We start from the raw sequence: 72,089 nt of genomic DNA, 5'->3' as shown, positions 1-72,089 counted from the left end.
TAGGGTTTAGTTGCATAGTAATAGAAAGAAAGAAAGTGAAATGCAACGGAATCGAATTCAAAGAAACACAGTATTGATTAGGACCTAAAAGTGTTAAATTGTTAGCCGTCATCATCTACGGACTAAATTTCATACTTCGATGTTTATCAGTGGCGAATAAAAGCCTATAATTTATAAAACTCATTTTTGGATCACCATTTATTTTAAAATCACGTAAGTCCCTTTTTAACTCGTTTACTATCAATCGAATGAAAATTGAGTGTTACCTTTGCTTACTAAATAACTTCAAAATTACAAAATATATATGTTATATGTAATCTATTTATATATAAATACTTTTTAAATATTTCCAAGTAGTATTTTTATACACATTTATATACACACACATATATATATATGTATATATTTACAAATAGTTGTTCGTGAATCGTTAGGCTTGGTCAAAGGGTGACTGATTATCCGAATATAGATTTCAAACTTTCTAGACTCAACATTACAGATTTTGCTTATCGTGTCGGAAACATATAAAGATTAAGATTTAAATTTGGTCAAAAATTTCCTGGTCATTACACACTAGCTTCATTTTGATGTGTAGGGTGATTAAGAAAACTTCAAGAACATGATTAATGAGTTTATGAATTTTGGTTAGGGTTTGATAAACATAAAACGAACTTTTGATACCTCGAATGCTTGTTAATGTTGTTGATAAGTGTTTAGTTTCCATGTATATTTCATTACCTTCAAAACGGCGTATCGTATGTGTAAATTGGATTCCCGAGTCAAGAAATGCGTTTATGTGAACTTAAAACCTTGATTTTGAACGTTTAATGATCATTTGATGAGGTTTTCATTATTGTTAATGATGGATTTGATTCATGAAATGTATTTAGTTGTATTCCTTGTTAAATTACCTTTCCAACGTTATAAGATACGTGTTTTGAATGTTAACGAGTCAAAAGTTATGGTTGTTTGAAGTTGAAATCGCTTAAGTGATAAACTGCCCAGAAATGGCTGATACAGATGCAGATGCGGCGCATCTACCTCAGATGCGGTGCATCTGAGGCAGACTACCCAAAAATGTCAATTTTCGTTCAATTCTAAGGATGCTATGCACCCCCGATTGATATGAAACTTGGCTAACATGCTTATACATGACTTCTAAGCTCAGGAAAATAGTTCGGGACCCGACCCGACCCCGTTGACTTTTTTGTTGACTTTGACCAAGTTTTAATTTAGTTAAACTTAACAAAACACTTATGCAATCGTTCTAATCTTATTTTATACTTGATTCTTGCATGAAACTTGACAACGTGATTCACATGCTACATAATCGAGTCGTAACGAGCCATAGGACTAATTGAACACATTTCGCCCGACCTTGTGTCGTAACCGATTAATTGATACAACTTACTTGTTTAGGTCAAGGCTAAGCAACTTTCATGCATACGTTTACTTTGTGAAGTACATTTATACTCGTGCACTCGAGGTGAGATCATAGTCTCATCTTTCGACAACTTTTATGCTTTAAACTATGGGATGAGAAACATATAAGTATCATACTTTTACACTGTGAACACAAGTATGAAAACGAACATTCCACGTGCGGGTTTGAACAAAAAGCCTCAATTCAATTATCATTAGTTACACTTGCAGGGTGTAAACGAGAACTTATATTATGTGATCACATGGGCTTGACGAGCCTCATTCGGACGGTTTGCTACCGTTAGCGGATGAAATATATTTTCGAGTATATTGTATGTTCTAACACTACGTAACAGGGTATAAAACAGTTAAGTTTGATAATTGGGTGTCCGCGATACAAATAACAACTTTGGAATGCAAATGATTTTGATAATCATCTTATATTAAATCTTGTGGTTCAAATACAACGTTTACAAACACCTATGATTTCACCAACGTTTTTCGTTGACAGTTTTCTATATGTTTCTCAGGTTCATACTTGGCTATTTGATACATGCTTTCGCGTACACTCATACTTGCTTGGAGTCAAGCATACATGCATACACTCTGATTTCTTGCTTGGGGTCAAGAATACATACATACATACGCTAGTGATAGCACCTTTGGATTCAAACTTTTGTTTACATACTTACGCTAGTTATAGCAACCGTGATTTTCAACTTATATTATGTCGCAAGTTTATTTCATTTATACATTATACTTTTGTAAACTTAAACTTGTTGTCGAACCGTTTGGTAAACTAAACTTTATAAGTCTCGTACTTTTCAAATGAATGCGACATAATTTTGGTCAAACGCGTCTCATATAGGGACTATGACCACGCAACGGGACTTAAGTTAACGGTGCCGTCAATGATGATTTTGTCGGGTCGCCACATATACAAATTAAACATACATAATATATAAATTAAAGGTATAATAAGTAAATTTGTTCAGTTATGATTATATGTTTTAATATAGATATACAAATGATATAGGTTCGTGAATCTGAGGCCACCCTGCATTGTTCAATATAGCCATATGTATTTTTACTACAAAATACATTAAGTGAGTTTCATTTGCTCCATTTTTAAATGCTTTTGCAATATATATTTTTGAGACTGAGAATACATGCGCTGTTTTTATAAATGTTTTACGAAATAGACACAAGTAATCGAAACTACATTATATGGTTGAATGATCGAAGCCGAATATGCCCCTTTTGCTTGGTAGCCTAAGAATTAGTAAACCAGTCTACTAATTGACGCGAATCCTAAAGATAGATCTATTGGGCCTAACGAACCCCATCCGTTGTAGCGGATGCTTTAGTACTTCGATGTTGTTTTATATCATGTCCGATGGATGTCCCGGAATGATAGGGGATATTCTTATATGCATCTTGTTAATGTCGGTTACCAGGTGTTCAATCCATATGAATGATTTTTGTCTCTATGCATGGGACGTATATTTGTGAGAACTGAAAATGAAAATCTTGTGGTCTATTAAAATGATGGAAATGAATGTTTATGATAAACTAATGAACTCACCAACCTTTTGGTTGACACTTTAAAGCATGTTTATTCTCAGGTATGAAAGAAATCTTCCACTGTGCATTTGCTCATTTTAGAGACATTACTTGGAGTCATTCATGACATATTTCAAAAGATGTTGCATTCGAGTCGTCGAGTTCATCAAGATTATTATTAAGTCAATTATAGTTGGATATATTATGAAATGGTATGCATGCCGTCAACTTTCGATGTAATGAAAGTTTGTCTTTTAAAAACGAATGCAATGTTTGTAAAATGTATCATATAGAGGTCAAGTACCTCACGATGTAACCAAATGTAATGTATTCGTCCAGATGGATTAGGACGGGTCGTTATAGGTGGCATTAGAGCTGGTATAACGCCGTCCATGTGTGGCGGGTTAGTCATAAAGGAGGTTCTCACAGTGTTACCTGTGACGAAGCATTGGCTCTTACTCCTTGCGATCCCTTACGAGGGTTGGCAGTAGCCGAGAGTCAGGCCCTAAAATCAGTATCTGAGGTACACTCAGTGGTCACCAGGCGTTTAGTTGGAAAGGCACTGGGTGGGACGGTGGTTGTCCCCATTGTATTCACAGGTGGTATCAGAGCGGTGGTCTTAGTGAACCAGGTCTTGCATTAGTATGTCTAACTGGTAGTTGTTTAGATGCATTAGTGGGTCTGGACTTCGACCGTGTCTGCATGTCAAAAGTTTTGCTTATCATTTAGTGTCGAAAATTATTGCTTATCATCCTTAAAGTCTAGACACATCTTACTGCCTCTATTGCATAGATAGTGAATAGACAAAATTCATATCTTAGCGTATCTGATAATTCATATCTTAGTGTATCTGATAATTCATATCTTAGCGTATCTGTTACTGTAGACTTTGCTTGACAACTTCCGTAGATTCCTCCGTAACTTATGGGATTTTAGTATTATATATGCATATGTAAATTATGTATTGCAGGGTACTAATCTACATCCTATAATCTATTTCTTATCGAAAATCCTTCATCTGATCGTATGAGATGAATCCCTCAACCAGTTCGAGTCCCTTAGATTACGATAGCTATTCCAATAGTTATTCCGACAGCTATTCCGATATGGATTTCCACTCGAACTCTGAAAGCAGTGTAACCGGAATGGAGCAACCAATCAGCCATCCCCAATTCATCTGATGGGTTCGTAATCGACTTAATCAATGAAGAATAGAAGAAGACGATCCTTTCCACCAACCGAATTCACCTCTTGGTGAAGAACCTGAAGCACTTACCGGCGAACCTGTCCGTAATACCATTTTCTCACTCATTTCCAGAGTATCTCGTCATGATTATATTCTATCCACAATCCTAAACCTTATTCATCCGCTCGTTTCGACCGATAATCATCCCGGAATAATGGAAGAAGTCAACGAACTTCGCGCTCGAATAATCAATCTGGAAAACGTGGTGCAAAACCTACCAGCTTCAGCAACAGCACTGGTAACACCAGTACCATCAACAACAACATCTGCAGCACAAACCTCAACATCTCATTCTATACCTCGAGTGTAATCATTGTTCTAAGTATCGTTCTACATCATTTATCTTCATTCGACATGGCGATTATGTAATCTCTAATGTTTTAGAGATTATATGTGACAACCCGGAAATTTCCAACCAAATTTAAACTTTATCTTTATATTATTCCGACACGATAAGCAAAGTTTGTTAAGTTAAATCTCAAGAATTTTAAATTGTGTTCATACATTCATTATAACCTCGACCAAATTCCGACGATTCACGAACCGTTATATATAAATAAATATGTATATATATGTATATATATATTATAACTTAAGAATATTAATAAAGTATTAAACGTATAATACTTTACATGAACGTATTTGTTTCAATATGTTTATCGATGGAATTAGAAGATAATATCAAATGATTGATTTATCAGATACATTATGATATCATTACGGGTCTATGTTATGAGGTCCACTGTGATTTAAGAAATCTATTCTTTTTGACAACATTCGGAAAATGGTAAAGTGATTTATAAGTAAGAACGTGAAGTGTAAATAACTTAGATGTTGAATATCGACAAGTTAAGTAACTCGACATTTTTCATTAAGATGATTTCATACGTTTATTTAACCTTTGAACTTTATCCCATGCTTCACCAACAAACTGTAATTTAAAAACTTGAAACCTATTATGAATATATATGATTCTACTTTTCTAAAGCATTTTATGATATAACGATTTTCATTATTTTAACCTTTAAACAAAATGATTCTTAAAAATATATTTGGTTTTGGAAAATAAAATTATTATATTTATTTGATTTAGTTTCAAACGTACAAAAACGTTTTCAGTTTAAAAAGAACTTTATTATTAAAACGTATATAACTTTTATAAATATCTAGAACCACTTTTGACAACTCATTACTTAACCAGTATGATAAAGATAACGATATTTATATTTTATTTTATTAAATATATATAACGATTTAAATTAATATTATATATATTTATACGCGTATTATACGTACATAGTTTTATACTTTTACTATACTTAAACTTTACCTTTACTTTATTTTTACTTTACTTTAACTTTAATAATTCACTTTAATAATTCATACTTTAATAATTCACTTTAATAATTCATACTTTAATAATTCACTTTAATAATTCATACTTTAATAATTCACTTTAATAATTCATACTTTAATAATTCACTTTAATAATTCAAAAATCTATTATAAATAGAATTCAATAGGTTTCATTATTTCATAGAAACTTGAAAATATTTTTCTCTAAACTCTCTCAATCGGTTTACATATATATATATATATATATATATATATATATATATATATATATATATATATATATATATATATATATATATTATATATATATATATATATATATATATATATATATATATATATATATTTTTACTCCGTATTATTTCAAGATATTATTAGTATACATAAAATATTACGTCAGAGTGCTGTCCGAGTGATTTCGAAATTGTTTTTCGAGTGGGATTGGATTAAGGAAATTATGGGTTATAGCTATGGAGGTGATTGGGTATGGTTCATGGGTATGCTCGTGAGGTCAATATAGTGTTTATCATCTCCGTTGCGTCTACGTACCTTTCCTGCAATATTGAATCTCAATATTGATACGTGAGTACTCATAATTTAACTTTTACATACTAATAGTGTATCCCTGACTAGTGCTCGAGTATATAGGATTATGCATGTTTGTACTTTTGATATTGCCTTTAGTTAGGTTATGTTGAATCCTGAATTAGTTATATATGCAACTGAGATAAGGTATAAGATATGCATGTCGTTGGAAAGCTAGCGAAAAATTAAGAGCTTTTCATTTAGATATCGAATGATTTCGATGAACGGAATTAAAGTTATAGTCCATCGAATTTTTGTATTATTATTAAAAATGATTATTATTATCGTCATTATTATCGTCGTTCTAGTTTTATCTTATTATTATTATTATCTTTATCAATAAAAGGATTTATATTTAAAAATTGTTATTTTTTTTATTATTACTATCGTTATTATCGTTAAAGTTATAATTAGTATTATTATTATTATCCAATTATTATTATTATTATTATTATTGGTATTATTATTATTATTATTATCATTATTAATATATATATCATTATTTAAAAATGGTTATTGTTATTGTTATTGTTATTATAACTATATTATCATTAAGATAATTATTAGTATTATCGTTAATAATGTTATAGTAACTATCATTATTAATATTAGTGTAATTAAAACAAATATTTGTAACACCTAATTATTTTGATTACTATTATTATCATTATTACGAACACGATATAAAAGACGATTAAAAGCTATTAAACGAAACGATTAGGAAATAATGGGTAAGCGTATCATGATGAAATTAAAATATTATAAGATATTGATTTAGATAAAATTATCGTTCTTATTATTTTTATCATTACTATTATTATTAAAATTATCGTTAGTATTAAAACTATCATTTTAACAAAAATTATCATTTTAATAGAAATGTCATTGTTACTATAAAATATCATTATTATTATTATTTTAAATAGAATTATTATTTTAACGATAATATTAAAAATTATCGTAAATATTAAAGTTATCATAATTAGAATTATCGTTTTATCATAATGTCATCTTAGTAATTATAAATATTGATATTTTATAATAATAATAATAATTATTACAAAATAATACAACTTTTACTTACTATCATTATAGATATTATTTTATCAAATAAATATTTGATACAAACATATTTTACTACGTGTAATAACATACTTTAATAATACCTATCATATTATCTTTATAATATTAAATAAACCCTATAAATTTTATTACTTAATATATATAAAAGTATATTTTATTATATAAATATAATATAAAATTTTATTTATTAATAAATAAATTATATTATTTACTCTAATAAATCTTTTAAAAATATAAAACGACGATATTTAAACTATATATTAATCATGTATAGATTTTTGAAAATTATTTTGAGTCAAATTTACTTTTGTTGACTTTTGCATATTAGTCTCGAGCATTAGGATTGTGGTACACTTTGACTTGACCTAATTTGTTAGACAAATATTGACCAACACATAAATATATATAATTAATTCAGGTTCGTGAATCCGAGGCCAACCTTGCACTTGTTCAATGACGTTATATGTATTTTTACTACGAAATACAGTATGGTGAGTTTCATTTGCCTTTTTACCCTTTATATTTTTGGGACTGAGAATACATGCGCTTTTATAAATGTTTGACGAAATAGACACAAGTAATTGAAACTACATTCTATGGTTGAATTATCGAAATCGAATATGCCCCTTTTTATTAAAGTCTGGTAATCTAAGAATTAGGGAACAGACACCCTAATTGACGCGAATCCTAAGGATAGATCTATTGGGCCTAACAAACCCCATCCAAAGTACCAGATGCTTTAGTACTTCGAAATTTATATCATGTCCGAAGGAGGATCCCGGAATGATAGGGGATATTCTTATATGTATCTAGTTAATGTCGGTTACCAGGTGTTCACCATATGAATGATTATTTTTTGTCTCTATGCATGGGACGTATATTTATGAGAACTGGAAATGAAATTCTTGTGGTCTATTAAAATGATGGAAATAAATGATTATGATAAACTAATGAACTCACCAACCTTTTGGTTGACACTTTAAAGCATGTTTATTCTCAGGTGTTAAAGAAATCTTTCACTGTGCATTTGCTCATTTTAAAGATATTACTTGGAGTCTTTCATAGCATATTTCGAAGAACGTTGCATTCGAGTCATTGAGTTCATCAAAGATTATTATTAAATCAATTTATAGTTGGATAGTGGATATTATGAAATGGTATGCATGCCTGTCAATTTTTGATGTAAAGAAAGATTGTCTTTTAAAAACGAATGCAATGTTTATAAAATGTATCATATAGAGGTCAAATACCTCGCAATGTAATCAACTATTGTGAATCGTTTATAATGTATATGAACGGGTCCTTTCAGTTGGTATCAGAGCGGTGGTCTTAGCGAACCAGGTCTGCATTAGTGTGTCTAACTGATAAGTCGTTAGGATGCATTAGTGAGTCTGGACTTCGACCGTGTCTGCATGTCAAAAGTTTTGCTTATCATTTCTAGTCGGAAATCATCTGCTTATCATCCATAGGAAATTATCTGCTTATCATTATTAGTCTAGACACGTCTTGCTACATTAATTGCATGAGTAGTGTATAGACAAAATTCATATCTTAGCATATCTGCTAAATCATATCTTATCGTATCTGTTACTTTAAACTTTGCCTGACATATCCCGCAAATTCCTCTGTAATCTATGAAATCTTTTGATCTCTTTATATAGATATCCTATGTAAATAGAATACCACCCGATAGCCGAAAAACATTTTATATCGAAAATCCTTTATCCAATCGTACGAAATGGAATTTGTCATCAGTTCAAGTCACTCGGATTCCGAAATGGAATCTCACTCAAGCTCCGAAAGCAGTGTGACCGGAATGGATCAACCAATTAGTCATCACCTATTTTGGATGAATTGGGGATGGGTTCGTAGCCTCCTCAATCATTGGAGACAAGAAGAAGGTGATCCTTTCCATCCACCACATTGCCCTCTTGGCGAAGAACCTGAAGCACTTACCGGAGAACCTGTTCGAGACACCTTTTTCTCTCTCATTTCCAGGGTATCTCGTCACGATTATATACTACATCAAATTCTAGATTTTATTTATCCGCTCGTTCTGACCGACAATCATCCTGGAATAATAGAAGAAGTCAACGAACTTCGCGCTCGGGTAGTGGCTTTGGAGAATATGGTGCAGAGATTACAAACACCAGCAGCAGCACCAGTAGCATAACCAGTACCACCATCATTAACGCCAACAGTACCATTACCACCTCCAACCACAACCGCGTTGTAAACCTCAACTTCACAATCTGTCCCACGAGCATCAACGTCATACGTACCATAGATACCAAGGAGTACCAACAACAATAACTGATGAAGTATTAATTCATAACTTCATTGGAGAAACATTCCGCGGCGATTATATAATCTCTAAAGTCTTAGAGATTATCTAATCTAGCCCTAACCATAAATCAGTTAAGCGAACCAAAATGATAGAAGGAAGAGTAGAAACCCTGACAAAAATGGTGTGTGATTAACAAGTTAAACTTGTTTTACCAACAGCATCAACAGTACCGTCAACGTCACCAGCATCGTCAGTACAGTCAACATCAGAATCAACAACACCTATAACATCACAAACTCCGTCAGTTCAAGAATCACTGCGGACATCATTACGAATCAATAACGTGTATATTGTATCAACAAGTTATGAAGAATTAACTCATTCCCTCTGAAGAAATTATATATATATTTTATATATATATATATTTTGAAATAAAAAATAAATCTTTCCGTGATAAGCTATTGTGTGTGAATCTTAACTACTCAGTTAATTCATATTACAAATATGTAATAATGTACATCCCTCGCCCGCGACTTAACCATCGTTAACTACAATCTCTGTCTCAATTCAACAAATTCCAATTCCTAATAAATCAAGTATATATTTGATTTTACACTTCATCATTGATGTAACCGAAACTTTTCAGATAACATCATTCGTACTTTGCGAAGTTCACAAGAATTTAACGAAAACCAACATCACATCTCAACAAATAACGAAGTATTGATTCATAATTTTAATATTATTAAAGAAATACTTATGTAACCTCTAAAGCCTTCAAGGAATTATTCAATTCTAGTTCCAACCATAAATCGAATGAGTTTAATTTAGTATTAACTCATTAAAATCTATGTTACATCTGAAGAGAATATATACATATATATTTTCATAAAGACTGTAATAAAATTCTTATGTACAAAATATTAATTGTGAAAATTTTTTAACGGGTAGGTAATACCCGAGAGATATATATAAATTCACAATTAATATGTTACATTCTTCGAATCAGATTAAGCAAATTATCAATTATACTTCCTACTTTCACAATAATATACATTCTTTCATAGAAATCAAAACAACCATACTCATTCAAACCCAATTATATATTCTGCATTTAAAATCTCAGAATTCTATTTGAGATATAACCGGTACCATCACTTTTAGATTCCTACGTCTTTCAAAGCTATACTTTGACTTCAAAAGTGTGTTAGAACATCAAATGTATACAAACGATTACAATCTGTGTTCAAATCCTTCGAAAATCTCTGAAGACACTTCAAATAATGAGCAATCGAGATGATGATCCAACCACATATTACCCACAGTTATGTACTTAAAAAGCTCTCGAAACCAAAGTCATAATTCAAAACATATCTGTGTCAGATCTTTTGGCATTTATTAGCAAAAATAACCTTGCAATTCCTTTGCAAAGTAGCAAAATATATCACAGCTCCAGCAAGACAACTTCGATTTTTTCATTCGGATTAGCCTTATCATAATTTTGATATATGTGATTACCCTTTTGTTACGGGAGAACCTTTCATATTCCACCACATTAGCAATAAACTTACCAACAACTTCACTGATCTTGGGCATTCCGAAGAATCTTTATATTTATCGAAACCTCATCATTTACTCATCTGCCTCTTGTAACGAGAATTGTCATACGAATCATTGGGAAATAGCAATCAGTATTTTGAAATCTCACAGCATGTTGATGTCAACAGTTATACATAACGTCTATTTCTAAGGCTTACATACTTCGAATGTGAAGTTTCTGAAAAACACTCTGAACCGCGAACTAGTTCTCGAAATGCTGATGAAGCAACAAAAACTGTAAACGACCTTAGCAGTAAAAAGTTTGATGATAAAGATTAGTGTATTAACAAAGCTCAGAAATAGAGAAGTTTTGGAACTGGAAAACGGATTGAGCAAAGTATGAAGGAGGCTGTGGACAAATCACAAAGACTGAACCTGCCTTCAAAGAATCCAAATGATTCAGTGTCTGCTGAAGTCATTAACGAATATCTTGCTCCTGACACTAAACCCTTACAGACAATATTCTTCATCATCCTCTGATATTAGAAATTCTAAGATATCATCGTATCTTTCATTATAAATATCCTCCATATTTCTGAAGATATTTCCATAACTATTCTTATCTAGAATCATTTATCTCTTTGCGCTATCTGTATTACATCAAAAAGGAAACTGTTTAGTTCCTATACTCTGTAAACATTTGAGTTTAAAATATGAATGTTTTTGAAGTAGTGTTGGAAACTGAAGCATGAGTTAGTATAATATAATGACACTTGATCAACTTGATTATATTACAGTAATTCATGCTGAGTTTCTAAATGGAACGTGATGATTCACAGATCATAACATCATCATGTGCCATGTTATACGACTCTTGTATTCTATTTAACCTCTAAAATATCAAGAAAATATTTCTTGATGATTCGGCCTTTTCCAAGGTATTCTAGTAATTTGACAAGTCAAGATTGTGCCATCACAATTTCCTTCCTAGAACATTAACAATGTTCATTTCGAAATTCATATCTGTGAATTCTGGACCATTACAAGCGGTGCTTAATCGCAAGAAGAAGAAACGAAAGGACAAAACTCTGAAATAGAAATTGGGGTATAAATTGCAGCAAATAAAAGAGAGCATTAACTGTGGATGACAATGATTATAGAAGATAGAAATAGAGACTTTGAAATATAAGGAAAGATATAAAGCTCAACGACAAACCAAAAATTATAAACCATATATATCGATGCATATAGCAATATAAAGACACGGGAGAACTAGAAACACTATAAACCCAAGAGTATAGTAGAAGTAAATAGATTCTTCCGGCGGTAGATGAAAAAGAAGAATGACCGATATGAAAGTTATAAGTATATCGAGAATCAGAACTGGATGGAGCATATTGATGAATACTTTAAAATATGAGTTGAGGGGGAAAGAATAGAAGGTGATGAAACATGACTAGGAACTTAGAAATCAACAGATTTAACTCACACAATGACGGAATAAGTGAATCAAACCCTCTAGTGAATAGGTTAAGCTTTTTTGGATTAATTTAGTCATACCACAACTAAATCAAGTGTGATTAGATCAACACCTAGAGCTATTATTCACCACCTGGGTGATTTGGGTTGAGAGAGAATCGGAGGAGCTCACCAGATCTGAGTGTGTGTAACAAATGAGAGGCTTAACCTAAAATGAAGAACATAAGACTTTATATACCCCTGCTATTGACTCACCCGTACGATTCATCCATCACACATACGAGTTGGCTTCATCAGCCGTACGGGTGATCACTCACTTGTGTCTTCTCATTTAGGTGGTAATTGTGACTTAGCTCAGCATCAACTGTGCGTATGAGCCTGTCAACCGTACGAGTGAGGCTTCACTCAGACGTCTGACTAAGTCTAACATAGTCAAACATCCAAATCTCGTTTCTGCAGTTGCTGTAACTACATACAAACACGGATAGGATAATAACGAACGATCATGGTGGCCTGTAAACTGTTGTACCTGCAATGGACGTGGGTAGATGTCTAGGGACTTGCATAAAATATATCAACAAAAGGTGTGAGTTGTAAGAAAAGGAAGGAGCTGAATTTATAAGAAAATCTCTGACAGAACAATTAAAATGGACAATCGCATTTAAAGCAGATCCTAATTCCTTTTGTTACCGGAGAATCAAATCTTATTACAAAGATTTTCTTCAAATCTGGAAATCAATCATATCTACGTCAAATGATAAGATGAATCTACACTTACTCATTTCACTCTTCTATGTTAGCTTCATTCGTACTCTTCATATAAATGGATTGTTTATCCAAATTATTCGCTGATGATAAAACTCTAATTTTCAGCCTGTATGCATCATGAAAACATACTTATTATCATTCACGACCTTTCCACTTAAATTTCAGGACGAAATTTCTTTAACGGGTAGGTACTGTGACAACCCGGAAATTTCCAACCAAATTTAAACTTTATCTTTATATTATTCCGATACGATAAGCAAAGTTTGTTAAGTTAAATCTCAAGAATTTTAAATTGTGTTCATACATTCATTATAACCTTGACCAAATTCCGACGATTCACGAACCGTTATATATAAATAAATATGTATATATATGTATATATATATATTATAACTTAAGAATATTAATAAAGTATTAAATGTATAATACTTTACATGAACGTATTTGTTTCAATATGTTTATCGATGGAATTAGAAGATAATATCAAATGATTGATTTATCAGATACATTATGATATCATTACGGGTCTATGTTATGAGGTCCACTGTGATTTAAGAAATCTATTCTTTTTGACAACATTCGGAAAATGGTAAAGTGATTTATAAGTAAGAACGTGAAGTGTAAATAACTTAGATGTTGGATATCGACAAGTTAAGTAACTCGACATTTTTCATTAAGATGATTTCATACGTTTATTTAACCTTTGAACTTTATCCCATGCTTCACCAACAAACTGTAATTTAAAAACTTGAAACCTATTATGAATATATATGATTCTACTTTTCTAAAGCATTTTATGATATAACGATTTTCATTATTTTAACCTTTAAACAAAATGATTCTTAAAAATATATTTGGTTTTGGAAAACAAAATTATTATATTTATTTGATTTAGTTTCAAACGTACAAAAACGTTTTCAGTTTAAAAAGAACTTTATTATTAAAACGTATATAACTTTTATAAATATCTAGAACCACTTTTGACAACTCATTACTTAACCAGTATGATAAAGATAACGATATTTATATTTTATTTTATTAAATATATATAACGATTTAAATTAATATTATATATATTTATACGCGTATTATACGTACATAGTTTTATACTTTTACTATACTTAAACTTTACCTTTACTTTATTTTTACTTTACTTTAACTTTAATAATTCACTTTAATAATTCATACTTTAATAATTCACTTTAATAATTCATACTTTAATAATTCACTTTAATAATTCATACTTTAATAATTCACTTTAATAATTCATACTTTAATAATTCACTTTAATAATTCATACTTTAATAATTCACTTTAATAATTTAAAAATCTATTATAAATAGAATTCAATAGGTTTCATTATTTCATAGAAACTTGAAAATATTTTTCTCTAAACTCTCTCAATCGGTTTATATATATATATATATATATATATATATATATATATATATATATATATATACTCTGTATTATTTCAAGATATTATTAGTATACATAAAATATTACGTCAGAGTGCTGTCCGAGTGATTTCGAAATTGTTTTTCGAATGGGATTGGATTAAGGAAATTATGGGTTATAGCTATGGAGGTTCATGGGTATGCTCGTGAGGTCAATATAGTGTTTATCATCTCCGTTGCGTCTACGTACCTTTCCTGTAATATTGAATCTCAATATTGATACGTGAGTACTCATAATTTAACTTTTACATACTAATAGTGTATCCCTGACTAGTGCTCGAGTATATAGGATTATGCATGTTTGTACTTTTGATATTGCCTTTAGTTAGGTTATGTTGAATCCTGAATTAGTTATATATGCAACTAAGATAAGGTATAAGTTATGCATGTCGTTGGAAAGCTAGCGAATAATTAAGAACTTTTCATTTAGATATCGAATGATTTCGATGAACGGAATTGAAGTTATAGTCCATCGAATTTTTGTATTATTATTAAAAATGATTATTATTATCGTCATTATTATCGTCGTTCTAGTTTTATCTTATTATTATTATTATCTTTATCAATAAAAGGATTTATATTTAAAAATTATTATTTTTTTTATTATTACTATCGTTATTATCGTTAAAGTTATAATTAGTATTATTATTATCCAATTATTATTATTATTATTATATTATTATTGGTATTATTATTATTATTATTATCATTATTAATATATATATCATTATTTAAAAATGGTTATTGTTATTGTTATTATTATTATTACTATATTATCATTAAGATAATTATTAGTATTATCGTTAATAATGTTATAGTAACTATCATTATTAATATTAGTGTAATTAAAACAAATATTTATAACACCTAATTATTTTGATTACTATTATTATCATTATTACGAACACGATATAAAAGACGATTAAAAGCTATTAAACGAAACGATTAGGAAATAATGGGTAAGCGTATCATGATGAAATTAAAATATTATAAGATATTGATTTAGATAAAATTATCGTTCTTATTATTTTTATCATTACTATTATTATTAAAATTATCGTTAGTATTAAAACTATCATTTTAACAAAAATTATCATTTTAATAGAAATGTCATTGTTAGTATAAAATATCATTATTATTATTATTTTAAATAGAATTATTATTTTAAAGATAATATTAAAAATTATCGTAAATATTAAAGTTATCATAATTAGAATTATCGTTTTATCATAATGTTATCTTAGTAATTATAAATATTGATATTTTATAATAATAATAATTATTACAAAATAATACAACTTTTTACTTACTATCATTATAGATATTATTTTATCAAATAAATATTTGATACAAACATATTTTACTACGTGTAATAACTTACTTTAATAATACCTATCATATTATCTTTATAATATTAAATAAACCCTATAAATTTTATTACTTAATATATATAAAAGTATATTTTATTATATAAATATAATATAAAATTTTATTTATTAATAAATAAATTATATTATTTACTCTAATAAATCTTTTAAAAATATTTAAAAATATAAAACGACGATATTTAAACTATATATTAATCATGTATAGATTTTTGGAAATTATTTTGAGTCAAATTTACTTTTGTTGACTTTTGCATATTAGTCTCGAGCATTAGGATTGTGGTACACTTTGACTTGACCTAATTTGTTAGACAAATATTGACCAACACATAAATATATATAATTAATTCAGGTTCGTGAATCCGAGGCCAACCTTGCACTTGTTCAATGACGTTATATGTATTTTTACTACGAAATACAGTATGGTGAGTTTCATTTGCCTTTTTACCCTTTATATTTTTGGGACTGAGAATACATGCGCTTTTATAAATGTTTGACGAAATAGACACAAGTAATTGAAACTACATTCTATGGTTGAATTATTGAAATCGAATATGCCCCTTTTTATTAAAGTCTGGTAATCTAAGAATTAGGAAACAGACACCCTAATTGACGCGAATCCTAAAGATAGATCTATTGGGCCTAACAAACCCCATCCAAAGTACCAGATGCTTTAGTACTTCGAAATTTATATCATGTCCGAAGGAGGATCCCGGAATGATAGGGGATATTCTTATATGTATCTAGTTAATGTCGGTTACCAGGTGTTTACCATATGAATGATTATTTTTTGTCTCTATGCATGGGACGTATATTTATGAGAACTGGAAATGAAATTCTTGTGGTCTATTAAAATGATGGAAATAAATGATTATGATAAACTAATGAACTCACCAACCTTTTGGTTGACACTTTAAAGCATGTTTATTCTCAGGTGTTAAAGAAATCTTCCGCTGTGCATTTGCTCATTTTAAAGATATTACTTGGAGTCTTTCATAGCATATTTCGAAGAACGTTGCATTCGAGTCATTGAGTTCATCAAAGATTATTATTAAATCAATTTATAGTTGGATAGTGGATATTATGAAATGGTATGCATGCCTGTCAATTTTTGATGTAAAGAAAGATTGTCTTTTAAAAACGAATGCAATGTTTATAAAATGTATCATATAGAGGTCAAATACCTCGCAATGTAATCAACTATTGTGAATCGTTTATAATGTATATGAACGGGTCCTTTCATTATATATTCTTGTTCTAACGGTAAATCAAATGAGTTTAATATCATATTGACTCATTAAATCCATGGTTACATCTGAAGAAAATATATATGTATATATGTGTTCATAAAGATTGTAATTAAAAACTCTTTTGTACAAACTGTTAATGGAGAAAATATTTTAACGGGTAGGTAATACCCGAGAACATATAAGGTAATATATAGACTATATATATATATGAATATGATGTTTATGAATGATTAATGATTATATATATATATATATATATATATATATATATATATATATATATATATATATACATATATATAATGGAATATATAAAATGTATATTAAACATTCAATAAAGATTATATAATATATGATTATTAAATATTACATAGTTAATAATAAACAATACAAATTAATAAATATGGTTATTATACTAATATTATTATACTTCATGATTATTATATAATATAGTAATTACAAGTTAAAATATAAATGATATATCAATATTATTATTATTACTTCCATTATTATTACTAATATTAAATTTATATTAATACTTGTGTTATTAGTAATACTAATTCTAATATGAGATATAAAATAAATAAAATTTGATAAGTATAAGTTATTATGTTATTATTATCATAAATATCATTAATATCCTTATATCTAATATTATTTTAAGTACCATTAATAATATTATCATTTTTATGATTATCTTTATAAATATTATTACAAGTAATATTATTAATACTATTATTATTGTTATTAGAAAATAACACAAACTATTTTTTTTATCATTAATAATATTAGTTTTATTATTATTATTAGTATTTTTTTATTATAATTAATATAATTATAATTAGTAAATAATAATTTATTATTTATTAATATCAATTGAATAAAACCGTATATATAGATTTGGTGAATCAGGGTTCTTTCCAGTCGTTCTCCATCTTTTGATAATTGATAAATTCATACAAAACACTGCTCAATCCATAGAACAAGTCCAAATTCTGTTAGAGAGGAATCTGCTTTTTATTTATTTTTTATTTTATTTCTGTACTGGGCAAGAAAAATCTGTCGACCAAATTGAGGGATAAAACAAACGATTCCAGTTGTAATTGATATTATCCAACCTCACATTATCATTTATCAATTTCATAAACCCTTTATAGCTTTCTATTTAATTGAATTTTGACAGAAAAAGCCGAAGAACACTTCAGGTACTCTGTATGTGAACTTTAAATTCAAAAACTACCTTTTCGAATTAAATTTCAAAAACTGTAAATGCAGTTAAGTTTTAAATCTTTTAATCAAGTTATCTGCAAAGTTTCACGACCTAAATTCTCTTATTGAATCTTAATTTTGAAAGTCAAACTTAAATTTCAAAAGTCAAACGAATCGTTCATGAGGAAATTAAAACTCATTTTGATGATTCAAGTTAAATTGATTATTCAGATAGTTTCCAGAAGAGATTTCCAACCTATTTTATTTAAAAATCGTGAGCTAAAACGTTCTAAAATTTGATTTTGATGATTGAGTTTATTATCGAGTTATTTTCACTGATTTAATTTTTTTTCTGATTCATCTAGTATTTGTTAATTGAAATAAATGATTTCCATATGTTATGTGTTGTTTGTTAATCCTAAATCTAAATAAGTGATTCGTTGATGGCTTGGTTTGATCCCTGCTCAAATTGAATTGATGAAGATGATGGAAGAAAACAGAAAACATATTAAATGTAATTAAATTAAATACTAAAATAGAAAAATAAGATCGGCTGGATGGTTTGCGTATGTTTCGGGTTTTCGAGAGGTCATGGGTTCGAGTCTCGTAGTGGGCAAATCTTTTTAGACAAGGCTCTAAGGGTATACACCATAACTCTTATGTTTATTATTATCATTATTATTATTATTAATATTATTATTATTATTATTATTATTATTATTATTATTATTATTATTATTATTGTTATTGTTATTATTATTATTATTATTATTATTATTATTATTATTATTATTATTATTATTATTATTATTATTATTATAGTAACATAAATACTATGATTTATATTATTATCACTTTTGTTAATTAAGTAACATTAGTAAGTATTTTTAATGTTATTATTAGTATTGATCTAAGTATTATTATGATTAGGATTATTATTAGTTATCGTTATTATTATTATGATAATTGTTATTACCCCTAATATATTAGAAGTATTATTATCATTGATCACCTTAAGAGTTTTATCATTATCGTCAAAATTAGTATAAGTACTATAACTATTAATATTATCATTATTACTAATAAAAGTTATTATTTATTTTTACTAACACAATTAAAAAAAATACAATTATGACTACTATTATTATCATTACCACTAGTATTATTATTAAGTAATAATATTATTAATATTATCAGTTGTATAGTTATAAGTAGTATTAATATTATAAATCGTACGATTTTAGTATTATTATAAATATTATGATTATGACTAACATTGATAATATTATTATAAAAGTGAAACGAGTTATTAGTACTTTCATAAATATTAGTATTATTATCAATTATATATATAGTAGAACTATTATTGTTAACATAAGTACATTAATAACGTTATTATCATTATTTTTATCTTTACTAATATTAACTTAGTATAATTAGAACTACGGTTTTGATAAACAAAAGAAATATATATACATAAATATATTTAACACTTACAACATAACAAAGTATTTTTATAAGAAACCTAAATATATTATTAATGTAAAAATGATATAATTAATAAGTTATATATATATATATATATAAACTTATTCGATTATGATTATGAGTATTGATAAATATACAAATGATATAGGTTCGTGAATCCGAGGCCAACCCTGCATTGTTCAATGTCGTCATATGTATTTTTACTACAAAATACAGTACTGTGAGTTTCATTACTCCCTTTTTAAATGCTTTTGCAATATATATTTTTGGGACTGAGAATACATGCGCTGCTTTTATAAATGTTTTACGAAATAGACACAAGTAATCGAAACTACATTATATGGTTGAATGATCGAAGCCGAATATGCCCCTTTTGCTTGGTAACCTAAGAATTAGTAAACCGATCTACTAATTGACGCGAATCCTAAAGATAGATCTATGGGCCCGACGAACCCCATCCAAAGTACCGGATGCTTTAGTACTTCGTTGTTGTTTTATATCATGTCCGAAGGATTTCCCGGAATGATAGGGGATATTCTTATATGCATCTTGTTAATGTCGGTTACCAGGTGTTCAAACCATATGAATGATTATTTTTGTCTCTATGCATGGGACGTATATTTATGAGAACTGAAAATGAAATCTTGTGGTCTATTAAAATTATGAAATGATTATTTATGATAAACTAATGAACTCACCAACCTTTTTGGTTGACACTTGAAAGCATGTTTATTCTCAGGTACGAAAGAAATCTTCCGCTGTGCATTTGCTTATTTTAGAGATATTACTTGGAGTCATTCATGACATATTTCAAAAGAAGTTGCATTCGAGTCGTCGAGTTCATCAAGATTATTATTAAGTCAATTATAGTTGGATATATTATGAAATGGCATGCATGTCGTCAACTTTCGATGTAAAGAAAGTTTGTCTTTCGAAAAACGAATGCAATGTTTGTAAAATGTATCATATAGAGGTCATGAACCTCGCGATGTAATCAACTATTGTGAATCGTTTATAATCGATATGGACTTCGTTCAGATGGATTAGGACGGGTCATGAAAAAAGATGTATTCAACAAAGATTCTTTATTGATTAAAGCTGTGAAATCGAGATGTTTTTGTTAAAGTTGTATTCAACAGAGATTCTTTAAGTAAAGCTGTATTCAACATCTTTATTCTTTCTCTATAAATACAACCCCTCATTTCTCAACAAGTCACACCTCATACACCTACTGCTTAATTTACCAAACATCATACAAAACACTTCAAAATGAGTCAAATGTCTGTTATGCTACAAGTTAACTACGGTGTTGAATTCAACCGAGAGGTCAAGAATTACTCTGGTGGTAAGCAACATGAGTATTGTTTAAACGTCCGAAATTATCAATTGTCCGATCTGCTAGCATTTCTCAAAGAAGACATACCCGTTGACCACAAACAAGTATGGTTTTTCAAGGAGTCCGACAATCCAGCCACTTTTCTTAAAGAGGAAGAAGACTAGAATGAGCTTGTTGGTCGAGCAGTGACCCGTAATGAAACAATCAAGGTGTACTTCGAATTCCGGAATGACAGCGAATACGTTATGTATTTTGATGAAAAGAACTATGTACCTTCCGGGCCACAATACGACACGGATGGCAAGTTCTATTCGGATGATTCGGACGACAAGTTCCCTTCGTATGATTCGAATGATTTCTAGATGTTTAAGCTGTATTATCGTTGTGATTGTGTTATCCATGTTTGTGTTTAGTTTCAAAAAAATGTAACCGTGTTTGGTGTTTTAATAAAAGTGATGTTAAAAAAAATTAATCTTTTATAATGAGTAATAATAATAATAATAATAATAATAATAATAATAATAATTCAAACTAAAATGAAAAATAAATAAATATAGTGTGACCAATTTAACTCATCACGCAACCATCACGCCCACCACTACAAACTCCATCACGCCATCACCTTTGCCAAATCAGCACTATAACCCACAAAAACACTCCATCACGCCTCATCACCCCGTCACCACTACAAATGGGCTTAGACCATTTTTAGTGGTGACGGGGTGATGGGGCGTGATGAGGTGTTTTTGTGGGGTATTGTGCTGATTTGGCAAAGGTGGTGGGGAGATGGCGTGATGGAGTTTGTAGTGATATGACGTAATGGTTATGTGATGGTTAAGAAATGGGGTATTTTTAAAAGAAAAGAAAGAGTATTGAAGGAGATACGTGGCACTACCTCATTCGATATCCAATTTAAATCTGCAAGTGATGGGGTGATTGAAATGTCCCGTTCTTATTGATTAAAAACGTTCCATATTAATTGATTTCGTTGCGAGGTTTTGACCTCTATATGAGACGTTTTTCAAAGACTGCATTCATTTTTAAAACAAACCATAACCTTTATTTCATAGATAAAGGTTTTAAAAAGCTTTACGTAGATTATCAAATAATGATAATTTAAAATATCCTGTTTACACACGACCATTACATAATGGTTTACAATACAAATATGTTACAACAAAATAAGTTTCTTGAATGCAGTTTTTACACAATATCATACACGTATGGACTCCAAATCTTGTCCTTATTTAAGTATGCGACAGCGGAAGCTCTTAATAATCACCTGAGAATAAACATGCTTAAAACGTCAACAAAAATGTTGGTGAGTTATAGGTTTAACCTATATATATCAAATCGTAACAATAGACCACAAGATTTCATATTTCAATACACATCCCATACATAGAGATAAAAATCATTCATATGGTGAACACCTGGTAACCGACAATAACAAGATGCATATATAAGAATATCCCCATCATTCCGGGACACCCTTCGGATATGATATAAATTTCGAAGTACTAAAGCATCCGGTACTTTGGATGGGGTTTGTTAGGCCCAATAGATCTATCTTTAGGATTCGCGTCAATTAGGGTGTCTGTTCCCTAATTCTTAGATTACCAGACTTAATAAAAAGGGGCATATTCGATTTCGATAATCCAACCATAGAATGTAGTTTCACGTACTTGTGTCTATTTTGTAAATCATTTATAAAACCTGCATGTATTCTCATCCCAAAAATATTAGATTTTAAAAGTGGGACTATAACTCACTTTCACAGATTTTTACTTCGTCGGGAAGTAAGACTTGGCCACTGTTGATTCACGAACCTATAACAATATATACATATATATTAAAGTATGTTCAAAATATATTTACAACACTTTTAATATATTTTGATGTTTTACGTTTATTAAGTCAGCTGTCCTCGTTAGTAACCTATAACTAGTTGTCCACAGTTAGATGTACAGAAATAAATCGATAAATATTATCTTGAATCAATCCACGACCCAGTGTATACGTATCTCAGTATTGATCACAACTCAAACTATATATATTTTGGAATCAACCTCAACCCTGTATAGCTAACTCCAACATTCACATATAGAGTGTCTATGGTTGTTCCGAAATATATATAGATGTGTCGACATGATAGGTCGAAACATTGTATACGTGTCTATGGTATCTCAAGATTACATAATATACAATACAAGTTGATTAAGTTATGGTTGGAATAGATTTGTTACCAATTTTCACGTAGCTAAAATGAGAAAAATTATCCAATCTTGTTTTACCCATAACTTCTTCATTTTAAATCCGTTTTGAGTGAATCAAATTGCTATGGTTTCATATTGAACTCTATTTTATGAATCTAAACAAAAAAAGTATAGGTTTCTAGTCGGAAAAATAATTTACAAGTCGTTTTTGTAAAGGTAGTCATTCAGTCGAAAGAACGACGTCTAGATGACCATTTTAGAAAACATACTTCCACTTTGAGTTTAACCATAATTTTTGGATATAGTTTCATGTTCATAATAAAAATCATTTTCTCAGAATAACAACTTTTAAATCAAAGTTTATCATAGTTTTTAATTAACTAACCCAAAACAGCCCGCGGTGTTACTACGACGGCGTAAATCCGGTTTTACGGTGTTTTTCGTGTTTCCAGGTTTTAAATCATTAAGTTAGAATATCATATAGATATAGAACATGTGTTTAGTTAATTTTAAAAGTCAAGTTAGAAGGATTAACTTTTGTTTGTGAACAAGTTTAGAATTAACTAAACTATGTTCTAGTGATTACAAGTTTAAACCTTCGAATAAGATAGCTTTATATGTATGAATCGAATGATGTTATGAACATCATTACTACCTTAAGTTCCTTGGATGAACCTACTGGAAAAGAGAAAAATGGATCTAGCTTCAATGGATCCTTGGATGGCTCAAAGTTCTTGAAGCAAAATCATGACACGAAAACAAGTTCAAGTAAGATCATCACTTGAAATAAGATTGTTATAGTTATAGAAATTGAACCAAAGTTTGAATATGATTATTACCTTGTATTAGAATGATAACCTACTGTAAGAAACAAAGATTTCTTGAGGTTGGATGATCACCTTACAAGATTGGAAGTGAGCTAGCAAACTTGAAAGTATTCTTGATTTTATGAAACTAGAACTTTTGGAATTTATGAAGAACACTTAGAACTTGAAGATAGAACTTGAGAGAGTTCAATTAGATGAAGAAAATTGAAGAATGAAAGTGTTTGTAGGTGTTTTTGGTCGTTGGTGTATGGATTAGATATAAAGGATATGTAATTTTGTTTTCATGTAAATAAGTCATGAATGATTACTCATATTTTTGTAATCTTATGAGATATTTCATGCTAGTTGCCAAATGATGGTTCCCACATGTGTTAGGTGACTCACATGGGCTGCTAAGAGCTGATCATTGGAGTGTATATACCAATAGTACATACATCTAAAAGCTGTGTATTGTACGAGTACGAATACGGGTGCATACGAGTAGAATTGTTGATGAAACTGAACGAGAATGTAATTGTAAGCATTTTTGTTAAGTAGAAGTATTTTGATAAGTGTATTGAAGTCTTTCAAAAGTGTATAAATACATATTAAAACACTACATGTATATACATTTTAACTGAGTCGTTAAGTCATCGTTAGTCGTTACATGTAAGTGTTGTTTTGAAACCTTTAGGTTAACGATCTTGTTAAATGTTGTTAACCCAATGTTTATAATATCAAAAGAGATTTTAAATTATTATATTATCATGATATTATGATATACGAATATCTCTTAATATGATATATATACATTAAATGTCGTTACAACGATAAACGTTACATATATGTCTCGTTTCAAAATCATTAAGTTAGTAGTCTTGTTTTTACATATGTAGTTCATTGTTAATATAATTAATGATATGTTTACTTATCATAATATCATGTTAACTATATATATAACCATATATATGTCATCATATAGTTTTTTTACAAGTTTTAACGTTCGTGAATCACCGGTCAACTTGGGTGGTCAATTGTCTACATGAAACCTATTTCAATTAATCAAGTCTTAACAAGTTTGATTGCTTAACATGTTGGAAACATTTAATCATGTAAATATCAATCCCAATTAATATATATAAACATGGAAAAGTTCGGGTCACTACAGTACCTACCCGTTAAATAAATTTCGTCCCGAAATTTTAAGCTGTTGAAGGTGTTGACGAATCTTCTGGAAATAGATGCGGGTATTTCTTCTTCATCTGATCTTCACGCTCCCAGGTGAACTTGGGTCCTCTACGAGCATTCCATCGAACCTTAACAATTGGTATCTTGTTTTGCTTAAGTCTTTTAACCTCACGATCCATTATTTCGACGGGTTCTTCGATGAATTGAAGTTTTTCGTTGATTTGGATTTCATCTAACGGAATTGTGAGATCTTCTTTAGCAAAACATTTCTTTAAATTCGAGATGTGGAAAGTGTTATGTACAGCCGCGAGTTGTTGAGGTAACTCTAGTCGGTAAGCTACTGGTCCGACACGATCAATAATCTTGAATGGTCCAATATACCTTGGATTTAATTTCCCTCGTTTACCAAATCGAACAACGCCTTTCCAAGGTGCAACTTTAAGCATGACCATCTCTCCAATTTCAAATTCTATATCTTTTCTTTTAATGTCAGCGTAGCTCTTTTGTCGACTTTGGGCGGTTTTCAACCGTTGTTGAATTTGGATGATCTTCTCGGTAGTTTCTTGTATAATCTCCGGACCCGTAATCTGTCTATCCCCCACCTCACTCCAACAAATCGGAGACCTGCACTTTCTACCATAAAGTGCTTCAAACGGCGCCATCTCAATGCTTGAATGGTAGCTGTTGTTGTAGGAAAATTCTGCTAACGGTAGATGTCGATCCCAACTGTTTCCGAAATCAATAACACATGCTCGTAGCATGTCTTCAAGCGTTTGTATCGTCCTTTCGCTCTGCCCATCAGTTTGTGGATGATAGGCAGTACTCATGTCTAGACGAGTTCCTAATGCTTGCTGTAATGTCTGCCAGAATCTTGAAATAAATCTGTCATCCCTATCAGAGATAATAGAGATTGGTATTCCATGTCTGGAGATGACTTCCTTCAAATACAGTCGTGCTAACTTCTCCATCTTGTCATCTTCTCTTATTGGTAGGAAGTGTGCTGATTTGGTGAGACGATCAACTATTACCCAAATAGTATCAAAACCACTTGCAGTCCTTGGCAATTTAGTGATGAAATCCATGGTAATGTTTTCCCATTTCCATTCCGGGATTTCGGGTTGTTGAAGTAGACCTGATGGTTTCTGATGCTCAGCTTTTACCTTAGAACACGTCAAACATTCTCCTACGTATTTAGCAACATCGGCTTTCATACCCGGCCACCAAAAATGTTTCTTGAGATCCTTGTACATCTTCCCCGTTCCAGGATGTATTGAGTATCTGGTTTTATGAGCTTCTCTAAGTACCATTTCTCTCATATCTCCAAATTTTGGTACCCAAATCCTTTCAGCCCTATACCGGGTTCCGTCTTCCCGAATATTAAGATGCTTCTCCGATCCTTTGAGTATTTCATCCTTTAAATTTCCCTCTTTTAAAACTCCTTGTTGCGCCTCCTTTATTTGAGTAGTAATGTTATTATGAATCATTATATTCATAGATTTTACTCGAATGGGTTCTCTATCCTTCCTGCTCAAGGCATCGGCTACCACATTTGCCTTCCCCGGGTGGTAACGAATCTCAAAATCATAATCATTCAATAATTCAATCCACCTACGCTGCCTCATATTCAGTTGTTTCTGATTAAATATGTGTTGAAGACTTTTGTGGTCGGTATATATAATACTTTTGACCCCATATAAGTAGTGCCTCCAAGTCTTTAATGCAAAAACAACCGCGCCTAATTCCAAATCATGCGTCGTATAATTTTGTTCGTGAATCTTCAATTGTCTAGACGCATAAGCAATCACCTTCGTTCGTTGCATTAATACACAACCGAGACCTTGCTTTGATGCGTCACAATAAATCACAAAATCATCATTCCCTTCAGGCAATGACAATATAGGTGCCGTAGTTAGCTTTTTCTTCAATAACTGAAACGCTTTCTCTTGTTCATCATTCCATTCAAATTTCTTCCCTTTATGCGTTAATGCAGTCAAGGGTTTTGCTATTCTGGAAAAGTCTTGGATGAACCTTCTGTAGTAACCAGCTAGTCCTAAAAACTGGCGTATGTGTTTCGGAGTTTTCGGGGTTTCCCACTTTTCAACAGTTTCTATCTTTGCCGGATCCACCTTAATACCTTCTTTGTTCACTATGTGACCGAGGAATTGAACTTCTTCCAACCAAAATGCACACTTTGAAAACTTAGCGTATAATTCTTCCTTCCTCAATACTTCTAACACCTTTCTCAAATGTTCACCGTGTTCTTGGTCATTCTTTGAGTAAATAAGTATGTCATCAATGAAAACAATGACAAACTTGTCAAGGTATGGTCCACACACTCGGTTCATAAGGTCCATGAACACAGCTGGTGCATTAGTTAAACCAAACGGCATGACCATAAACTCGTAATGACCGTAACGTGTTCTGAAAGCAGTCTTTGGAATATCATCTTCTTTCACCCGCATTTGATGATACCCGGAACGTAAGTCAATCTTTGAATAAACAGACGAGCCTTGTAGTTGATCAAATAAGTCGTCGATTCTTGGTAGTGGGTAGCGGTTCTTGATGGTAAGTTTGTTCAACTCTCGGTAGTCGATACACAACCTGAATGTACCATCTTTCTTCTTGACAAACAAAACAGGAGCTCCCCACGGTGATGTGCTTGGTCGAATGAAACCACGCTCTAAAAGTTCTTGTAATTGGCTTTGCAGTTCTTTCATCTCGCTGGGTGCGAGTCTGTAAGGAGCACGAGCTATTGGTGCAGCTCCTGGTACAAGATCTATTTGAAATTCAACGGATCGATGTGGGGGTAATCCCGGTAATTCTTTCGGAAATACATCGGGAAATTCTTTTGCAATGGGAACATCATTGATGCTCTTTTCTTCAGTTTGTACTTTCTCGACGTGTGCTAGAACAGCATAGCAACCTTTTCTTATTAGTTTTTGTGCCTTCAAATTACTAATAAGATGTAGCTTCGTGTTGCCCTTTTCTCCGTACACCATTAAGGGTTTTCCTTTTTCTCGTATAATGCGAATTGCATTTTTGTAACAAACGATCTCCGCTTTCACTTCTTTCAACCAGTCCATACCGATTATCACATCAAAACTCCCTAACTCTACTGGTATCAAATCAATCTTAAATGTTTCGCTAACCAGTTTAATTTCTCGATTCCGACATATATTATCTGCTGAAATTAATTTACCATTTGCTAATTCGAGTAAAAATTTACTATCCAAAGGCGTCAATGGACAACTTAATTTAGCACAAAAATCTCTACTCATATAGCTTCTATCCGCACCCGAATCAAATAAAACGTAAGCAGATTTATTGTCAATAAGAAACGTACCCGTAACAAGCTCCGGGTCTTCCTGTGCCTCTACCGCATTAATATTGAAAACTCTTCCACGGCCTTGTCCATTCGTGTTCTCCTGGTTCGGGCAATTTCTAATAATGTGGCCTGGTTTTCCACATTTATAACAAACTACATTGGCATAACTTGCTCCGACACTACTTGCTCAGCCATTACTCGTTCCGACACCATTTGTTCCTTTCGTTCTATTAACCCCTGGTCCGTAGACCTCACACTTCGCCGTGCTATGACCATTTCTTTTACACTTGTTGCAAAATTTGGTGCAGAACCCCGAGTGATTCTTTTCACACCTTTGGCATAGTTGCTTCTGATTGTTGTTGTTGTTGCGGTTATTATTGTTGTTGGGATGATTGTTGTAGTTGCTGTTGTTGTTGTTGTTGTTGTTGTTGTTGTTGGGCCGTTTGTTGTAGTTGCGATTGATGTTGCGATTGTTGGGATAATTGTTGCGATTATTGTTGTAATTGCTGTTGTTGTTGTATTGGTGATTCTTATCACCGTTTTCCTCCCACTTTCTTTTGACTTGCTTCACATTGGCCTCTTCAGCAGTCTGTTCTTTAATTCTTTCTTCAATCTGGTTCACTAGTTTGTGAGCCATTCTACATGCCTGTTGTATGGAGGCGGGCTCGTGTGAACTTATATCTTCTTGGATTCTTTCCGGTAATCCTTTCACAAACGCGTCGATCTTCTCTTCCTCATCTTCGAATGCTCCCGGACACAATAGGCACAATTCTGTGAATCGTCTTTCGTACGTGGTAATATCAAATCCTTGGGTTCGTAACCCTCTAAGTTCTGTCTTGAGCTTATTGACCTCGGTTCTGGGACGGTACTTCTCGTTCATCAAGTGCTTGAATGCTGACCACGGTAGTGCGTACGCATCATCTTGTCCCACTTGCTCTAGATAGGTATTCCACCATGTTAACGCAGAACCTGTGAAGGTATGCGTAGCGTACTTCACTTTGTCCTCTTCAGTACACTTACTTATGGCAAACACCGATTCAACCTTCTCGGTCCACCGTTTCAATCCGATCGGTCCTTCGGTTCCATCAAATTCCAAAGGTTTGTAGGCAGTGAATTCTTTGTAGGTGCATCCTACACGATTTCCTGTACTGCTAGATCCAAGGTTATTGTTGGTATGTAGCGCAGCCTGTACTGCGGCTATGTTTGAAGCTAGAAAAGTACGGAATTCCTCTTCATTCATATTCACGGTGTGTCGAGTAGTCGGTGCCATTTCCTTCAAAATAGTTAAATGGAACAAGTTAATCATACAGAATATTAAGAGTAGTTAATAGTATTTCGTAGCATAATATGAACTCATTTATAAAAGCTTTTTCTTCATATTAGCGTTTTATAAGTTTAAATTCGGGTAGTACCTACCCGTTAAGTTCATACTTAGTAGCTAATATACAATTCAACTACTACAATTCTATATGAAAAACTGATTATAATAATATTTCGCGTTCAAACTTTTATACAATATTTTACAAACTTACAATACCGCTTATTTTACATAAAGCATGAAATATAGCACACAATAACTTTGATACAAGATAGTTGTGAAGACAATTCTAGCTAGTACACAAGTCGTTCAGCAAAGGCAATAAAGACACGTAATTCATACGTCCAGAAACAAGTCATGCATTCTGGTTTTACTATGACTACTTCCCATCCTTGGTCTTGTGCAACATAACCGTTATGGCCGTTGATAAGACAGCGTGTTGTAACGTCATCAAAGGGACGAGGGTTACGTAATGTCCAACAGTCCCGTAATAATCTAAAAACCTCATTTCTTACCCCAATTACCGACTCCGTCACTTGTGGAAATGTTTTGTTTAATAGTTGTAGCCCGATGTTCTTGTTCTCACTTTGGTGAGAAGCGAACATTACTAATCCGTAAGCATAACATGCTTCTTTATGTTGCATGTTAGCCGCTTTTTCTAAATCACGAAGTCCAATATTCGGATATATTGAGTCAAAATAATTTCTTAACCCGTTGCGTAAAATAGCATTTGGGTTCCCCGCAATATATGCGTCAAAGTAAACACATCGTAACTTATGGGTTTCCCAATGTGATATCCCCCATCTTTCAAACGAAAGTCTCTTATAAACCAAGACATTCTTGGAACGTTCTTCGAATGTCTTACAAACTGATCTCGCCTTAAATAGTTGTGCCGAAGAATTCTGGCCGACTCTAGACAAGATTTCATCAATCATGTCTCCGGGTAGGTCTCTTAAAATATTGGGTTGTCTATCCATTTTGTGTTTTTAAACTGTAAAATAGACAAGAGTTAGATTCATAAAAAAAATACTTATTAATACAAGCAATTTTTACATATATCATAAAGCATAAGAACACTATATTACATATATTACACCACACGAATACAACTATCTTATTCCGACTCGCTCGTTTCTTCTTCTTCGGTTTTGGTTCGTTTTGCCAAGTTTCTAGGGATATATGATGTTCCCCTAATACGAGCCGTCGTTGTCCACATTGGTTTAGAAAAACCTGGTGGTTTAGAGGTTCCCGGGTCATTGTTACAACTTAAGGACTTCGGGGGTTGACGATACATATAAAGTTCATCGGGGTTGGAATTAGATTTCTCTATCTTTATGCCCTTTCCCTTATTATTTTCTTTTGCCTTTTAAAATTCAGTTGGGGTAATTTCTATAACATCATCGGAATTCTCGTCGGAATCCGATTCATTGGAGAATTGGTAATCCTCCCAATATTTTGCTTCCTTGGCGGAAACACCATTGACCATAATTAACTTTGGTCGGTTGGTTGAGGATTTTCTTTTACTTAACCGTTTTATTATTTCCCCCACCGGTTCTATTTCTTCATCCGGTTCCGATTCTTCTTCCGGTTCCGATTCTTCTTCCGGTTCCGACTCTTCTTCCGGTTCCTCTTCGGGAACTTGTGAATCAGTCCACAAATCATTCCAATTTACATTTGACTCTTCATTATTATTAGGTGAGTCAATGGGACTTGTTCTAGAGGTAGACATCTATCACATAATATCAAACACGTTAAGAGATTAATATATCACATAATATTCATATGTTAAAAATATATAGTTTCCAACAAAAATGTTAAGCAATCATTTTTAAAGAAAACACGGTCGAAGTCCAGACTCACTAATGCATCCTAACAAACTCGATAAGACACACTAATGCAAAATTCTGGTTCTCTAAGACCAACGCTCGGATACCAACTGAAATGTCCCGTTCTTATTGATTAAAAACGTTCCATATTAATTGATTTCGTTGCGAGGTTTTGACCTCTATATGAGACGTTTTTCAAAGACTGCATTCATTTTTAAAACAAACCATAACCTTTATTTCATAGATAAAGGTTTTAAAAAGCTTTACGTAGATTATCAAATAATGATAATTTAAAATATCCTGTTTACACACGACCATTACATAATGGTTTACAATACAAATATGTTACAACAAAATAAGTTTCTTGAATGCAGTTTTTACACAATATCATACACGTATGGACTCCAAATCTTGTCCTTATTTAAGTATGCGACAGCGGAAGCTCTTAATAATCACCTGAGAATAAACATGCTTAAAACGTCAACAAAAATGTTGGTGAGTTATAGGTTTAACCTATATATATCAAATCGTAACAATAGACCACAAGATTTCATATTTCAATACACATCCCATACATAGAGATAAAAATCATTCATATGGTGAACACCTGGTAACCGACAATAACAAGATGCATATATAAGAATATCCCCATCATTCCGGGACACCCTTCGGATATGATATAAATTTCGAAGTACTAAAGCATCCGGTACTTTGGATGGGGTTTGTTAGGCCCAATAGATCTATCTTTAGGATTCGCGTCAATTAGGGTGTCTGTTCCCTAATTCTTAGATTACCAGACTTAATAAAAAGGGGCATATTCGATTTCGATAATCCAACCATAGAATGTAGTTTCACGTACTTGTGTCTATTTTGTAAATCATTTATAAAACCTGCATGTATTCTCATCCCAAAAATATTAGATTTTAAAAGTGGGACTATAACTCACTTTCACAGATTTTTACTTCGTCGGGAAGTAAGACTTGGCCACTGTTGATTCACGAACCTATAACAATATATACATATATATTAAAGTATGTTCAAAATATATTTACAACACTTTTAATATATTTTGATGTTTTACGTTTATTAAGTCAGCTGTCCTCGTTAGTAACCTATAACTAGTTGTCCACAGTTAGATGTACAGAAATAAATCGATAAATATTATCTTGAATCAATCCACAACCCAGTGTATACGTATCTCAGTATTGATCACAACTCAAACTATATATATTTTGGAATCAACCTCAACCCTGTATAGCTAACTCCAACATTCACATATAGAGTGTCTATGGTTGTTCCGAAATATATATAGATGTGTCGACATGATAGGTCGAAACATTGTATACGTGTCTATGGTATCTCAAGATTACATAATATACAATACAAGTTGATTAAGTTATGGTTGGAATAGATTTGTTACCAATTTTCACGTAGCTAAAATGAGAAAAATTATCCAATCTTGTTTTACCCATAACTTCTTCATTTTAAATCCGTTTTGAGTGAATCAAATTGCTATGGTTTCATATTGAACTCTATTTTATGAATCTAAACAAAAAAAGTATAGGTTTCTTGTCGGAAAAATAATTTACAAGTCGTTTTTGTAAAGGTAGTCATTCAGTCGAAAGAACGACGTCTAGATGACCATTTTAGAAAACATACTTCCACTTTGAGTTTAACCATAATTTTTGGATATAGTTTCATGTTCATAATAAAAATCATTTTCTCAGAATAACAACTTTTAAATCAAAGTTTATCATAGTTTTTAATTAACTAACCCAAAACAGCCCGCGGTGTTACTACGACGGCGTAAATCCGGTTTTACGGTGTTTTTCGTGTTTCCAGGTTTTAAATCATTAAGTTAGCATATCATATAGATATAGAACATGTGTTTAGTTGATTTTAAAAGTCAAGTTAGAAGGATTAACTTTTGTTTGTGAACAAGTTTAGAATTAACTAAACTATGTTCTAGTGATTACAAGTTTAAACCTTCGAATAAGATAGCTTTATATGTATGAATCGAATGATGTTATGAACATCATTACTACCTTAAGTTCCTTGGATGAACCTACTGGAAAAGAGAAAAATGGATCTAGCTTCAATGGATCCTTGGATGGCTCAAAGTTCTTGAAGCAAAATCATGACACGAAAACAAGTTCAAGTAAGATCATCACTTGAAATAAGATTGTTATAGTTATAGAAATTGAACCAAAGTTTGAATATGATTATTACCTTGTATTAGAATGATAACCTACTGTAAGAAACAAAGATTTCTTGAGGTTGGATGATCACCTTACAAGATTGGAAGTGAGCTAGCAAACTTGAAAGTATTCTTGATTTTATGAAACTAGAACTTTTGGAATTTATGAAGAACACTTAGAACTTGAAGATAGAACTTGAGAGAGTTCAATTAGATGAAGAAAATTGAAGAATGAAAGTGTTTGTAGGTGTTTTTGGTCGTTGGTGTATGGATTAGATATAAAGGATATGTAATTTTGTTTTCATGTAAATAAGTCATGAATGATTACTCATATTTTTGTAATCTTATGAGATATTTCATGCTAGTTGCCAAATGATGGTTCCCACATGTGTTAGGTGACTCACATGGGCTGCTAAGAGCTGATCATTGGAGTGTATATACCAATAGTACATACATCTAAAAGCTGTGTATTGTACGAGTACGAATACGGGTGCATACGAGTAGAATTGTTGATGAAACTGAACGAGAATGTAATTGTAAGCATTTTTGTTAAGTAGAAGTATTTTGATAAGTGTATTGAAGTCTTTCAAAAGTGTATAAATACATATTAAAACACTACATGTATATACATTTTAACTGAGTCGTTAAGTCATCGTTAGTCGTTACATGTAAGTGTTGTTTTGAAACCTTTAGGTTAACGATCTTGTTAAATGTTGTTAACCCAATGTTTATAATATCAAAAGAGATTTTAAATTATTATATTATCATGATATTATGATATACGAATATCTCTTAATATGATATATATACATTAAATGTCGTTACAACGATAAACGTTACATATATGTCTCGTTTCAAAATCATTAAGTTAGTAGTCTTGTTTTTACATATGTAGTTCATTGTTAATATAATTAATGATATGTTTACTTATCATAATATCATGTTAACTATATATATAACCATATATATGTCATCATATAGTTTTTTTACAAGTTTTAACGTTCGTGAATCACCGGTCAACTTGGGTGGTCAATTGTCTACATGAAACCTATTTCAATTAATCAAGTCTTAACAAGTTTGATTGCTTAACATGTTGGAAACATTTAATCATGTAAATATCAATCCCAATTAATATATATAAACATGGAAAAGTTCGGGTCACTACAGTGATCACGCCAACGATTTTTTAGCTCCATCACGCCTTATAGTGACGTAATGGAGGCGTGATGTTGGTAAATTCTAGATGATCACGCTGCACTATATATGGTCTTATGTAAAAGATATTGGAGTTCACGTTAACAATACTATTTAACTCGTAGTTATAAATAATGCAAAAATTGTCCACTTTATGTTTCAAAATGAGACTGTTAATTTTGATAAACATAAAGCCAATCTTCTGTTTACCCTTTTGGTCTTTTTTATTTACTAAAAACAGCTAGCACCATTTGGTTCGGTCCCGAACCTTACCCTTTTTCAGACCGTTACTTCGAACCTAATTTCATTTCAAATCCAAATTAAACCCAGTCCCCATTTCCTCTTCAAAATCCCAAATTTTTCTCTCATTTCACAGAAACCCTAAAAATATGGTGTCCAAATCAAAGTCCTCTCCAGCCAAACACAACCACAATCTCCGGCGCCGGAAGAGAACTCTTGTCACTTCCGCCACCAAAACTGCTTCTGTCGTAGTTGCTTCAATCAATAAATCGATCTACACCTGCCATCGCCGTCTAGTTAAAATCTTCTCGAAGCTCGTTCGAATCGCAACTCCAAAACGTAAATCGTCTGTTAAAAAAGGCTACAAAGTTCTCAAAAAGTACTCGATTTTGACAGATGACAACATTGCAACTGTGCGCAGGTCTCTGTTTCAGGAAACCATTTCTCTTCCTCCTTTAGATTCCGTAAATCGAAAGACGGTGTTTCTTGACCTCGATGAAACCCTAATTCATTCCGTACCAGCTAATGGACTAATTCGTCCGAGAAACTTTGATTACATGGTGAAGCCGATGATCGACGGCGAAAGAGTTGACTTTTACGTGTTAAAGCGTCCGTTTGTTGATGAATTTCTTCAGTTTTTAACTGAAAATGGTTTTGAAATAGTGGTTTTTACTGCAGGAATTAAGGAGTATGCTTCGTTAGTATTGGATAGATTGGATCGAAAGGGTTTGATTTCGCACAGGTTGTATCGGGATTCATGTAAGGAGTTTGATGGGAAGTTTGTTAAGGATTTGTCGAATTTAGGACGGGATTTGAAGAACGCGGTGATCGTTGATGATAATCCGAATTCGTATAGTTTGCAGTCTCAGAATGCAATTCCGATTAAACCGTTTATAGATGATATTGGAGATGATGAATTAAAGAAATTGATGGATGGGTTTTTTGAAAAGTGTAATGAGTTTGAAGATTTGAGGGATGCTGTGAAGAATTATGTTAGTGATGAAATCTGAGAAGTTGATTGAAGATGTTGAAGTTTTTGAAAAAAGTGAGAATTCAAACTTACAAACTCTGGTTGAAGTTTGAATTACATTTGCTTTGTTTATGCTTTACTTTTTTGTTTTGTTGTTTGAAGTTAATTTTGAAGTGTTGGTTGAATTTATGAGTTGGATAATTACATGTGTAGTAACAGATTGGTAACTTTATTTTTATACTGTAAAAGTTAAAGTTGAAAAACTAGCATATGAAAATATGAAATGAGTGTCTTTTTAATTTGGGAGAGCATACTGTAAAAGTTAGATAATTACAGTGTGTGTTTATGGTTGAGCTTGAGCCAATATAATTTGGGTTCAAAGAACCTTCTTTTGCAAGACCAACTTAAGTCCAACTTTAAGTACTTTGTATTAGACCCTGTGATTAAATATTGGGTGTGAGTAACGATAAATCCTGCAAAAAAAACACGATCACCTGCCAGTTTTCGCTGTCCGAATGATGCAACACTAATACTACAAACACATCAACATGTGTATATTTCATTTTGATACTTGTCTGATCAAACATAGATCCTTGACCTAGCCAGAGATGGTCAATTTTGAGTTTAAATTTTCATCGAGACAATTCCATAATACTTGAATAGAATGCTCCCCCATAACTGTCTTATGCTCGAAAGGGTGACCTTTTGGCTAATATGGACTAACCTAACCAATCAATATCTTTTAAGCTTACCTTTTTACAAGTGCAAACACAAACTATGGCCATTTAATTTGTTCTAGATGACATTAAAAAGTAAGAGCAGAGTTATATAAAGTTGGAACTAATAAAGTTCACTCAGCATCCTGCAGCATATATGACAGCATTCTTTACCCAAATTGTTGAATGTTGAATATACTATGATTCTGAAATCAAGTCATTCATTTGTTGGTTAGGTACATGCTAATGATTGAGCCATATATATTATCTCCGAATCACTAACATTCAACCCATATAATTTGCTTTTTATTAAATTGATGATGCGAAGACCTGGGGCGTCGCCAAAACAATTGAGAATTCGAACTAGATTGGATGCATTAGATTCCAACCATTAGTCAAAGAATAATGCATCATCGGCGAATTGAAGTTGAGAAACAACTACACCCTCTAGTATTTGTTATTGTTATTGTTATTGTTATATAGATATAGATGATATGATATATGATATGATGGTGCTTAATGATTATAAGCAACACGAAGGTAATGGATCATAACCATATCATACGTTAAAGATTAATACAGCTGACTCAATTAAGTAATTGGCTCCCTAAAAGCAAATATATAATCTGATATTTAAATCAAGTTAACATTTTTGGGTTTTCACTAGTATTAGTTATAGATTAGATAGATGATATGATATGATAGTGTTTAAACTTTATGAACAAACACAGAAGTAATACATCATAACCATATAATCTGTCTAAAGATTGACTCAATTAAATTAAGTAATTCAGGGCTAATAAGAATGAATTATGCAAATCAGGGAATTTAAAATCTCCTTAAATTACCAAAGAACAAACAGACAAAAAAACTATCAGTTTGTTAATTAAAATTATTCTACAACTTTAAATTCCATGATCTTATACATCTGGAAGAAAAATAAACAAATGATCACTAAATAAACCACAAAATCACTGGATCTAGAAACAAGGAGATCGGATTAAAATTAATTAATCAGCAAATGAAAATATGAGAAGGCAAACGTAAAGATTCAGATTTAGAGAAACACGTGTCATCAAGTACATCACTTTGACACCATCTGCAATCGTTGTTTCTCAAACACTCTGATTTCGATACCGTTTCTTCACAATCTTGTAATTGAATCTGCTGCTGCTGTTTTTGATCTATTTTATTCTTATTTGGTTTAATCGATCCGTATACCGGTGTTGTTGTTGTTTCAAGCAGAAGTAAAATGATGATGAAAAAAGTAAGGATCAGATGTGAATGTTTGAAAATAGTAGTTGTAACCCTAATTGCCATTTTGGAGTTCTAGTACAAAGGCTGTGGATTTTAGGGGGGTTTTATGTTTACGGAAGTGGGGGACTAGATTTGCTTTAAGCATAATAGAAGGGTTTAAAATTAACAGTGAAAATTTAAAAATATTTGGCCCATGCAGGTCTCGAACCTGCGACCTTCGCGTTATTAGCACGACGCTCTAACCAACTGAGCTAATAGGCCATTTGGAAAAATTTTAAAAATTAATTACTTATCTACGATTATATGGGTATTTTATTGTACCAAAGAAATAAAATTTAGAATAGATTACTGTTGCACGGTTTCCAGATTGCCCAAATCAACACTGAATGATATTGTGGAAGCAATTTGATAAACTTATAATTTATTTACAGATAAATTTATGATTAATAGAATATTTAAGTTACATGTGGAATCACTTTTCTGTTGCCCAAAAAAAAAGAAAAAAATACGTACGTACAAAGAACACAAATCCATTTTTTTCCATGCGACAAAAGGTGTAGTGGTTGCATCAAGGAACAGGCCGGGGGTTCGGAGAAACAATTCTGTTTGAAGGAACACGCGTTGGCTGCAGCCATGGTACGATAACAGGTGTGCAGCAAACAAGAGTGAATAACAACTCAACCATAAAAATCATAATGGTGGTCCATATGTACAAAGTTCCTTTCCAAGACCACAAAATCCTTTTTAAGAACGGTTGTTGTGACTCTAACTTCATATATGCTTCATATATTTCAGGAACACCAGCCCCTTTTGTGAATTCTGCTCGTTGTTCCAAAATTACCCTCAAGCAAGATGTGGGAACGTTTCTTTCGGTGTATCCTTTAAATTTGATTTTTAGTGTTTGGGTTTCGGATGAATAGCCAGTGATGAGAGGTGCTAGCTTCAACAAAGTCAACATAAGGCGAATGGGTTGACTTCTAAAATGGAGCATACATGGTTGTCTACTGCTTGCAAGGCGTTGACCGTTACCAGAAAGGAAGTCAACTCTGACCTAAAGCATCAATATATGAAGTTTGAATTAGATAAAGAAATAAGAGCAACTGCAGAATGCTTTTGCTGATAATTAAAAAATTGATGCTATCTTAAAGCTAAACATACTTAAAGCAAACTTAAGGTTCGAGTTTTTTGTGATTTGAGTTAGGAAAAGGTAATTATGCACAGTCTGCATGAGCAATCGCAACCTAAAGCACAATTTGTAACATTTTTTGACAAATTAAGAGCACATTCTCACTAAATGAAAAGAAACTAAATCCCTACTTGACAGTTTCTGGTTATTCTTTCAAACTAAGGTTATTTTGGAACAAATGTCCCTAAATAACAACCAAGTTTTTTCATTATTATTTTTATAGATCACTCAATGTAGTTCTCTTAGAGATATGATCACTCTAGTTTGTAAATGTCTAAGATATTACATCTGATTATGAAAAATGGTATAACTCGGTTGCAAAATAGAACGTCTAGCATTCAAGCAAGCAAGCAAACATAGAGGTCAATTTCTCTACTTTCAGAATGATCTTACTTCATACCTGAAAAATCCCAAGATTTCTATTGTAATACGACTCCGGCAACGTCAACGAAACAGTAGCAAGAACTTTATGATCAAGAGGTATAATCCGAGACTCACCACTAACCGCAGGCTTGATCAGTTCACTACATTCAAGAAAAGATGGCTCGGGGCACGACATTAATGGTACAAAAGCCGTAGGACTATCTTTCGTATAATCAAAGCTCAAATCCTGTGTCATTCGTATCGGTTCTTCTATAACATATTTCAAAAGAATACCACTAATAACAAACGCAAACACTAACAAACTAATCAAAATAAAACCTACATAAATTGACCATAACAATCCCCAACAGATTTGCAGACAAAACTTCCATGTAGGTTCATTTTTTCTAATAAACGTATACAGGATCCATTTCACACAACCTTTACATCGACGAAAGATCCGCCAAATCTTTCGGAAAATATATTGCTTTGCAAGTGTTACACTCCGAAACGGGTCGATCATAAACACATAAGAATAGTAAGCCAACCATATAGGAAATGTAACAGATCTAACTAACATACTTAATTGAATTCCTATCAATTTTGTAACTAATCCGGCTAACGCAACAAATGGACTCGAACCTGAAACTGCTGAATCGACTGCAATCGACTCATTATCGATGTTTCTATCATTATTCACACTCGTAATAACAGAACTGTCATCGGCAGTTTTTTCGATTAACCGTTTACGTAACAGACTGTTTGAGCTGGAACGAACCCTAGACGATTGAAATTTACTTTTTGATTTCTCAGGACTCTTCAATTTACTGGAAACTGTGGAATTATTATCATCTGTAGATGATGTAGTGGAATCATGAATATCGAAACCGACGAAAGTTTCGGATTTATCGATTTCGGAGATTGATGAAGAATTGGGAATGAGATTGGAATCGAATGATTCTAGGGCATCGATGAAGAGGGATTCATCGGAATCTGTGTCTTTAATGGTGGATTCGGAGTGTTGTTGTTGTTCCATAATTGTTGTAAGGAATTAGTGACCATAGAATTGGATTAGGATTAGGGTTAGGTTTAGGATATGATTCGTTGGAGAAGAAGACGGAAGAAATAACGTTTTTTGTGTGATGAAGGAAATTAGACAAATAATTTAGGTATGAAGAAAGTACTGTATAGCGTTAACGTATGAAATAACGGCCACCGTAAAAAATGGACGTAAAAAATCACTTTTACGGAGTACTTAGGGTGTTAAATTACTACAGTAAATTACTACTATCTCCTTTTTACTTATTGGCCGTTACTTTTTAACTTTCCGCTAATTAATTAGAGCATACGGGGCCGCACCCTTTTTTCAATGTTAGATGAATTTAACATCGGGGACACTGGTCGACGACTCTCCTCCGATGTTAAATTAATGTTAAAGGTCGGTGTTAAATGCCAGCGTCGGACGAGTAATGTTATGTTTTTTTTTTCTTTTCTTTCTTTAAAATAATATTATTAAAGTATTAAAAAACAATTAAATAATGAATTGGACACTGAATTTTAACACTGAATGATTTCTCATGTTTTGCCATAAGTGTTAAATCTCAGTGTTAAGCTTAACACCGAGCTCAGTGTCACGACTCATGGCGACTCATGGTGCTCTTATACACTCACATAAATACATCAACTTAAATAAGGTAAAGTTCTTTTATACCTTTATTTCATTAATAAAAATAAAAAAAAGTAGATAAAAATAAGAGAAACTAAAAATTCACAAAATGACACGCGATGATCACTTTTTTTAAACTGTGTAATTTTTATCGGAGATAAGAAATATGAGATTAAGGGAGTAAGATGCTTTTTATGTAACAAAGGGTACTCGTCGCATGGTTTTCATTTCTTAAACGACTAATCTCTGTCTGCAGAGGGTCGTTTAACATTTTCATTAGTTTTGGTCACATGCCTTGCATGCAAGGATCAATTGACATCTTTTATTTCGTACCCATATACTCTTTTTGAACACTTGAAGATAAGATAGTATTAGAGTAAAAGGTAGATACATATGTCAAAATAGGATCCAAAAAGACATTTGCAGGTGCAAAAGAAAAATCGTATGAACAGTTGTATAGGAGACTATACTCTAAAGAGCTAGCAAATGATATGTACATGATAGCAAATGATAACATTGAGTTGTAGCTCAAAAAGTAGTGATTTTCCTCTCTTAGAGAGATGCCAGTAGTTCGACTCCGCTGGCTGCAATATTACACTCAATTTATCCTTGACCTGAAGTATCTGTTGGAAAAAATGTTGAGAAAGTGTGTTGTCACCAACTTTAGACACAATTTAATATATGCACAAGTGACATATATAAATAAGTGGTTAGCGACTTTTGTGGCCTTGACGAGGGCTTTGTAACGAGCTAAGATGTGTCCGAAATGATATAAATGTGAATGAGATATCGTATCTCGAAGTTGGTTGTTTGTTGTAAAATTGCAAGTGACACAACTTGTCCCGTATAAGAGTGGGAACAAAGTTGAAAGTTGGTTATAAGGGATTAGCTACAAGCTACGTTAAGTTCTAATGATATTAGTATCCTTTTTTTTTTCTCACTAAAGTTTTTAACGAAAAAAAACTTAACATTAAAGCCATGAGTTATCATTACATTTGAGTTATGATTTCATGTCATCCAAACGTTTTGTATATACCATTTAAACGTTAGAGTTGTTGATGATCATTAAAGAATGTAAATGCAATTTAACTATGGTTTAATGGTCAATATAATTGTAGCAATTATTGTAGCCTTATAACATGTACTATAAATTGTGGTTTGGTCACTTGCAAAATACACATAACAAAAAAACACGTTCATTAATATAAACTCACAAAGTAACTTTGCTACAACATTCCATCTCGATTCAACACGGCATCCCTTTCCGACGATTTTTCAGGCAAGTGTTAAGTCCGGCAGTACGCTGCTTAGGACCGGTGTACCCTGGGAACAGACGGAGAATCTGTTTAAGGGAATTGTGTCAAACACAAGCCCGGATCCATCTTCTTTTCGGTTTGATCGTTTACATTATTTTGTATATGTGTTTCGTTTACATGTAATCGGTTTCGTTATATTTTTCCTGCAACTTAAACAGATTATCTCTTAACATGAAACCGATTTACATCATATATATTCTATTGTAAATGCATAATGCCTCTTCTAATTATATAGATGTATAAGCTGCTCAGTTTATTTGTGTTATCATATTCGATATATAAGTATGTTTTATGAATTGACCTGGTTACCTTCGTAATTTTTATTATGCTGCTTTAAATCTACGCATATATATCTGCTCGCGTATATATACAATCTTGGTACTGTGTATGGAAGATATATTGAATAATATAACGAGTATTAATGTGCTCTCTTTACAATTTGTGTATTTGTTATATTATTGTCCATTTACTGTATGTTATTGTGAATATAGTTGCTGATATAATTGCGATACAATATTGATTATAGTCGTTTGTTTAAATCACCTTACAATTGTCATGTTTGAGAATTTGTCTCATACTAAAACATAAAATGTTTCTTTAACTTATCATGGCGAAGTGATAAATATTAATATAATGTTATCCATGGTGACTATAGTTTGTTTATACATCTACGTGAACTAATTTGGTACAACATGAATGAATTAATGAATATTAATTTGTGGTTGTGTTATAGCCATTATTAATATTTTACTCACCTGTGTTATTGATTTTCCTGTACGATTTTTCAGATTTCGGAATGGAATCACAACCCATGAGCACTCAGCCTATCGTGTCCTCTGCTACTGCTGTTACCATTGCACCGCTTCCTAATGCGGTTGTTTCTCATGCCGAGAAACCTGAGAAGTTCACTGGTGTGAACTTCAAGCGTTGGCAACAAAAGATGCTCTTTTATCTGACAACGCTGAACCTTGCGAGGTTCTTAACTGAAACCGTTCCCCAAGTTGAAGGGGAACAAGATGCTCAAACTGTGAGCGTGGTTCAGGCTTGGAATCACTCTGATTTCTTGTGCCGCAACTATGTTTTGAATGGCATGGTTGATTCGCTCTATAATGTGTACTTCAAAACAAAGACTGCCAAAGAATTATGGGAGTCTTTAGAACGCAAGTACAAGACTGAGGATGCGGGTACCAAGAAATGGGTGGTGGCTAAATTCTTGGAGTTTATGATGACTGACTCAAAAACTGTTATGAGTTGATAATGCTAAAAACGAACATATATTTCATAGCATTATTCCTCAAGAAAGACAAGCTTTTAGTTGCAATTGTTCTATTTACAAGTGATATTCGTTTAAATAATAAAAGGTGAAGACAAAAGACAGATTCGACGATTTGAAGACGCAAACGACCAAAAAGCTCAAAAGTACAAAAGACAATCAAAAAGGTTCCAATTATTGATAAGAAACGTCTCGAAATCACAAGAGTACAAGATTCAAAACGCAAAGTACAAGATATTAAATTGTACGCAAGGACGTTCGAAAATCCGGAACCGGGACTAGAGTCAACTCTTAACGCTCGACGCAACGGACTAAAAATTACAAGTTAACTATATATATAAATATAATATAATATATAATTAATTATATTAATTATATATATATTATATATATATATTTAAAACCGTCGGCAGCAGGAAACTCCAAGGGTGTAAACTGTAAATACCTCTCCGCGACTCGCGGAGTTTTAAGGGTATTTGGCCGCGAGTCGCGGAGCCCCAAAAATCAAGTCTGGCTATAAATCAACCCGAATTCTGATCAAAATCATCATCATTTTTTCTTCTCATTCATACGAAGTAATATATATTTATATTTATAATTTATATTTTAATTTTAATTATAATTCTAATAATAAGGGTATGTTAGCGAATGTTGTAAGGGTGTAAGTCGAAATTCTGTCCGTGTAACGCTACGCTATTTTTAATCATTGTAAGTTATGTTCAACCTTTTTATATTAATGTCTCGTAGCTAAGTTATTATTATGCTTGTTTAAAACGAAGTAATCATGATGTTAGGCTAATTATTAAAATTGGGTAATTGGGCTTTGTACCATAATTGGGGTTTGGACAAAAGAACGACACTTGTGGAAACTAGACTATGGGCTATTAATGGGCTTTATATTTGTTTAACTAAATGAAAGTTTGTTAATGTTAATATAAAGATTTACAATTGGGCGTCCCTATAAATTACCATATACACTCGATCGGACACGATGGGCGGGGTATTTATATGTACGAATAATCGTTCATTTAACCGGACACGGGAATGGATTAATAGCCACTAGAATAATTAAAACAGGGGTGAAATTACATTCAAGGGTAATTGGTGTAATTGTTAACAAAGTAGTAAAACCTTGGTTTACACGCAGTCGATAACCTGGTGTATTCATTAAACAAAGTATTAAAACCTTGTTACAATTCGAATCCCCAATTAGTTGGAATATTTATCTTCGGGTATAATAATAATTTGACAAGGACACTTGCAATTTATATTTATGACTGATGGACTGTTATGGACAAAAACCAGACGGACATATTGAATAATCCAGGACAAAGGACAATTAACCCAAGGGCATAAAACTAAAATCAACACGTCAAACATCATGATTACGGAAGTTTAAATAAGCATAATTCTTTTATTTCATATTTAATTTCCTTTATTTTATATTTAATTGCACTTCTAATTATCGCACTTTTATTTATTGTTATTTTATTTTATCGCACTTTTAATTATCGTACTTTTTAATTATCGCAATTTAATTTTATCACATTTTTATTATTCACAATTTCATTATCGTTATTTACTTTACGCTTTAATTTAAAGTCTTGTATTTATTTAATATTTTACATTAGGTTTTAACTGCGACTAAAGTTTTAAAATCGACAAACCGGTCATTAAACGGTAAAAACCCCCCTTTATAATAATAATATTACTTATATATATATTTGTATTTTTATAAAAGTAAACTAATATAGCGTTGAGCTTTGTTTAAAGATTTCCCTGTGGAACGAACCGGACTTACTAAAAACTACACTACTGTACGATTAGGTACACTGCCTATAAGTGTTGTAGCAAGGTTTAAGTATATCCATTCTATAAATAAATAAATATCTTGTGTAAAATTGTATCGTATTTAATAGTATTTTCTAGTAAAATAATAACTATTTTATATACACCTCGTTCGACATCAAGTATTTTTGGCGCCGCTGCCGGGGAACTATCTTAAAAGCCGGAAGCGCAACGCTAATATAAAAAAAACAAGATTTTTAGTTACTTTTATTAAAAATTTGCTTTTGTAGAAATACGTTTTAATTATTCAAAAATATAAAAAACAAAAATATAAGCATTTTTAAGATTTTGTTAAATATTTAAGTTTTATAAGTTTGTTTATTTTTATTTTAGTTTATAAAAATATAAGTTTTAATTTTAATATCTTTTATTTAATTAAAAAAAAAAACAGAAAACAAAATAAAAAGAAAAAAAAATGAAAAGAAAAACGCGTAAAAAGACAAAGCTGTCAACTGAATTCCTGAACCCCGCGACTTGCGGGGTTTTCTTCTTTATTTGCCGCGACTCGCGGAGACCCTCTGACACACGGACAAAAACCCTAATCACGGGTTATTTTTAATTATTATTATTATTAAAACCTAAATATTATTATTATTATTAATTTTAGTTTTATTTTTACTTTTTACTTTATATTTATGTATTTAGTATTAATTAAGTTTTTATTAAATTGTAAAATTAATAGTTTAGTAAAATAAATAATATAAAATAATATTTTTATAAAAATTGTACTTTTTACAATTTTTTGTATATTTTTATATTTTGTACCTTTTTAATCGTTGTAGCGTAACTTTTGTATTTTTAGCTCATATTTAATTTTAAACTTAGTTTTAGCTATAGTTATTTTTACTCCTAGATTTTTAGGCTTTGCCGTAGAATTCCTTAAGTGCTTTTTCTTTAGACTAAGATTTAGGTGCTTTAGAATTTTGCGACGCCTTTTTAAGTTTTAGTTTCTTTTTAAGTTATTTCCATTTGGGATTTAGTTTTTCCTGTAAGCTTTAATATTTTTAGACCTTTTACTATGTATCAATTATCATTCCAATTAGTAATATCAATTTGCGATTATAATTTTAAGTTAGTTGTAGTAATAAGGTTAAATTAATTAAGTATTTTTAAGTTTTTATAAGTTTCTTTTATTTTTCCGTCACCTTTTATTTTTCAACCATTTTTCTTTTTCGACCTTTTGCGACGAACTCTTTGTCTTTCTTATTTCTCGCTATTCTAGTTTTAGGACTTAGAATTTTTTCTACTTCTTATCTAAATTTCTTAAAATTACGAAAATTTATTTTAAGTGGTTAAATTGATAGACATCAAAATTTTCTGGTTCGTAGTAATAGTTGGATTTGTACGTGGACCGGGTTATTGGAGCCAAACAGTCCTCAATTATATTGAGACCAAACGAATCCTGCCCCTCTGCTGCATCTTTTGGCTATTCGAAACGTGGGCAAAATCAGAAAAGTCTATTAATTGGATAACTTATTATAATTTTTCTTTCCTTTTTAAAACTAATAAGATATTCAGTGAATGCACCGAGCAAGACGTTCACCACCTTTTGTACGTTCACCACCTGTAACTCGATCAAGACATCGTTTAACAAATATAACCGCCGTTGATTTTTCTTTAGAATCGTCATCCAGTCGACCAAGTACTTCAGTTCAAAATACCGATAATCCATTTTTTGAACCCGACCTCACAATTGAGAATCCAGAAAATATTCAGGAACGGTTCATAGATCCTGAACCATTAAACTTTCCTCCGGAACCACCAATCATTCAAACAGAGATTGTTGAGGAACGAACTATTAAATCAGAATCATCTAGTGATACCGATTCAACAAATTCAATTATGGAGAATCTGGAACCTTTAAGTATGGAAGACCGAATGAGAGCTAAACGCACTGGCCAAGGTCACGCAATTACTCATCCAGACATTAATGCGCCAGATTATGAAATCAAAGGACAAATTCTACACATGGTGACTAATCAATGCCAATTTAGTGGTGCGCCGAAGGAAGATCCAAATGAACATCTACGTACCTTTAATAGGATCTGCACACTATTTAAAATCCGAGAAGTGGAGGATGAACAGATATATCTCATGTTATTTCCCTGGACTTTAAAGGGAGAAGCCAAAGATTGGTTGGAATCGTTACCTGAAGGGGCGATTGATACATGGGATGTTTTAATTGATAAATTTCTTAAACAATTTTTTCCCGCATCTAAAGCCGTAAGACTTCAAGCAGAAATTGTTACGTTCACACAAAAGCCAAATGAAACTCTATATGAGGCGTGGACAAGATATGGGAAGTTATTAAGAGGATGTCCGCAACATGGTTTAGACACCTGTCAAATAGTACAAATATTCTACCAAGGATGCGACATCACTACAAGGAAAGACATAGATATAGCAGCTGGTGGTTCTATTATGAAGAAAACCGAAACTGATGCTTACAAAATTATTGATAACACTGCTTCCCACTCACATGAGTGGCACCAAGAAAAAGACATCATTAGATCATCTAAAGCAGCTAGAGCCGATTCTAGCCATGACTTAGATTCCATTTCCGCAAAGATAGATGCTTTCGAGAGACGAATGGAAAAAATGACTAAAGATATTCATGCTATACGAATTAGTTGTGAGCAGTGTGGAGGACCACATTTGACAAAAGATTGTCTCAGTATTGAATTAACAATGGAACAAAGAGAGAATATTTCATACATAAACCAAAGGCCTGGAAATAATTATCAGAATAATTATCAACCGCCAAGACCGATTTACAATCAAAACCAGAATTATAACCGAAATATTCCATACAATAACCAACAAGGTCCTAGCAATCAACAAGTATCCAATAATACTTATAATCAGCAAAGACCGAATTTTCAAAACAAACCACCACAACAAACCGATGATAAAAAGCCGAATTTAGAAGATATGATGACGAAGCTAGTTGAAACTCAAACGCAGTTTTTCACATCTCAAAAACAAACTAATGAACAAAATGCTCAAGCATTTAGAAATCAACAAGCTTCTATTCAAAATCTGGAACAAGAAGTAAGTAACCTGGCAAGGTTAATAGGTGAAAGAAAACCGGGAAGTTTACCTAGCGATACAAACGCTAACCCCCGGAATGAAACAGCTAAAGCTATTACCACAAGAAGTGGTACAACACTTAAACCACCTAAAATACCTGTAACTTCTGATGAAACTATTCCTACTCCACAAGAACCACAACCAGATCAAGATAAGGAAAAAGAACCGGTAGTTGAAAAGGTTAATGAAGATAACACAGTTAAGGATAAACCTTATGTTAAACCATACCAACCACCACTTCCTTACCCAAGTAAAATGAAGAAAGAAAAACTTGAAGCCGAGCAATCCAAATTCTTGGATATGTTTAAACAGATAAATGTAAATCTTCCTTTCATTGACGTAATTTCAGGAATGCCAAGGTATGCTAAATTCTTGAAAGATCTAATCACGAATAGAAAGAAAATGGAAGAACTCTCGGCTGTTACTATGAATGCTAATTGTTCAGCAGTGCTGTTGAATAAGATACCAGAAAAACTATCTGATCCAGGAAGTTTCACAATTCCATGTTTTCTGGGTAGTCTTAGTTCAATAGAAGCATTGGCAGACTTAGGTGCTAGTATAAATCTAATGCCGTATTCACTATACGCTAAACTAGACCTTGGAGAATTGAAACCAACCAGAATAAGCATACAACTAGCCGATAGATCAATAAAATATCCTAGAGGGATAATGGAGAACATGCTAGTTAAAGTTGGTACTTTAGTATTTCCAGTAGATTTTGTTGTTTTGGACATGGAAGAAGATTCTCAAGTTCCTCTCATATTAGGAAGACCATTCTTAAACACGGCTAAAGCAATGATAGACGTGTTCGGTAAGAAACTGACCCTAAGTATAGAGGATGAAAGTGTTACCTTTTCAGTGGATAGAGCAATGCAACAACCACAATCTGCAGATGATACATGTTATTATATTCAAACTATAGATGCACATGCAGAATTATTAGAAGAATTTCCAGAATTACAAGGAACAGGAGAATGTTCTTTAGGAGAAAGTAATGAACCAATTGATGAAGCTGAAATGTTAGCTACACTTATAGCTAATGGATATGAACCAACAACAGAAGAAATTCAAATGCTAAAAGAAGAAGACAGATATCGATATAAATCATCGATAGAAGAACCTCCGAAATTAGAGTTAAAGCCACTTCCAAACCATTTGGAATACGCTTATTTACATGGTGAATCTGAATTACCTGTAATAATATCGTCTTCTCTTACTGAAAATGAGAAATCACAACTCATTTCTGTGTTGAAAGCTCATAAACCAGCCATTGCATGGAAGATTCATGATATTAAAGGAATCAGTCCTTCGTATTGCACACATAAAATCCTTATGGAAGAAGGTCATAAAACGTATGTGCAACGCCAACGAAGACTAAATCCTAATATGCAAGATGTAGTTAAAAAAGAGATTATTAAACTGCTAGATGCAGGTTTGATATATCCAATCTCTGATAGTCCATGGGTAAGCCCAGTTCAATGCGTACCTAAGAAGGGTGGCATGACTGTCATCACAAATGAGAAAAATGAGCTTATTCCTACTAGGACTGTAACAGGATGGCGTGTATGTATTGATTATAGAAAATTAAATGACGCCACCAGAAAAGATCACTTTCCCTTACCTTTCATAGATCAAATGTTGGAAAGATTAGCCGGAAATAGTTACTATTGTTTTCTAGATGGATTTTCCGGATATTTTCAAATTCCAATAGCACCCGAAGATCAAGAGAAAACCACATTCACGTGCCCTTATGGTACTTTTGCTTACAAACGCATGCCATTTGGACTTTGCAACGCCCCTGCAACCTTTCAAAGGTGTATGATGGCGATTTTTCACGACATGATAGAAGAATGCATGGAAGTATTCATGGATGACTTTTCAGTCTTCGGTGATACATTTAAATCATGTCTAGTTAATCTGGAACGAATGCTAATTAGATGCGAAAAATCAAATCTAGTACTTAATTGGGAGAAATGCCATTTCATGGTTAAAGAAGGCATCGTTCTTGGACATAAAATTTCAAAAGAAGGAATCGAAGTGGATAGAGCTAAAGTAGATGTAATTGCTAAACTTCCACATCCCACCAATGTTAGAGGAGTTAGGAGTTTTCTAGGGCATGCCGGTTTTTACCGACGTTTCATAAAAGATTTTTCTAAAATTGCCACTCCTATGAATAAACTCCTAGAAAAGGATGCGCCATTCATCTTTTCAGATGAATGTATCAAATCTTTTAATATTCTTAAAGAAAAACTCACTAATGCACCAATCATGATAACACCAAATTGGAATCTACCATTTGAACTAATGTACGATGCAAGTGATTTTGCAATGGGAGCCGTTTTAGGACAAAGGATTGAAAAACGATTTCAACCTATATATTATGCTAGTAAGACGTTACAAGGAGCACAAACGAACTATACAACTACTGAAAAAGAACTCCTTGCTATTGTCTTTGCTTTTGACAAATTTCGATCATATCTCGTTCTAGCAAAAACGGTGGTCTATACCGACCATTCTGCTCTTAAATACCTATTTTCAAAACAAGATGCTAAACCAAGATTAATCCGTTGGATCTTACTCTTACAAGAGTTTGATATTGAAATCCGAGATAAAAGAGGAGCAGAAAATCTCGCCGCTGATCATCTTTCTCGTCTTGAAAATCCCGAATTAGAAGTTTTGAATGAATCGGCCATACAAGACAACTTTCCTGATGAATATCTATTGAAGATAGATTATAAAGAAATCCCATGGTTTGCAGACTATGCAAACTACTTAGTTTGTGGATTCCTTGAAAAAGGATTATCGTACCAAAGACAAAAGAAATTCTTCAGTGATATAAAACACTATTTCTGGGAAGATCCACATCTGTTTAAAAGTTGTCCCGATGGAATAATACGCCGATGTGTATTTGGAGATGAAGCTAGTAAAATATTAAACCATTGTCACACAGGACCAACAGGAGGGCATTATGGGCCTCAACTAACAGCAAGAAAAGTTTATGAAGCTGGATTCTATTGGCCTACAATTTACAAAGACGCACACCTTCTTTGCAAATCCTGTGATGCATGTCAAAGGGCCGGAAGAATAAGTCAACGTGATGAAATGCCACAAAATGTCATCCAAGTATGTGAAGTATTTGACATTTGGGGTATTGACTTTATGGGTCCATTTCCAAAATCTCATAATAATCTATATATACTCGTAGCCATTGATTATGTATCTAAATGGGCGGAAGCACAAGCTCTCCCAACTAACGATGCACGAGTTGTAGTCAACTTTTTAAAACGTCTTTTTGCAAGGTTTGGAACACCGAAAGCTTTAATAAGTGATCGGGGTACTCATTTCTGTAATAATCAACTTGAGAAAGTTCTTAAAAGATATGGAGTAACTCATAAAATCTCCACTGCATATCATCCACAAACAAGTGGACAAGTTGAAAATACCAACCGAGCTTTAAAACGTATTCTAGAGAAAACCGTAGGATCAAATCCGAAGGAATGGTCCATTAAATTGGAGGATGCACTCTGGGCTTTTAGAACAGCCTACAAAACTCCAATTGGAACCACACCTTTTAGACTTGTGTATGGAAAAGCATGTCATCTTCCAGTAGAAATTAAACACAAAGCATTTTGGGCTTTGAAGACATGTAATCTTGATTTACATGAAGCCGGACGTCTACGATTAAGTCAACTAAACGAATTAGAAGAATTAAGACATGAAGCATACGAAAATTCGTTAATCTATAAAGAAAGAACGAAGAAATGGCATGATAAAAGAATCAGAAGTTCAAAAGAATTTAAAGAAGGAGACAGAGTTCTTCTTTTCAATTCACGATTCAAGCTATTTCCTGGAAAATTGAAATCAAGATGGTCTGGACCATTTATAGTCAAAAGAGTTTTCCCATACGGAACGATAGAATTGATAAATTCAAATGGGATTGAATTTAAAGTTAATGGTCACAGAGTTAAACATTACATACAGGGTCCGATGGAAGTCGACAACGAAGTTAATCACAATTTCGACACCACAGCTAACTGAGTGTGGGGAGAATCAAGTCTTTAAAGGATAATATGTATTTCTGTTAGAGTTAGATTGTCTGTTTTCGTGTAGTTCTCGAAAATGGAACACGTATGGTCTTTCCCTAGCAGACCCTAAAGAACTAGTCTTCTCCCCCCATTCTGAATTTTTATTTTTTTAGGTTTTTACAAAATGAAGACTGCCTGTGAACTAAACCATGGTCTAATGCTACACGCTTTGATCACTAAACGTAATAATGACATACTCCCGAGTGAAATAGTATCAGTAATCAGAGAAAGAATGGACGGAGTTAGAAAAGAATCCAGATGCGAAGATAATAAGTTACAATTTGGTAAAGGAAAATCAAAATCCGCAGCGAAAAGAAGAGCACGACACCTAGAAAGATGTCATAAATGCGGAAAATGGTCACATGGAGGTAAATGTTCAAATAATCAAACTTATTCAAATACCGAATTTGTTACTTTATGCAGAGACGGACCGTTCATATGTTTAGAAGAAAAGACAATGAATGCTCGAGGTTACGCCTATGCAGCCATGGAAAACCAATTAAACCGACTATCTTATGAATATAATAGATCATATAACTAAGAAATCTATTTCATAGGTATGTCTGTACAGTTTTTATTTTTATTTTTATTTTTAACCTTTTGATAATAAACGCTAATTTGTTCGCTAAAAAGTATTAAATTGGTATTAAATAAAATTAGGTTTGGCGACCGAAATTATTGATATCGTTCAAAAATTTATTACATCACTGCGAAATTTAACGTTTATTCTTAAGGTATAAATATCTTTAATCAATCAACCCAAAATATTTCAAAAATTCGTCATGAGTTAAATTAGGTCTTGGAACCGAAATTACTTTACCGAAAAGAGGGGCGCATATTTTTGATAATATTTGATTGATTAAAGTGGGATAAAAAGACAAAAAGATTTTTAATTTTATTTTTACCATGTTTTTAAAATTAATATTTAAATCTTAAATTAATATTGTAAACTTTGTAAAAACAATATATTTAAAATTGTAAATATTTGAAAAATTAATATAAGTTTAGTATGAATTTATGAATTTTTAAATTTTAAGTTTGGTGTGAATTTTTAATTTTCAAAATATTAATTTTTAATTTTATGCATTTTAAATTTTAAGTTTGGTGTGAATTTTTAATTTTTAATATTAATTTTGAATTTTATATTTATGTTGTGTGAATTTAAAAACAAAAATTTACTTTATATCATTAAGTTAAGAATATGATTTTTAAAATTCGTCGTAAGTTGAAGACTAGGTCTTTGAACCGAAATTGCTTTACCCGAGGGAGGGACGAGAACTTTTATTATCATTATTTTTAATCTTATTGATTTAAAGTATGCCAAAAACATTGAAAAAACCCAAAAATCTTAGCTTTTAAAACAATCGCTACAAAAAGACAAATTTTAAAATTTTGTCGAAGGACGGACTAGGACATCGATCCGAAACGACCTCGTCCTAAATAACAAGGGAAACAAAATTTTAAAATTAATTTCTTAATTGTTTTATAGGTTAAAGATTATAAAAAAAAAAATAAAAAAAAAAAAAAGGTAAACTCCGCGACTCGCGGAGTTTGCAGTGAAGAACCTCCGCGACTCGCGGAGGGACAAAATTACAGAAAAAAAATATAAGGAGCTGAACGATCAGTTCACTCCCACACAAAAACACTGCAATTTTAACAGCGAAAAAGAACCCGAAAATACACCCAAAAACACTCCAAAAATCTCAATTTTTAACCGTTAATCACCAAATTTTTTGCTAAAATCATGTTGAGAAGGATGATATCTAGGAACTACTCAAGAAAAACGGTAAATTTCTACACCTAAACACCATTTAATTCGAATTTTAGTGTTCTTGAGCTAATTTTTACCCAATTTGATTTTGATGCTTTTTAGTGTAATTAGACTTAAATTGTTTATGTATTATGCTTGTATAACCTAGATTGATGCTGTTTAACATGATTAGAAGCCTTAAACTTCAAATTTTGAATAATCTAGGGTTTGTGTTCTTGAGCAATTTGGGGCTTTTTGATATAAACAGGTTATGGCCGATTTTTGTCATGAATTGTTGCTAAATTGAGTAGTGTAACATGTCTAGGTAGTTAAATGATCCAAACTTTGAGCCTAAACATGATTTTGAGAATTAAAGTGGACTTTTTCAAGTCCAAAATTCATGAACTTGATTTTTGAAAGATAATGCCATTTGAGACTTGTTTATTTGCTAGTAATGATTATTTTGACATGTTATTTGAGTTGAATGTTTATGAACTTGGCGAAAATTTTCGTATATGCTTATTTGAAAAAGTGTAGATTTGATAAAAATGTGAAAATGAGCTTAAGTTTGATATAAATTGATAATGTCATTGTAATTATTTTGATTAATGATTTTGCTGACACTAATGCATATTTGGATGCACAAAATTTGTGTTTGATGTGTTTTGCAGAATGAAAGGGGTGAATCTTCATCCCAAGCCCGCCATGCTCCTGCTGAGAACTTGGAACAACAGGAGGTAGATAACTACTACAAGCAGGATGTACCTCATCCAGTCATGACCTTTTCAGATATGCACTTGGAACAGTTGCACCCGAACCTGCGATTTGACAGACTTTGGATAGATTATCCAAAATATCAACGGGGTTTGCATACTCTTCATTCCAAGGTTGTTGAGGTACCGAGGGTCATAGAATGGGGACCCTTGGAAGCTGTAGAATTGGCCGGGCCAATTAGGGAATTACTGGTACAGAGGTATGGTAATTCTTCTTTTAATGACTGGATATGTTTATTCACCATACGCAGACCTGTATATAAAGTATGGTGTGAAGAGTTGTTATGTAGTATAGAGTTGAATGATCGGGTAGCTAGTTTAACCGATCGTTCTTTTATTAGATTTTTGTTAGGCGGTTCGATGCGCCACATGTCTTTACTGGACATGGCTCAGGCTTTACGTATATATACGCCTGAGGAATTAGCGTCTGCCGATTGTAGAGGATTGATACTAAACGGTAGGAAAATAGATGAAAATTTTGATACACACGGTGTGTGGAGTCAAATGACAAGCCATCACCGTTTCAAAGGGGGAAACTACTCTTATTTGGATATAGATAGAGCCGAATTAAGAGTAATACATAGGTTTTTAGCTAATTCGATTACACAAAGGGGTAAAAACAAAGAAAAGGTAAATGAACAAGATTTGTTTTACCATATGTGTATTCGAGACCCACACAGCGCTGTAAGTATACCATATTGTGTGGGTTATTATTTATCAGCTATGGTTCGAGGGATGCGTCCACATAGCATAATAGGAGGTGGTATTTTTATTACTTTGATTGGTGAATATCTCGGTGTGGATATAAGTCGGGGGGGATTATTAGTAGAAGAGCCGGAACCCCGCGACACTATAGGTTTAAATGTATACCATGGTGCGAAAGTGTTGAAGCGGCGAAATAACGCCGCAGTACGATACAATGGTAGACATCCACAGGTAGAGAGAAACCAGGAACAAGGTAATGTAGGAGGGGGGAATGAGATGCAAGAAATGCATAGGTTTATAGCTTCTCAGGAATACGAAAATGCTAGACAGAGAGCATTTGAAGATTGGCAAGTTCATCAGAACCAGATCATAGCGCATTGCCAACATATAGGTAGAAACTATATTCCTACTCCGAAATCCGTCTTCCCTCCTTGGTCGATAGAGATGCAGCCACCATATCCTACGTATGACCCTGCCGAAGCATTCTATAGCACTTATGGTTATGCGTGGAACCCCTATTGGTACCAATATCATCCTTAGTTTACTTATTTTGTTTTATTATTTTGTAATTTGTAATTATTGATATGTTTAATACTTTTGTTAATATTGTAATCATTTTTATAATTATCTAACTTTTATTCTTAGATTTTAATAATTTTTGAATGTGGGGTAATAAACCAAACTTCAAAAATATGTATATATGTTTGCAGTTTATCTTATGTACACAACAGGGTAAAACAACGCATTTTCAAAGACTGGCATTAAGTTCAGCAAAAGCAAGTAATTTTGACGACAATGATGCAAAATATATGTGAAATAACAACAAGACGGAATGAACAAATGACGTGCACCATTTATCATTCAGCAAACAAACGCCAATATATTTGGAAACTTTGGTAAAAATTTAATCATTTTCACACAAATCACCCTCAATAATTTAAATTGTTACTGATTTCTTGCAAATGAGGGCATTGCAAGATCTTAAGTGTGGGAAGGGGTTAAATTCTTTCGGATTTTAAAAAATTTTTATTAAACACTTGGTTACCATTAAAATACTAGTAAAGCAGTAGTTGTATTAGAATCTAGTGCTCTCTGATAAAAAAGAACAGCACTAGTCTTATATACTGACTACCCAATTCTAGTAAAATTTTTCAATTAAATGAATTCAAATCATGTTTATACATATTTATGAACGATAAAACTAGGTTTTAACACCGAAATTATTGTTACCTCGGAAAGGACATAAATTGAGAAACAAACTAAAATGTTAAAATTCATTTAAAATGGAATAGAGGACGATAAAAAGAAAAATAAAAAGCCAAGTGTGGGAAAATTTACCAAGTTATTTTAAACATATGTCACATATATTTGTAACAAATAACTGAAAATACTTTTGCTTTGAACTAAACTAAACTGTTTTACCCGATGAAAGAAAAGAAGAGATGGATCTACACGATGAATCAATTCCATCATTAAAAGGAAGTAAAGTCTTCCGAAAAAGACACGCGCTTCTTGATTTAGGTCATGAAGTTGTCGTTCAGACCAGCTGTAGGTTGACGAAAAATCTAGAAAAGTCATCACTAAAATCAGCAGGAAATCCACGGACCTCAGCATTAAACAGGGTCGCCAAGTGGTCAGATTTATCCTAACCATGAGAAGGATTTATCTCGTACAATGGGGAGGCACCGTGCAAATTAGCTGGATAAGACTAATGAATCAGATCCCCAGAAAGGATAATCTCCTTAAAGATTAAAAATCAGCTTTTAAGACTGATATTACTCAATCCTAGAGATTGACCTTAAAGATTGAGAATTACAAACTCATGGAATTCAATGATATCTAAACTCGAGCTTGAACGAGAAAATATTTTGATCAAAATTATAAACCGATTTGTTTTCTGAAAACCCTATTTTCAATGCGTTCATTACCATTGAACGTAAAATCCTAGGAATTCACCTGGAATTCATTAGGTCACCTGAACTAAATCGGGTGTCAACCGTAAGAACGGTGGTTGCATAACATGGTCAAAGACAGGACCTTGTGCCAGACCGACAAATTATAAGGGTGAGCTTTACTATTGCTCCTACCAAGGATAGTAATTGCGTCCGACACGTTATAGACCATAATCAAAAGCATGTCACGGGACATTGCCTTAAACAGTTGCTTGTTCAACGCTTTCCTTTACAACCGGACGGTAGTTTGCCGAAAGGTAATATACGGAACAAGTAAACTGGACGTGTTGCTTTCCAAATACAAGGTTAGCAAGTGGGTGACACAAAACCGCAAGTTTTGAGCTAAAATTTTCAAATCTGAAACCCACCAAACCCACAAAAATATTTTGCAAACACCGGTAAAGGGTTATTCCGGAAAACTTATCTAGGGTAAAAAAAAAAAAAAAAAAAAAAAAACTAGATTTAATTTTCAAAAGATCAAATGTTTTCATAAAGATCCAATTTCCTTAATGGATCTAAATTTTTATAGTCATGTGGGACTGTAAACCATATCGTTACTACCATTGTTTATACCGCCGTATAGAAATCACTGATGAACAAAGTGTGAAGAATAAAGAAGTGATTCTAGTATTTCAAGACGATATTGCTTGAGGACAAGCAACGCTCAAGTGTGGGAATATTTGATAATGCTAAAAACGAACATATATTTCATAGCATTATTCCTCAAGAAAGACAAGCTTTTAGTTGCAATTGTTCTATTTACAAGTGATATTCGTTTAAATAATAAAAGGTGAAGACAAAAGACAGATTCGACGATTTGAAGACGCAAACGACCAAAAAGCTCAAAAGTACAAAAGACAATCAAAAAGGTTCCAATTATTGATAAGAAACGTCTCGAAATCACAAGAGTACAAGATTCAAAACGCAAAGTACAAGATATTAAATTGTACGCAAGGACGTTCGAAAATCCGGAACCGGGACTAGAGTCAACTCTTAACGCTCGACGCAACGGACTAAAAATTACAAGTTAACTATATATATAAATATAATATAATATATAATTAATTATATTAATTATATATATATTATATATATATATTTAAAACCGTCGGCAGCAGGAAACTCCAAGGGTGTAAACTGTAAATACCTCTCCGCGACTCGCGGAGTTTTAAGGGTATTTGGCCGCGAGTCGCGGAGTCCCAAAAATCAAGTCTGGCTATAAATCAACCCGAATTCTGATCAAAATCATCATCATTTTTTCTTCTCATTCATACGAAGTAATATATATTTATATTTATAATTTATATTTTAATTTTAATTATAATTCTAATAATAAGGGTATGTTAGCGAATGTTGTAAGGGTGTAAGTCGAAATTCTGTCCGTGTAACGCTACGCTATTTTTAATCATTGTAAGTTATGTTCAACCTTTTTATATTAATGTCTCGTAGCTAAGTTATTATTATGCTTGTTTAAAACGAAGTAATCATGATGTTAGGCTAATTATTAAAATTGGGTAATTGGGCTTTGTACCATAATTGGGGTTTGGACAAAAGAACGACACTTGTGGAAACTAGACTATGGGCTATTAATGGGCTTTATATTTGTTTAACTAAATGAAAGTTTGTTAATGTTAATATAAAGATTTACAATTGGGCGTCCCTATAAATTACCATATACACTCGATCGGACACGATGGGCGGGGTATTTATATGTACGAATAATCGTTCATTTAACCGGACACGGGAATGGATTAATAGCCACTAGAATAATTAAAACAGGGGTGAAATTACATTCAAGGGTAATTGGTGTAATTGTTAACAAAGTAGTAAAACCTTGGTTTACACGCAGTCGATAACCTGGTGTATTCATTAAACAAAGTATTAAAACCTTGTTACAATTCGAATCCCCAATTAGTTGGAATATTTATCTTCGGGTATAATAATAATTTGACAAGGACACTTGCAATTTATATTTATGACTGATGGACTGTTATGGACAAAAACCAGACGGACATATTGAATAATCCAGGACAAAGGACAATTAACCCAAGGGCATAAAACTAAAATCAACACGTCAAACATCATGATTACGGAAGTTTAAATAAGCATAATTCTTTTATTTCATATTTAATTTCCTTTATTTTATATTTAATTGCACTTCTAATTATCGCACTTTTATTTATTGTTATTTTATTTTATCGCACTTTTAATTATCGTACTTTTTAATTATCGCAATTTAATTTTATCACATTTTTATTATTCGCAATTTCATTATCGTTATTTACTTTACGCTTTAATTTAAAGTCTTGTATTTATTTAATATTTTACATTAGGTTTTAACTGCGACTAAAGTTTTAAAATCGACAAACCGGTCATTAAACGGTAAAAACCCCCCTTTATAATAATAATATTACTTATATATATATTTGTATTTTTATAAAAGTAAACTAATATAGCGTTGAGCTTTGTTTAAAGATTTCCCTGTGGAACGAACCGGACTTACTAAAAACTACACTACTGTACGATTAGGTACACTGCCTATAAGTGTTGTAGCAAGGTTTAAGTATATCCATTCTATAAATAAATAAATATCTTGTGTAAAATTGTATCGTATTTAATAGTATTTTCTAGTAAAATAATAACTATTTTATATACACCTCGCACTTCATCATGAGTCAAGTCCAAGAACTGTAAGTCATTATTCACGATATACATGCCGAAGGAATGGTGATTAGTGAAGGATTCCAAGTTGCTGCGATAATTGAGAAATTACCACCAAGTTGGATGGATTTCAAGAATTATCTTAAACATAAGCGAAAGGAGATGACCGTTGAGGACCTTCTGGTCCGTCTTCGAATTGAGGAAGACAACAAAGTTGCTCTTAAAAGGAGCTATGCCCCTAGTTCAGCAAAAGTGAATATTGTTGAACACAGTCAATCCTAAAGAGGTAACAAAGGCAAAGGAAAGGCTGAGAAAAAGAATAAGGGAAAAGGGTCTAAGCTTGGACCTAAAGGTGGTGTCATGAAGAAGAAATTTCAAGGCACGTGCTATAACTGTGACCAACCAGGTCATCGGGCTAATGAATGCAAGAAGCCCAAGAAAGAGAACTCACGCCAAGCAAATATGGTTGAGGATGTTGAAAACCTCGTGGCTATGATCTCTGACCTCGCAATGATGATCTCTGAGGTTAACTTGGTTGCCTCAAATAACAAAGAGTGGTGGATTGATACTGGGGCTACTCGTCATGTATGTGCTGACAAGAGCCTCTTCAACACCTTCAAGGATGTTACTAGTGGAGATAAGCTCTTCATGGGAAACTCTGCCACTGCTGATATCAAGGGAGAAGGCAATGTGATCTTGAAGATGACCTCTGGAAAGGAACTCACTTTGACCAATGTGCTATATGTTCCTGAGATTCGTAAGAATCTTGTGTCTGGGTGGTTGTTGAATAAGTTTGGCTTAAAGATTGTGTTTGAGTCTGATAAGGTCGTGTTGACCAAAAATGCTATGTATGTTGGTAAGGGCTATGCCCTTAATGGTATGTTTAAGCTAAATGTAATGGTTATTAACATGGAAGCTAATAAAACTGGTACTAGTTCTGCTTACTTGCTTAAGTCTTCTAATGTGTGGCATGGTAGACTTGGTCACGTTAACTTTAATTCCATTCGTCGTTTAATTAAATTGAATTGCATACCAACATTTCATATTGACTCAAACCATAAATGTGAAACGTGTGTCGAAGCCAAATTAACAAGATCATCATTTAAATCGATTGAACGAAAAACCGAGCCCCTTGATATGATCCACACCGATGTGTGTGATTTAAAGTCTATTCCAACTAGAAATGGAAACAAATACTTCATTACATTTATCGATGATAGCACGAAGTATTGTTATGTTTACTTGTTGAAAAGTAAAGATGAAGCAATTGACACGTTTATTGCTTATAAGAACGAAGTTGAGAATCAACTTGAACGCAAAATCAAGGTTGTTCGAAGTGATAGAGGTGGTGAATATGTCGCACCATTTGCCGAATTCTGTTCACAAAATGGCATTAGACATGAATTCACTGCACCTTACTCACCGCAATCGAATGGGACTGCTGAACATAAAAATAGAACCTTGAAAGAAATGGTTAATGCCATGTTAGTAAGTTCCGGTGTGAGTCAGAACATGTGGGGGGATGCCATCCTTTCTGCAAACTATCTTTTAAATAAGATACCCCAAAAGAAAAGAGATGAAACCCCATATGAGTTATGGTGGAAAAGAAAACCATCTTATGAATACCTCAAGGTGTGGGGGTGCCTAGCTAAGGTAGCTGTTCCATTACCTAAGGCACAAAAGATAGGTTCAAAGACCTTTGACTGCATATTTATTGGATATGCTGAATATAGTAGTGCTTATCGCTTCCTCGTGCATGAATCCAAGATTCCGGACATACACAAAGGTTCGATAATGGAATCAAGAAATGCATCATTCTTTGAAAATGTATTCCCATGCATTACAAAAGAATATGGAAGTTCGTCCAGGATAGACGATGAAGATGTCCCAGATGAGACATCAAATGAGCTAGTTTAAGAAGAACTAGAACAATCCGAGGAAGAAGAGCTTGAGCTTAGGCGAAGCAAAAGAGCAAGGACAGAAAAGTCTTTTGGTCCAGATTTCTACACCTACATGGTAGAAAGTGAACCTACAACGTACCGTGAAGCGGTATCTTCCTCGGAAGGTCCTCAATGGAGGGAGGCCATAAAAAGTGAAATAGATTCTATTTTACAAAACCATACCTGGGAGCTAGTGGATCTTCCTTCGGGATGTAAACCGTTAGGATATCGATGGATCTTCAAGAAGAAGATGAAGCCTGATGGCACCATTGATAAATACAAGGCAAGGTTGGTGATCAAAGGGTATAGGCAACGGGAAGGTCTAGATTACTTTGATACGTATTCGCCGGTAACGCGAATAACCTCCATCAGATTAGTACTTGCCATTGCCGCCATTCGAAACTTGGAAGTACATCAAATGGATGTGAAAACTGCTTTCCTGAATAGAAATCTCGAAGAAGAGATTTACATGGAACAACCTGAGGGGTTTATAGCGCCTGGACAAGAAAGGAAAGTTTGTAAACTTGTTAAATCCTTATACGGATTAAAACAAGCTCCCAAACAATTGCATCAGAAGTTTGATCATGTCATGCTTGATTCTGGATTTAAGATCAATGAATGTGACAAGTGTGTATATGTGAAGACACACCAAATGGATACATCATCCTATGTCTTTATGTAGATGATATGCTCATTGCTAGTATTAATGAGATAATGATAAAATCTACAAAAGACATGTTGAAATCAAAGTTTGACATGAAAGACATGGGTTTAGCGGATGTGATTTTGGGAGTACAAATCACATGAACTCAAAGTGGACTTGTTTTAAGTCAAACCCGTTACGTGGATAAGATTCTTGAGAAGTTTAATGCGAATGACTCTAATATAGCTAGAACTCCCATTGACATAAGTCAACATCTAGCTAAGAACAGAGGTGAACCTGTTAACCAATTAGAGTATTCAAGAATCATTGGCAGCTTAATGTATTTAATGAGTTGTACTCGACCCGACTTAGCATATGCTGTAAGCAAGCTAAGTAGATACACGAGTAATCCAAGTACATCTCAGTGGAAGTGTATCATTAGGTTACTTCGGTACCTAAGATACACTCGAGAATATGGGCTGCATTATAACAGATATCCTGCAGTGATCGAAGGATACTGTGACGCAAATTGGATATCTGACACAAATGATTCCAGAGCAATAAGTGGGTATGTATTCACACTTGGAGGTGCTGCAATATCGTGGAAATCGTCGAAACAAACGGTTATTGCTAGGTCCACGATGGAATCTGAATTCATCGCTTTAGATAAAGCAGGTGAAGAGGCAGAATGGCTACGTCAGTTCGTTGAGGATATACCAAGATGGCCTAAGCCGGTGTCGGCCATATGTATACATTGTGATAGCCAATCAGCAATTGGTAGAGCTCATAGCACAATGTATAATGGTAAGAATAGACATATAAGACGTAGACATAAAACGGTACGACAACTAATCTCTACAGGAATTATCACTGTTGACTATGTGAAGTCAAAGGATAATATTGCGGATCCGCTAACAAAAGGCTTAAGCAGAGAGTTAGTTTATAAGTCGTCCATGGGAATGGGACTAAAGCCCTTAAATAAATAAAGTTTATATGAAGGAAAACCTAACTCAGTTGACTGGAGATCCCAAGATCTGAGTTCAATAGGACAACCTACTTGTATGAACTAGTGAAGTCACTGTGGGGGAGTTAATTACTAAACTAGCAACCCCTACACTTTTCAAAGGGAGTTTACTAATTAAAAGTAGACTTCCTAGTCCATTCCTATAAGTGACAAGTAAGAGGATAAGCCTATGGATTTTAATGATTCGACTATGTAACCATGCATGGTTAATCAGTAGCCATTCAGTGGTGAATCACCTATGTGAGAGAGAAGTGGGGTCGCTTCGAAGGATATTTTTCGGGCACAATATTTGATAAGCTCTTGTAGAACCAGGCAAATGTTCATGACCATAACGAACATAACTATGAGGACTTGACTTTGTCAGGGAGAGTCTTGTGTGAAGCGTATTGTCGTTTACACAAACGACAGACGAGTTCAAAGACATCGCCGTCTACTCAGAGCCAGTAAGCTAAGTGCATTTCATAAGCGAAGGTTCAAAGTGTAACACCTACCTATCGTATGCAAGATTCAACTGCTGAAACTTAATCGGAATATTGTTGTTTCTGAGATCGATCTCCATTCATGTGGGGGATTGTTGGAAAAAATGTTGAGAAAGTGTGTTGTCACCAACTTTAGACACAATTTAATATATGCACAAGTGACATATATAAATAAGTGGTTAGCGAGTTTTGTGGCCTTGACGAGGGCTTTGTAACGAGCTAAGATGTGTCCGAAATGATATAAATGTGAATGAGATATCGTATCTCGAAGTTGGTTGTTTGTTGTAAAATTGCAAGTGACACAACTTGTCCCGCATAAGAGTGGGAACAAAGTTGAAAGTTGGTTATAAGGGATTAGCTACAAGCTACGTTAAGTTCTAATGATATTAGTATCCTTTTTTTTTTCTCACTAAAGTTTTTAACGGAAAAAAAAAGAACTTAACATTAAAGCCATGAGTTATCATTACATTTGAGTTATGATTTCATGTCATCCAAACGTTTTGTATATACCATTTAAACGTTAGAGTTGTTGATGATCATTAAAGAATGTAAATGCAATTTAACTATGGTTTAATGGTCAATATAATTGTAGCAATTATTGTAGCCTTATAACATGTACTATAAATTGTGGTTTGGTCACTTGCAAAATACACAGAACAAAAAAACACGTTCATTAATATAAACTCACAAAGTAACTTGGCTACAACATTCCATCTCGATTCAACACGGTATCCCTTTCCAACGATTTTTCAGGCAAGTGTTAAGTCCGGCAGTACGCTGCTTAGGACCGGTGTACCCTGGGAACAGGCGGAGAATCTGTTTAAGGGAATTGTGTCAAACACAAGCCCGGATCCATCTTCTTTTCGGTTTGATCGTTTATATTATTTTGTATATGTGTTTCATTTACATGTAATCGGTTTCGTTATATTTTTCCTACAGTATCCACTTGAAATGTCTCGTTCATAATAATTATAAACGTTTCATATTAATTGATTTCGCTGCGAGGTTTTGACCTCTATATGAGACGTTTTTCAAAGACTGCATTCGATTTTTGAAACAAACCTTAACCTTTATATTTGCTATAAAGGTTTAAAATATTATGAAGATTATCAAATAATGATAATCTAAAATGTAGCGTTTTCACACGACCATTACATAATAGTTTACAATAATATTATACAACAACTTAAGTCTTTGAATGCAGTTTTTAAACAATATTGTACAAGCATGCAGACTCCAATCATGTCTTTATTTAGCATGCAACAGCGGAAGCTCTTAATAATCACCTGAGAATAAACATGCTTTAAACGTCAACAAAAATGTTGGTGAGTTATAGGTTTAACCTATATATTTATCAATCGTAATAATAGACCACAAGATTTCCTTTTTTTTTCCATAAATACACATCTCATATCAGGCATTTCGCAAACTGCATAGAGATTAAAATCATTCATATGGTGAACACCTGGTAACCTTTCATGACCCGTCCTAATCCATCAGGACGAATACATTACATTTGGTTACATCGCGAGGTACTTGACCTCTATATAATACAATTTTACAAACACTGTATTCGTTTTTAAAAGACAATCTTTCATTACAACGAAAGTTGACAGCATCCATACCATTTCATAATATATCCAACTATAATTCACTTAATAATAATCTTGATGAACTCAACGACTTGAATGCAACGTCTGTTGAAATATGCCATGAATGACTCCAAGTAATATCTTTAAAATGAGCAAATGCACAGCGGAAGATTTCTTTCATACCTGAGAATAAACATGCTTTTAAGTGTCAACCAAATGGTTGGTGAGTTCATTAGTTTATCATAATCATTCACTTTCATCATTTTAATAGACCACAAGAATTTCATTTTCAGTTCTCATAAATATACGTCCCATGCATAGAGACAAAAATCATTCATATGGATTGAACACCTGGTAACCGACCTTAACAAGATGCATATAGAATATCCCCATCATTCCGGGACTCCCTTCGGACATGATAAATTCGAAGTACTAAAGCATCCGGTACTTTGGATGGGGCTTGTTGGGCCCAATAGATCTATCTTTAGGATTCGCGTCAATTAGGGTGTCTGTTCCCTAATTCTTAGATTATCAGACTAAAAGGGGCATATTCGATTTCGATCATTCAGCCATATAATGTAGTTTCGATTACTTGTGTCTATTTCGTAAAACATTTATAAAAGCGCATGTATTCTCAGTCCCAAAAATATATATATATATATATATATATATTGCAAAATTGCAAAAGCATTTAAAAAGGGAGTAATGAAACTCACGATACTGTATTTTGTAGTAAAAATACATATGACGACATTGAACAATGCAGGGTTGGCCTCGGATTCACAAACCTATATCATTTGTATATATATTAAAACGCATAATTGTAATCGAACAAATTTATATATTATTAGTAGTGATATAATTTTTATATTAATAACTTATTTACTTCATTATATTTTCATTTTATATATTTTAAATAAAAGTATTTATATATTTAAGTTATGGTTATTATATATATTTTTATATGAATAACCTATTGTTTGCAAAAATAATAGTTATAATAATACTAGAGTAATATTAATAAAAAATGATAATAATTATAATACTTAATATTACTAATAAAGATATTAATTTTAATAATTCTATAATAATGATAATGATATTAATAATAATAACCGTAAAAATATTAATTTTACTGTGAATGATAGTCATGATAATGGTTTTAGTAATTACATAATAATATTACTCATTATAATATAAATAATAATACTTATTATGATAATAATAATAATAATAATAATAATAATAATAATAATAAGAATAATAATAATAATAATAATGATGATTATGAAACATATATCTATGATAATAATAATTATAATACTAATAATAAATATAATACTAGTAATAATAATAATACTAATAATCATAAAATGATACGAATTCTAATATTAATGATAATAATAATAAATTTTTATTACCTTCATAATAATAATAATCATAATCATAATCATAATGATGATAATAATAATAATAACAATAACAATAACAATAACAATAATGATAATAATAATATTAATTATATTAATGATAATAATACTCATAATGTTAATATTAGTGATAATAATAATTAACACAATAATAATGACACAATTAATAATAATAATAATAATAACAGTAATAATAATAATAAAAATAATAATAATGGAAATTATACCTCATAAAAATAGGTTTTTAAAAAAGAAAGTGGCAGTAGCCGGGCTTGAACCCGCGACCTCTCGCTTCCCAACACACACTTAAACCAGTTGGGCTATGCTCATTTTCCGTAATCAATCCCTATCGATATTAATATAATCCTTAATATGTGACTCATCTTCTTCATCACATAACTCAGTTAAATTTATTCAGAGGTCAATCCAAATCCCATAATGAAATTAACAACATTTATACCTTCTAATCGAAGCATTATTATCAATTATGAATAATTAGTTTAATTTAAACAGAAAAAATAAAAATTAAAAGAAACTATACAGCCCCTTACGAACACATTCAAACTCAAATTTGATTTTTAACATTAAGGACGTTTTAGACCTCGATTATATCATGAAAAAGATTGTATTTAATTCTTATAAACATTATGAACAATCATTTTGACTTGAAACATCAAAACTTATTCGAATTTTGCGATGAACAAATACTTTGACTTTTTAATTTTAGAGTTTGACTCGAAAATTCGGAATGATACAGAGAAATTGAAATATGGTATTTTACATAGAGTTTAAACAAAAGGTTTCTAACAACACTACACTTACAGATTTTTGAATTTGATTCGAATTCGAGCCTTTAAAAAGATTGAACACGTACAGAGTATCGACTGGGTTCTTTTAAAAAAATATTCGTTTAAATTTATGCAGATTGAGGCTGTAAGGCTTTTAATTGATAATCATAATGAAAGACTGAATCACTCTTACCCACTATCATGACTTAATCGATTATATAACAGAAACAAATCACCAAAATGGAATAATCGTACAGACATAAAATAAAAAAAAATATATAAAAAGTGATTTGGATTGTTAACTGATTTTGGACTGGTATTGGAGTTTAAATCCTGATTTGTACGAATGATATCACTCACCTACAGCTAGAAACGATTTGAATCGGATTTTTGGAATGATATATATGGATAATTCGACTGGTAACAGTTTTGGGAGTGAAAACAAACTGATAAAGTCTGATCTTGATATTAAAGAGATTCCCTTTTTTTTTTACAACTAATTAATATTAAAAAATAATAATTATAAATATATGATAAAAATACTGAATTTTATTAGTACTAATACATAATAATAAATCTATTAATAATAATTATCCTAATAATAACAATTTTTAAGAATAATAACACTAATAGTTATAAAAATGTTCATAATGATATTATTAATAATAATATTAATAAGTTGTATTATTTTTATGTTAATAATAATAATTATATTAGTATATGATAATAATGAATCTTTGTAATTTAAATGATAATTTTAATAATTTTAATGATTTTAAAATTAGTAATAATACTAAAAATATAATAAGTTACATGTTTCTATGGTAATATTAATATTACTTATACTTATCAAATTTCATATATTTATATTTATATATATTTTATATCAAAACTAATAGTACAATTATTAATGTTAATTTTAATAGTTATAACGAAAGTAATTATAACATTGTTTATGTCTTAACTTGTAATTACTTTTAATATTATGTAAACATACAATTAATGTTTAATATTTATACATCACAATGTGTATACTACTAATAATAATATCAATCTATTTAATAATATTATTAATAATATTGCTTAATAATAATACTAGTAATCATAATAACATTAATACAACAATTATATTTAAACTTGTAATTAATTTTAATATATTACCATTTATTATATAATATCTACTAATTATATAATTTACTGAATCTTTAATATTATATATATATATATATATATATATATATATATATATATATATATATATATATATATATATTATATTAGTTATGTATAGAATTCATATGTATTTACTTATTTATTTACACACCAATGTTCGTGAATCGTCGGAAATAGTCAAAGGTCAAATGATCCTATTAAAATAGCTCAAAATTTTGAGACTCAACATTACAGACTTTGCTTATCGTGTCGAAAACATATAAAGATTAAGTTTAAATTTGGTCAGAAATTTTCGGGTCGGCACAGTACCTACCCGTTAAAGAAATTTCGTCCTGAAATTTGAGTGAGGTGGTCATGGCTAACAATAAAAATGTTTTCTTGATGAATATGAGTTGATAAATAGAGTTTTATCATCAGTGAGTAAGGTAGATAAAATGATTCGGTTCCTTGAAGCGTATGAGTGAAGCTATCACAAAAGAGTGGAATGAATGAATAAAGTTTTGTTTTAACTTTTGACAGAGTCAGGGTTGAATTTAGAAAATAAGATGCGTCTTAACTTTTAACGTTATCTTGGTTGAATTCCGGAATTCAAGGAATTTCAAAGAAAATCTTCGAAATCTAAAAGATTTGATTCTTCGGGATTTAAGGGAATTAAGATCTCTATAATTAAATACGATGATCTACCTCGATTACTCTGTCTGATATTTTCATTATAAATTAAACTCTTCTGTTCCATTATTCTCACCATTCCTATACTTTCTTTCTTAGTTCATACATCCAAAAGATTGTGAAGATACTTAATCCCGTTCTAATCCTTGATATTTTTCTAATTATCATTTCTGTCATCCTTCTTTTCAATCTTTCACCAGAAAAATTTGTTTACTTCTACTATTACCTTGTGGTGATACTATTCTTAAATATACCATGTCCTTATATTGCTATTCGTATTAATATCCACGGTTTGTAACCTCCGTGTTGTTATTGGGCTTTATATTTTTTCTTATATTTTGGAGCTCTTTGCCTTTTTATTCTCCTCTCGACCTCTAGTAAAGCGAGTAATGGTCCAGAATTTGTAAGTATGGAGTTTCAAATGAACTTAATGTTCTAAACAATAAGGAATGTAATGGCACGATTTGATTTGTCAAATTACCAGAATCACTGAGAACAGAACTATCAAGAATATACTTTCTTGATATGTTCAGAAGTTAAGTAGAATGTAAGAGTCGTGTAACATGGCACATGATGACGTTATGATCTGTGAATCATCATGTTTCATTAGAAACTCAGTATGACTTACTGTAATATAATCACATTGATCAAGTATCATTATATTATACTAACTCATGCTTCAGTTCCCATCACTACTTCAAAACATTCATATTTTAAATTCGAATTTTTCAGAATTTAGAAACTAAAACAGTTTCCTTTATAATATAATACAGATAGCGCGAAGAGATAAATAATTTCAGATAAGAATAGTTATGAAAATATCTTCAGAAATATTGAGGGTATTTATAATGAAAGATATGATGATATCTTAGAATTTCTAATATCGATGGATGATGAATAATATTTGTTCGTAAAAGTGTATAGTCAGGAGCAAGGTATTCATTAATAACTTCAGCAGACACTTAGTCATTTGAATT

The 72,089-nt window shown here is 32.0% G+C and overlaps 2 protein-coding genes and 1 non-coding gene across 3 annotated transcripts; 1 reads left to right on the top strand and 2 right to left on the bottom strand.

Annotated features, from left to right (window-relative positions):
- Positions 1 to 35,912: 35,912 nt before the first annotated feature.
- LOC139900927 (uncharacterized) lies at positions 35,913 to 36,773 on the top strand. Its single transcript, XM_071883675.1, has 2 exons — positions 35,913 to 36,131; positions 36,198 to 36,773. Exons 1-2 carry the CDS (start codon positions 35,913 to 35,915, stop codon positions 36,771 to 36,773), a joined length of 795 nt encoding a protein of 264 aa, XP_071739776.1.
- Positions 36,774 to 38,893: 2,120 nt separating this feature from the next.
- Positions 38,894 to 38,967, bottom strand: TRNAI-AAU (transfer RNA isoleucine (anticodon AAU)). The gene has a single exon. It is a non-coding gene; the product is annotated as a tRNA-Ile (tRNA).
- Positions 38,968 to 39,274: 307 nt separating this feature from the next.
- Positions 39,275 to 41,374, bottom strand: LOC139900926 (seipin-2-like). The gene is made up of 2 exons (XM_071883674.1): positions 40,293 to 41,374; positions 39,275 to 39,757 (listed from the first exon to the last, which is right to left on the bottom strand). Exons 1-2 carry the CDS (start codon positions 41,289 to 41,291, stop codon positions 39,275 to 39,277), a joined length of 1,482 nt encoding a protein of 493 aa, XP_071739775.1. The 5' UTR covers positions 41,292 to 41,374.
- Between the last annotated feature and the right edge of the window lie 30,715 nt (positions 41,375 to 72,089).

The sequence above is a fragment of the Rutidosis leptorrhynchoides genome, chromosome 3 (assembly GCF_046630445.1).
Source record: "Rutidosis leptorrhynchoides isolate AG116_Rl617_1_P2 chromosome 3, CSIRO_AGI_Rlap_v1, whole genome shotgun sequence".
Lineage (NCBI taxonomy): Eukaryota > Viridiplantae > Streptophyta > Magnoliopsida > Asterales > Asteraceae > Rutidosis > Rutidosis leptorrhynchoides.
Note: the sequence above shows the minus strand (reverse complement) of the source record. Positions and strands in the feature narration are given on the sequence as shown.

Bases quoted from the DNA above. Each gene is read 5' to 3' on its own strand.
- LOC139900927 (XM_071883675.1), top strand. From the start codon at position 35,913: ATGGTGTCCAAATCAAAGTCCTCTCCAGCCAAACACAACCACAATCTC. The intron at 36,132-36,197 runs GTTCTCAAAAAG...TCTCTGTTTCAG, and splicing joins CTGTTAAAAAAGGCTACAAA to GAAACCATTTCTCTTCCTCC.
- LOC139900926 (XM_071883674.1), bottom strand. From the start codon at position 41,291: ATGGAACAACAACAACACTCCGAATCCACCATTAAAGACACAGATTCC. The intron at 39,758-40,292 runs GTATGAAGTAAG...TTGATGCTTTAG, and splicing joins GAAATCTTGGGATTTTTCAG to GTCAGAGTTGACTTCCTTTC.